At 42.3% G+C, this 60,100-nt stretch overlaps 1 protein-coding gene across 3 annotated transcripts; it reads left to right on the forward strand.

Moving 5' to 3' along the window:
* Positions 1-7,682: 7,682 nt before the first annotated feature.
* Positions 7,683-58,889, forward strand: UNC93B1 (unc-93 homolog B1, TLR signaling regulator). 3 transcript variants are annotated; one of them, XM_073686150.1, is made up of 13 exons: positions 7,683-7,809; positions 8,502-8,597; positions 25,015-25,129; positions 37,406-37,550; positions 40,471-40,624; positions 42,200-42,361; positions 42,500-42,629; positions 43,141-43,234; positions 43,315-43,442; positions 43,521-43,703; positions 44,023-44,296; positions 47,633-47,751; positions 57,550-58,889. In XM_073686150.1, the coding sequence occupies exons 3-13, from the start codon at positions 25,031-25,033 to the stop codon at positions 57,859-57,861; spliced, it is 1,800 nt and encodes a 599-aa protein (XP_073542251.1). In that variant the 5' UTR covers positions 7,683-7,809; positions 8,502-8,597; positions 25,015-25,030; the 3' UTR covers positions 57,862-58,889. The 3 variants fall into 3 exon arrangements, with proteins under 3 accessions (XP_073542251.1, XP_073542252.1, XP_073542253.1); XM_073686151.1 differs by having other exon boundaries at positions 37,409-37,550; XM_073686152.1 differs by lacking the exon at positions 25,015-25,129.
* Positions 58,890-60,100: the final 1,211 nt, after the last annotated feature.

The raw sequence follows: 60,100 nt of genomic DNA on the forward strand, positions 1-60,100 counted from the left end.
TCCTGAGTGTTCGGAGGCCACTCGTAGAGGAGGGGGTACTGTCACAGGTGTGTCAGAGGTGACAGACAGTCACCCTTCAGTTGGTTGCAGGAGATCTCTACATTTGGCATTACAGACATCTTCTTAAAGGCTGTCTCTAGGACCCAGCGGCTACCTCCCTCTGGCTAATTAACACCCTGCCTGGGTGTATAAATACCTGCTGTGTTTCAGAGGGCGTTGCCGGCGATATTCATTACTACTTGAGAAAGCTTTAGCAAGAGAAGTACTTTGTCCTCTCTGGAGCTTGAGGACGTGTGCGCATTTGTCTGGAGTTCGTCTAAAGCTAAGCAATTTCCCCCTGTTTATCCACCCCTGTTGTCTATAGTGTTTAGTGGAGATCGACTAGTGTTCATCTCCTCCCTTCCCTAGCCTTAGCCATATGCCGGGGAAAGACAGGTCGAGGCACGCGTGCGGCAAATGGTGAAGAGCCAATACAGGGATGTTAGGGGAGACAGGGTGATGCTAGATCAACCTAGGAGGTCTCCACTTTCCCCCTTTCCCTAGAGTCTGGGCTCCCTTTCCCTCTTCCCTTTGTGTTGCACTAAGTCTTTCCCACACCTTGCGTGACATTACCAGGGTGGGATGTGGGTCATGTATAATAGGAAGGGGGGGGGCCATAAATACCAGGATGGGGATATTAATACAGAAGTGTGGAACATTACCCCTATAACAGTATCAGCAGCAGACCCCCTCCCCCATAACAGTGCATCATGATCACATTTTTGCTTCAATTTTTTTTCTATTTTCCTCCTCTAAAACCTAGGTGCGTCTTGTTGTCCGAAAAAATATGGTAATTTTTTTTTTAGAAACTGAGAAGGGTTAAAAGTTTATTAGCAATTTCTCATTTTCCCATCAAAATTTACAAAAACATTTTCTTAGGGACCATATCACATTTGAAGTGACTTTGACAGCATATCTGACAGAAAATACCCAATAGTGACATCATTATAAGAACTACACCTCTCAAAGTGCGTAAAACAACATTCAAGAAGTTGATTTATCCTTCAGGTGCTTCACTGAAGTAATGTGGAAGGAAAAAAATGAACATTTAAATTTTTCCCACATAAATGTTCCTTAAGCCCTAAATTTTTAATTTTCACAAGGATAACGGGAGAAAATGGACCATACAATTTGTTGTGCAATTTCTCCTGAGTACCCTATATATGGTGTAAAATTATTGTGTAAGCGCATGGCAGGGATTGGAGGGGAAGGAGCGCCATTGGACTTTTGGAAGGCAAAATTGGCTGCAATAGATAGAGGACGTCATGTTGCTATAGCAGAGCCCCTGATGTGCCTAAACAGTGGAGACCCTCTCACAAGTGACCTGATTTTGGAGACTACACTCATCAAGCGATTTATCCAATTTATCTATAGATGTGGTGAGCACTTTGAACCTACAGGTGGTTCACAGAATTTTATAATGTTGAGCCATGAAAATGAAAAAATAAATTTTTCCCACAAAAATGTTGCCTCAGACCCATATTTTTTATTTTTACAAGGGTAAAAGGAGAAAATAGATTGTACAATTTGTTGGGCTATTTCTCCTGAGTATGCCGATACCCCATATGTGGTGGAAAACTCTTGTTTGGGCACACAGCAGGGCTTGGAAGGGAAGGAGCGCCAATTGAATTCTGGAGTACAATTTTGGCTGGAATAGGTTGTGGATGCCATGTCATATTTGAAGAGTCCGTGACATACCCAAACAGCAGAAACTCCCACAAGTGACCCCATTTTGGAAACTACAGCTCTTGAAGAATTCATCTAGGGGTGTAGTGAGCATTTTTAACCTTGAGGCAATTCACAGAATCTTTTAACATTATGCCGAGTCAATGGAAATTGACCAATTTTTCTACTAAAATGTTGCTTTGTCCCCAAGTTTTCAATTTTCAAAAGGGATAATATGAAAAAATGAACAATACAATTTGTTACACAATTTCTCCTTAGTATGCCAATACTCCATATGTGGTCAAAACCTACTTTTGAGGCATAGGGCAAAGCTCAGAAGGGGAGCTCCATATTCTAGTTCAGATTTTGCTGGAATACTTTGAGGGTGCCATGTCACATTGGCAGAGACTCTGAGGTGATAGAATAGCAAAATCCCTCCATATGTGACCCCATTTTACAAACTATACCCCTCAATGAATTCATCTAGGGGTGCAGTGAGCATGTAGACACCACATGTGCCTCACAGAATTTTATACCATTGGGTGGTGAAGAAAGAATATTTACCATATTTTTCGGACTATAAGACGCACCCCAAATTTTGGAATGGAATATGGAAAAAAATATATTTTTATAAGATGGGGGTCCGTCTTATAGTCTTAATAGGTACAGTATCTTACCTGGGGGGCGGTGGAGCGAGGGTCACAGGACCGGTGTTCCAGCAGCAGGGAGTTGCGGTGGAGCAGATTGCAGGGCCCTTCGTTCTCTCCCTCAGGAACCTGGCGGCTGCAGGAAAAGAGATGGCTGGGGCCTGGTGCCTGGCTGGGGGCTGGTGCCTGGCTGGGCTCCTGGCTGAGGGCTGGGGTCCTGTCTGAGGCCCAGTGCATGGCTGGGGACCTGGGGCCTGGTTGGGGGCCGGGGCTGGTATATGGCGATCGGGGCCTACCTGAGGGCCGGGATCGGGGTCTGGCTGCATGCCGCCGAGGCCTGCCTGAGGACCGGGACCGGTGGTGGTGGTGGCGGCAGCAGCAAAGGAGGAGTAGGTGAGATGCTGCGGGTGTCTGGCTGGGGACCGGCGCAGGTTGCACTGAATGCGGGCAGTGTCTGGCTGTGGGCCAGTGATCTTCCTGAAGCGATGATCTACAGGAAAATGGCCTCCCGAGCTACAAGTCAGCGCATGCGCCGACTCAAGCAGCCATCCTGTGGATCACAGCTTCAGGAAGATGACCGTGCACAACGGAAACCTGTGCCGCTCACCGGCACCGGCCTCCAGCCAGACACCCGCAGCATTTCACCTCCTCCTTTGCTGCCACCACCGCCGCCACCGCCGGGTTTTTGAAAGAGGGGGATCCCGCGATCCTGCTCCACCACCACCGCAGGTACGCAAAGTACGGACCATAAGACGCACCCCCCATTTTCCTCCCACGTTTGGGGGAAAAAAGTGCATCTTATGGTCTGAAAAATACGGTATATTTTTACCATTAAAATGTTGTTTTAGCCCCAAGTTTTTAATTTTTATAAGGGATAACAGTAAAAATTGGACCTCTCAGTTTGTTGTGCAATTTCTCCTGAGTGCGCCAAACCCTACATGTGATCGGGAACTACTTTTCAGGCACAGTGGAATGCTCAGAAGGGAAGGAGCGCCATATTGTAGTGCAGATTTTACTGTTATGGTTTGCAGGTGCCATAACTCACTGGAAGAGGCCCTGACGTGCCAGAACAGCAGAAACACCCCCTCTCATAAGTGTTCCCATTTTACAAACTACATTTCTTAATGGATTAATTTAAGGATGCAGTGATCATATTGACACCACGGACGTGGTACAAAATTTTATACCATTGGACATTCAAAAAAAATAATGACTTTTTCACACAAAAATTTTCACAAGGGGAAATGGCTAAAAATGGCACCAAAATTTGTCGCACAATTTCTGCTGAACCAGGAAATACTCCATATGTGGCTGTAAAGTACTTCTTAGCCACACGGCGAGACTCGGGGAAACAAGGAGCGCTATTTGACTCTTGAAGAACAAATTATAGTAGAACAGTTTGGGGCTACATATACAGAGCCCCTAAGTGCCAGAAGAGCAGAATCCCCCGTTAAGCGACCCCATTTTGGAAATGACACTCCTCTGGCAATTTATCCACCGGGCTAGTGACAATTTTGACTTCATGGGTGTTTTCCAGAAACAAACAGCAGTTCCTGAGCGAAAATTGAAAAGCTGCCATTGTAGTGCCCTTACATTGTAGTGTCCATATATTGGAGTGCCTAGTACATTATACCCAGCTCGTGCTTCTGGAGACATGCACCCAAAAATTAGGTGAGCTCTCATGGCTACAAAAATGCCAAACATGTGTACGCTATATGTGGTTTAGGCACACTGTGGGGCTCATAAGGGAAAGGGTTATTTTGATTTGGGAGCGCAGAATTGACTGGATTTCTTTTAGGCGGCAAGATGCTTATCCAGAGCCTTTGTAATACCAGTAATGTGGAAGCCCCCTGTATTTCCATTGATGGATGACGGACCTGAGTGGGAACTTGATTTTTTTGTGGATTGAGTTGAAGCTTTTATTGGGAACATTTTACATAACATTTTGGATCACATTTATCCTGCACTCTACGCTGAGCACTTACATCGGGGTTTCCATCTAAATCTCCAGATGAAGTGATTCAGATGAAACCCCCGACGGATCCATTCACTATAATGAGGCAACAGAGATACTCAGGCCTCTGTTCAGTGGTGTCCTTTTCAGAGGTGCACAAAACCATTGAGGGTTCCATCTGAATCACGTATTTCAGAGATTTACACGGAAACGCTGGTGTAAGCGCTCAGCGTAGAGCACAGGATAAATGTGAGCCAAGCCATACTGTGAACTTTGGGAGGCAGAATAAGAACAGCAGGTGAAAATTTGGTTTTATTTATTTTTACGCCATTCACCATGCGGTATAAGTGATAAGAAGACTTTATTCTTCAATACAATTACAGCGATAGCAGATTTTTATAGTTTTCTTTTTTGCATTACCAAATTCTGAGAGTTATATTTTTTCTATATTTGTGTAGACAGTCATTTGAGGGCTTGTTTTTTTGCGGGACGAGCTGACATTTTTATTGGTACCATTTCCAGGGATCGCTTTCTATTCCAATTTTTGGGAGGCAGAATGAACAAAAAACAGCAGTTTAGGAATTGTTTTTATGCCATTCACCATGTGGTAAAAGTCACAAGACAGCTTTATTGTTCAGGTCAGTACGATTACAGCAATGCCAGATTTATATCATTTTTATACAATTTATATAATGTTTTGCCGCTTTTTACACAATAAAAACTATTTTATAGAAAAAAGAAAAAAATTATTGTTTTTGCATCTCTTTATTCTGAGAGCTATAGCTTTTTTATTCTTCCGCTGATAGAGCTGTATGGCAGCTTGTTTTTTGTGGGACAAGATGACGTTTCAGCAATACCATTTTTATTTACATTAGTCTTTTTTATCGCATTTTATTCTACTTTTTTTCTGCATTATCATGAAAAAGCATTTTTTTTGCCACTTTTTTTTTTTTTTTTAAAACTAATTTGACAGTTTTATAGGTCTGGTCATTTCGGATGCGGCAATACCAAATATGTGTACTTTTTTTTTAAATTATTTTTGTTTTTACTTAAAAATATAAATTTATTGGTATAATATTTTCCTTTTTGTTCTTTATTTTGTGATTTTTTTACAATTTTTTTATAATTTTTTTTCACTTTTTTTCCTTGTTCCAGTATGGGGCATCAACTTTCCCTGCCCTGATCGCTTATCCCTAAGCCCTATGCTTTTTCATTGTAAGTTATTGGATCAGTGCATCGCACACAGTAAGGGGGCCTGTCAACTCCTGCTCTCAGCAGAAACTAACATGTCAGCATGGAGGTCATCGGCACAACACGATCACAATCCCTCCCTCTGCAAGCTGATCAATGTCACTGTCACTATTGACAGCAGCATCAGAGGGGTTAAACGCCCACGATCTGTGCTAGTCGCCGCAGGTTGTCAGTTATCATATAGCGCTGACACCCGCTGATGATCACGCGAGTGCTGGGAGGGAGCTCTTGCCATCGTCACGCCATATATCTAAGGCGGTTTGCGGGAATGCACCTCCCGTGGAGCTGTACATATACGGCGAATGTCGTGAAGGGGTTAAAAATGACACATATTTGGTACCGCCATCTCTGTACCGATGCATAATATAATATTAAATATTTGTTTACCTGATACAATGAAAGCTGGAAAAAAAATAGAAAAATAATGCCGTAAGTTCTCTTTTTATTTTTCCTGCCTCATAAAAAGAATGAAACAAAAAGTGATCAAGAAAGTATATAGATATCCAAAAATGTTACCAATAAAGCTTATAGCCTGTTAAGCAAAAAATAAACAGCTCTTTAAAAAAAAGAAATGAAAACATTATGACTTGAAAATAATGCAAACAAAAAAATGTTTTCTTTAAAAAGTGATTTTGCTGTGCAAAAATATCAAAAGATAAAACAGATAAAAACTGAGTATCACTGTATTTGTATCCACCCAGACTTTAAAATGATATTATTATGTATCCCTCAAAGTGAACGCTGTTAGAAAAAAAAATATGAAAAACAGTATAAAGCCACGGCCCCACTATCAGTATTCGGTCAGTATTTTTTCTCAGGAGTGAGAGCCAAAACCAGGTGAGGAACAATCAGAGAAAAGGTATAATAGAAACAAGTCACCAATTCTGCATTTATCACCCACTCCTGGTTTTGGCTCCCACTCCTCGGAACAAATACTGACCGAATACTGACCAAATACTGATAGTGGGGCCGTGGCCTTAGAATTGCCAGTTTTATCTCATCCAGCCTCACAAAAAAAAGAAATGAAAAGTGTTCACTGATACCAATGAAAAATGCAGCTGGTCCTGCAAAAAGAAAGAAATCTAAAGCCACAACCCCACTACCAGTATTCGGTCAGTATTTTTTCTCAGGAGTGGGAGCCAAAACCAGGAGTGGGTGATAAATGCAGAATTGGTGACTTGTTCCTATTATACCTTTTCTCTGATTGTTCCTCACCTGGTTTTGGCTCCCACTCCTGAGAAAAAATACTGACCGAATACTGATAGTGGGGCCGTGGCCTAAAAACAACTCTGCCTATAGAAGAATAAAAAAAAAGAAAATGGCAAATATTTATTTTTTATGTTGATTTTTCCTGTGTAAAAGTATTTTTAAAAAAACTACATAGTTTTGATATATTGATGTTGCTTTAACCTGATTAAGGGGACAGTCCATCCTGAAATGAGTTGTTTTTAGCACACCATGTCCAATCACAAAATATAGAGGAACTACTGCTTCTTGCCTTTCTGATATTGAAAGTTTGTGCCGACAGATAACCTTCATTTTTTCCTGCTCTCTGCCTCATGCATTCTTATACCAAAGACTGGGTGAAGGAAGCATGGCAGCTACCCCACACCACCTATCCTCCACAGGTGAACACATTCTCTACCCCCCTTTTTTATCTGTTGTACCGAGCTTCACCCTATGGCCACGGCCCCACTATCAGTATTTGGTCAGTGTTCGGTCAGTATTTTTTCTCAGGAGTGGGAGCCGAAACCAGGAGTGGGTGATAAATGCAGAATTGGTGACTTGTTTCTATTCTACCTTTTCTCTGATTGTTCCTCACCTGGCTTTATCTCCCACTCCAACAAATACCGACCAAATACTGATAGTTGGGCCATGGCCTATGAAGCACTCTCTGTTTTGTTTTTAGCATACACTTGATAAATTGGGTGTTATCATTATTGCATTGACCTGCAGAATAAAGTTATCATGAAAAAAAGGCCCAAAATGGGAGCACTTTTAAGGGTTAATAAGCAGCATATTGGCTCTCTGCACATTTCTGAAGAAGAGGAACAGGTTCTAGGAAGTAAAAGCAGCTGTGGAGCAGCAGCCTCCTGGTGCGCCAGTCTTGTGGGCTGCAGCAATGCCGGCCTGCAGGCTAGCCCCATCCCCTCCTCCTGCCATCACTCCCCTCCCAGTGCTGCTTCCTCTTTCAGTTCAAGAAGGAAGCATAAGAAACTAGAAGGGGAGTGAAAGACACTGCAAGCATTACAGGTATCAGAAAGTCTGTATACTATCAATAATAATGGTGCAAATATCTGATCGCTGGTGATCAAAACAGAAAAGACATGAGAAAACTGCAGGTGTTTGCGGCACTCTACCGGATAATCTTCGTAGTTGCCGCCTGCTTGCTTTGGTTCCATGTATTAGGGACGTTCATACACGTTATGGGGTCATGTGCGTCTTTTAATAATGTGACAGTATGTTTGGCTGATTGTATGTCTTCCTTTGTTTTGGGAACTTCTACCCTCCTGAGAAGCAGAATTGTAAGATCACAGCTTGTAGGGTGCAGGAGCAGCGAGTCACATTGATGTTTTGAACTAATGGGTACTTTTCCTAGCCATGCATCTCCTGCCTGCACACACAAGCCCCCATCTTAGAAGACGTACCTGTCAGCCAATACGTCTGTGCTACATGCAGAGAACATGTTGAATACTGGAACGTTTTTTACATCAGTAATAACCTTTTATTCTGCGTACAATATATTGGTGATTGATTGCACTTTCAGTACATTTAGTCCACACTACCTTGATGGACAAGTGACCATGTCCTTCACATTTGTCTTACAAGAATAGGAAGGTTTTGGTTTAGCTGGACATTTACTATTTTCAGTGGCCAAAATGTTTTTTTTTATGTAATGGCTGAATAATCTGTTGATTATTAATGTAATAATTTTCTGATCATAGGGGAAATCACCCTGTATATGACGAGCACTGCGCTGGAGGGTGGAAGTCTTGTACCTGAATTATATCTTATGTAACCTGCAAACCTGGTCTTCACAGGTGAGGATGGGATCCAGCTACAGAGTATCTGATGGCTGACAATTCTGGCATAATTGCATTGTGAAGAATGGTGCTCCTGCAGACTGCATCAATCCATTGCTATTTTTTGTCAAAATCCATCTCTATTTCACTTCATAGTGTAAGGCTAAGATGGCATGCAGGTCACACACGGTGCAACATATTTCCTAAAGATTTCTTCAATTTGCAGTCCTTTCATACGTTGTAAATCAAATGTCCATTCCCTACAAGATCATACAGGAACATTTTATGCAAATTAACATTGCTGATAGCAAATTGCATCTCTGTGCATACCTACTTCTGCTCAGTATGTGAAACTTATTATACCCAAACTGGAATTTCAAGACCTGCACGTGAGTTAGAATGGCATAAAAAACCTTCAGGTCATGTAAACTCGGCCATTTCTTTAGCTGCAGAAATCCAAGGATGACCTTCTGATTTTGCTGCTGATTTTCAATTTGCAAAGATAGCAGATGTGCACAAAAATTAATCCTATTCAATGCGATTAATATGCATGTGGTTACCTGGCGTGGCCTCCATATGTTCTGTATGGAAACGGTTTAAAGAACTGACATTATTTTTGTTAAATGGAGATCAAAGCATTCAAGCATTGAGAAATCCATGCCATGTGACCTGCAGAGTCATCCATTAAAAATGGAAGGTAGAATTCAGGCTGATTTAATCGCAGAAAACACATCTAAATCAATGTGAAAAATTAGCCGTGTGGACATGCTCTGTACGACACCAAACTGCTGGATTTACATTATGAATTGGTGCTTAAGGGAACCTGACATCAAATACATGCTGCCCGAACCACCGAGAGCATGTATCAGCCACTGGCTGTATGATCATTATTATTTAGAGCATCATTGATTCCATGGTCATGTACATGTGAAAACCATTTACCTTATTTTTCGGACCATAAGACACTTTTTTGCCCCCAAATTTTGGAGGAAAATGGGGGGTGCGTCTTATGATCCAAACACAGCTTACCGGGGAGTTGCGGTGAAGCGGGATCGCAGGATGCAGGGTCCCTCCATCAGGAACTCGGCGACAGGTTTGTTAGCCGCTTTTCCGGCGGCCGCGACCATCCTGAAGCCGTGATCTACAGGAAGATGACCGCCAAGATCCCAGTCTGCGCATGCATTGGCTTGGGTGGCCATTTTCCTGTAGATCACAGCTTCAGGGAGATGGCTGCGGCCGCTGGAAAAGCTGCACACGCCGCTCTGCCTCACCGCTGACAGCCCGACACTGGCCAGGTAGCACCTCGCCTCTTCTGCTGCCTCCGCCGCCGGGCTCCTGAGGGAGGGACCATGCTTCCTGCTCGACCATACTGCAATTCCCTGCTGCTGGGACCTCCCTTTCTCCCACCCAGGGTCTGCAGCATTCCTCTTCTTCCACTGGCTTTCTGAGGGACTCTGCATCTTGTGACCACCCCTCCACCGCCCCCCATGTAAAATCTCTATTCGAACTATAAGATGGACCCCATCTTATAAAAAATATTATTTTTCCACTCGAAATTTGGGGTGCGTCTTATGGTCCGGTGCATCTTATAGTCCGAAAAATACAGTACATACAAAATACAGATACAGACAAGCTACATGGTCATGGGAAACAGGTGGTAGGTTGGGGGGAGGCAGCAGCTCCGGTGGAGGTGATGAGCTGGCAATGGGGTTATTACAGGCTGTAGACCTTCCTGAAGAGATTTTGGGTTGTAATTAAAGGTTCCCAAAGTGGGAGACAGTAGGACGTGCTAATGCACTGAATTCCAAAAGATGAGGGGATGCTCGGGAAAAATCTTGGAGGCGAATGGGTGAGGTACATATGACAGCAGAGGAGAGGAGATCTTTTGAGGACCGGATATTGTGTGGGGAAGTATTGGGAGATTAGATTGTAGATATGTGGAGGAGACAGATTGTGGATGGCTTTCTAAGTTAATGTTAGTACGTTAAACTAGGTCCACTGGGGAGTTTGAAGCCGGTGAAGGGATTGGCAAAGGATAGAGAAGGAGGAGTAGCAAGGGCAAAGGTGGATTAAAGTAGCACTGCCATGAAACATTTTTTTTAATAAATCTATGTAAATGTGTATGTAATGTAGTATGTGTTAATATACTCACATACCACAGCCTTCTCCAGTATCCAACGTCGTTCTGCTTCTCTTCTCAATGACATAACTGATCTCCAGACTCTCTGGGTTACTCTGTGTGAGCCGGAAGTCTCTTTTACAATGCAAGTCTATGGAGCCTCATTCTGACACGCCATAGTCATACACTGTAAAAGCACATCGTGACCCGGAGAGTCTGAAAAGTGAGGATGTCACTCAGAAAAGGAGCAGAACGGTGCTTGATATCAGAGAAGGTTATGCTATGTGAGTATATTAACACATACACACGACAATAAATATATATGTACCTCATCCTGACCCCATTCTGGTATATGTCACTTATCCTAGTCCCCATCCTGATATATATGTCCCCCGTTCTGCCGCTGTTCTTTAACGTATATAAGAAAATAAACCATTATACTACATGGGGCGTACATAGAAGTATAATGCACTCCCCATAGTCCTCCACATAATATACTGCACAGCTCATGGTCATCGATGTAGTATAATGCACTCCCCATAGTCATCCTATAAAGTATAATGCACCCTCATAGTCAACAATAGTAGGATAATGCGCCCCCCCTAGGCATCCATAGTAGTATAATGGACCCACATAGACATCCATAGCAGTATAATGCACCCGCATAGACATCCATAGCAGTATAATGGACCCGCATAGACATCCATAGTAGTATAATGCACCCGCATAGACATCCATAGCAGTATAATGCACCCGCATAGACATCCATAGTAGTATAATGCACCCACATGGACATCCATAGTAGTATAATTCACCCACATGGACATCCATAGTAGTATAATTCACCCACATAGACATCCATAGTAGTATAATGCACCCACATGGACATCCATAGTAGTATAATGCACCCACATGGACATCCATAGCAGTATAATGCACCCGCATAGACATCCATAGCAGTATAATGGACCCGCATAGACATCCATAGCAGTATAATGGACCCGCATAGACATCCATAGCAGTATAATGCACCCGCATAGACATCCATAGTAGTATAATGCACCCGCATAGACATCCATAGCAGTATAATGCACCCGCATAGACATCCATAGCAGTATAATGCACCCGCATAGACATCCATAGCAGTATAATGCACCCGCATAGACATCCATAGCAGTATAATGGACCCGCATAGACATCCATAGCAGTATAATGCACCCGCATAGACATCCATAGTAGTATAATGCACCCGCATAGACATCCATAGTAGTATAATGCACCCGCATAGACATCCATAGTAGTATAATGCACCCGCATAGACATCCATAGTAGTATAATTCACCCGCATAGACATCCATAGTAGTATAATGCACCCACATGGACATCCATAGTAGCATAATTCACCCGCATAGACATCCATAGTAGTATAATGCACCCACATGGACATCCATAGTAGTATAATGCACCCGCATAGACATCCATAGTAGTATAATGCACCCGCATAGACATCCATCGTAGTATAATGCACCCGCATAGACATCCATAGTAGCATAATTCACCCGCATAGACATCCATAGTAGTATAATGCACCCGCATGGACATCCATAGTAGTATAATTCACCCACATAGACATCCATAGTAGTATAATGCACCCACATGGACATCCATAGTAGTATAATGCACCCGCCTAGACATCCCTAGTAGTATAATGCACCCGCCTAGACATCCCTAGTAGTATAATGCACCCGCCTAGACATCCATAGTAGTATAATGCACCCGCCTAGACATCCCTAGTAGTATAATGCACCTGCATTGACATCCATAGTTGTATAATGAAACCCCATAGAGATCCATTGACATCCATAGTAGTATAATGAAACCCCATAGACATCCATAGCGGTATAATGCACCCCCATAGACATCCATAGCAGTATAATGGACCCCATAGACATACATAGTAGTATAATGCACTGCCACAGTCATCCATAGTAGTATAATGCACCAGATCTCACCCGGGGATATTATGTACTCCAAAGGATCGTCCCTATGGTGAGTATCTGAATCAAGGAACCTCCCGACACGTTTCCTCTTGCCTATTCATCAGATCTATCCATTATTATCCCTTTAATCCCTGCCTAAATGCATATGAAAGGCTCTTCATTTATATGGGTATAATAGTATTTCAGTAATCTAATCTTTGACTACATGTCTATGAGTGAAACTTGGTATTAGTATGGTGTGTAGACTATGATCAGGTCAAGATTGTGACACTACCTTTGCTGCATTATGATAGATGTAATTTATTTTACTATGTGGACTGACGTCTCATACAACAAAAAATTGAGGTTAAATTCCTAATTATGTTTAACATGGAAATCTAGGTTGGATCAGCCTTTCTAGATACGGGTAATTTGAGGACCTACTCTATTGTTCTATGTTTATTATTTCCATGAACTGGACTCCATGTATGTTTGGTGGTCAATCACAGATGCAATCTAACTTAGGAGCTGAATTGCTTATTGTAATAAACCCCAAAGGGTGACTATACCTCTGGTACAAATAGACTAATTTGGGCTCTAGGCTTAAGGTGTTGGTTCCATGATCAAGTTTATGGCTGGATAAATGGCAGGCTATATGTGATTGAATTTTACATCTTCACCCCCCTGAACCCTTGATTTTGTGGGATCGACACCATTCAGGTGCATATATTCAGCCTGGATACACAATTGGCTGACTAATGTACAGTATTAACACTATCTTTTCTTCATTCATGAGCACTTGCCACTTTGAAGCCAGCAGGACACAGCGTGCGGCGGGGGCGTGTGACATCACTGCCATGCGCCCTATGACTTGCACGCCAGCGTCAGCTGCTGGCCGCTGATTGGCCATCAGCGTGTATTGTGGCGCTCGGACTCGCGTTCCGCAATACACTTCAGCTGGGTGTGGATCCAAGCTGTTGGTGTCAACGTGCCCAGACCCACACCCGCCAGGCCCCTGAGCCGCCGGGCCTGGTCACGGCGGCGACAGCTGCGATTGCGGTCATTATGCCACTGATCAGCAAGCTTCTTACACTTCTCAACTAGAATTTTGTGCCACCCTTCTTTTGGAAACTGCTCCAGGTCTCATATTTGAAGGATGCCTTCTCCTAATAGCAATTTTAAGATCTCTCCACAGTTGTTCAATGGGATTTAGAACCAGACTCATTGCTGTCCACTACAGAACTCTCCAGCGCTTTGTTTCCATTCATTTCTAGGTGCTCCTTGAAGTATGTTTGGGAACATTCTCCTTCTGGAAGACCCATGACCTAGGACGCAAACCCAGCTTTCTGACACTGGGCAGTACATCACGACCCAAAATCCTTTGGGAATCTTCAGATTTATTGATGCTTTGCACACAGTCAAGGCACCCATATTTGACTGTATGTACTCTGTTCTTTTCTTTGTAGGCCTCATTCAGTTTTCAGTAAACAGTAGAATGATGTGCTTTACCAAAAAGTTCTATCTTAGTCTCATCTGTCCACAAGACGCTTTCCCTCAAGAATTTTTGGCTTACTCACGTACATTTTGGCAAACTGCAGTCTCTATGTCAGCAGTGGGGTCCTCCTGGATCTCCTGCCATAGTGTTTCATTTAATTCAAATGATGCATCCTGAGCCTGTAGGACAGCTTGCATTGCTTTGGAACTTAATTGGGGCTGCTTATCTACTATTCAGACTATCCTGCGTTGTAACCTATCATCAATTTTTCTTTGCCGTTCACGTCAAGGGGGATTAGCTACAGTGCCATGGGTTGTAAACTTCTTGATTATGTTGCACATCGTGGACAAAGGAACATCAAGATCTCTGGAGATGGACTTATAACCTTGAGATTGATGATATTGTTAAACAATTTTGGTTCTCAAGTCAGTTCTCTTCTCATATTTCTGTTCTCCATGCTTAGTGTGGCACACACAGACACATAATAGAAAGATTTAGTCAACTTCTCCCCTTTTTATCTGGTTTCAGGTGTGATTTTCAGATTGCTCTGTTACTTGCCAAAATTGAATTTGAATGAGCATCACATGCTTGAAACCATGTTGTTTACCCACAATTTTGGAAAGGTGCCAACAATTTTGTCCTGCTAATTTTTTAGGTTTGGTGCGAAATTATGTCCAATTTTCCCTTTACTCTGTTTTTTTGTGTTGTTCCAATACACACAAAGGACATAAACACGTGTATAGCAAAACATGTGTAATTGCGATAATTTTCTGGGAGAAATACTTAATTTTTCTGAAATAATTTCAAAGGTGCCAACAATTTTGGCCATGACTGTATACACAGATTTATTTAAAAAAAATCTTCATGGGATGGCTTCTTTAATTTGACAGCAAATTACTCATAGTCTGGAAAGATGCAAGAGTGTTAGCAGGAAGGCCACAGAAGAGGGTATTACAATAGTTGAGAAGATGATGAGGGCATGCACTAACATTTAGGTAGATTTAGGGTTGAGGAAAGGGCATATTCTGGAAATATTTTTGAGTTGACGGTGGCAGAAGGTGGTAAAGGCTTGGATGTTTGGTTTGAAGGGCAGGGCAGAGCCAAGGGTTACTCCACGGTATCAGACTTGTGATACAGGGGAAAGTGTGATGTAATTTATTGGGATAGACAAATCTGTTAGGGGGTTGAATGAGATGGAGGAAAGTTGACGAGTTTGGTTTTGTCCACATTGAATTTTAGAAAGCATGATGAGAAGAAAGTGGATATAGCTGGATGCTTGGCACGGCTTTTTTGTGAGCTTGGTTTGCCAGAGTTGTCTTTTGATTGGCCACATTTTGCCATGCACTAGAGGGGCAATCCATCAGTAGCTAATGAGAGAGTAGCATTGTAGAAAAATGGTCGCTATGTCATGGAGTGAAGATATGGTGTACAGTGGTAGAAGAGAGTCATAGAGTGTGCAAATGTCTAGATGTGAGATGTTTCTGCTGGGGGGGATGCTAATTGCTGGACTTGGAAGGCAGTTGAAGGAGGTCTGGGATGAGAATGTACCATAAGTAGGTGATGGTCTGGCAGGAAACAGGTGAGGTTATGAGGTTAGATAGGGAATAGAGGTGAGTGACGATGAGGTCTGTCCAGGGAATATGGGTGAAGTAAAGGCCATTGTAACACAGCACAGCTGGGCAGGCTGTATCAGAGGCTGTTACCTGTATTTCTGTAAAATTATGAGACGTCAAGAGATTGTGAATGACTATGAATTTAGTACAGATGGAGCATGCGTTTCTTAGTGCTCCAGCGAGAGGGAGTGGAGATGTGGGGGTCAAGTGACTACGTTTTAGTTTTGAGAGGTTACCGAGATTTCTATTAGCTAAGGAATGATTAGCTGAGGAGGCCCAGAATAAGGAGATATATAATGAGCAGTGAGGAGAAGCAGAGAGAGGGAAGGTATGTGGGAGAAGGAGAGTGCACAGCTTGTATTTGTTTTAAAACATACGGTACATGACAAACTCTGGCCCGTGGGCCAAACCTGGCCCACAAAGTGGTTTTATTTGGCCAGCGACACCAGAACCACCACCCCTATGTGGGGCCGTTATTCTGTAAAGTGGACTATGTAGGGCCCATTATACTGTAAGGAGGACTTTATGGGGCCCATTATACTGTATACTGGTTGGCCTGCGACTTTGTCCAAGTTTTAATTTTGGCCCTCTGTGTGTTTGAGTTTGACATCCCTATTGTAAAAGGTGAAATATGAGGTTTAGGACGAGGTCAGTAGATGAGGTCTTGTGAGGAAGTAAGAGGGATGGAGAGATAAATATTTCTTTGCAGAGTGTTGGGGTTTGGGCATAGCAAAGGAGAGTAATGAGTAGGGGAGAAATAACTGTGAGGGTATATACAAGCATGGAGAAGAGTGTAATTGTGGACTCATAATTAAAAAGGGGAGGTGCCGTTAGTAACAGATAGTTGCTTTTACCTTCTTTTACTTCTGGTATATTTCTGATGTACTTCTACTTTGCACTTGGGTTCTCTGAGTACAGCTTGTTATCATCAGGATTTAATGCAAGACTGATCGCATTATTATGTAAAGGTGCTTCCATGCTGAGTAAATCCATACCTTGATTGCAGAAATAATTTTTACTGTTTTAAAGACATTCATAGCTTAAATTGCATGCTAAGGAGTTGTAAGACCAGTGGACGGGTCCTTTTCATTACACCTCTCCTGCTTCTCTCTCTATTCCGCGCCCACTGCCTACCTCCTGCCTTTGACTGACAGGTCACTCATCTTTGAGTGACTTTTTAGACAAAAGGCAGGCAAGGGGCTGAGAAGGCAGAGAGTCAGGAATGCTGTAAGTACGGTGCCGTCCACTGCACTTGCAATTTAGTAGCATAAAATTTCAACAATAGATTTCTCTAAACCAGTAAACAGGCTTTCTAAAGGAAAGGCAATGATTTACTCAGCATGAAAGCACCTTTATATACATGCCATTGTTTTTGGAAATAAAAACCTGATGAAAGGTTCTCTTTAAAAGAGCTGCACGCATTGACGCAGAATAGATTTATGGTTCCAAATTCATATAACTTTAAAGAAACACTCCCACTAACTTTTTTATTCATTAAATGTGTGTGTATGCATGTGGCAAGGTGGGAGTGTATTAAATACTCACCTACCACTGCTTTATCCGGTGTCCAATGACGTTCTTCTCTGCTTCTCAGTGATATCACTGCACTTCAGACTAGCCGGCTCACTCTGTGCTCTATGTGTGAGCCGGAAGTCTATTTTACAATATACAGGTGCTTCTCACAAAAATTAGAATATCATCAAAAAGTTAATTTATTTCAGTTCTTCAATACTAAAAAGTGAAACTCATATATTATATAGAGTCATTACAAACAGAGTGATCTATTTCAAGTGTTTTTTCTGATGATGATTATGGCTTACAGCCAATGAAAACACAAAAGTCATTATCTCAGTAAATTAAAATAATTAACAAAAAACACCTGCAAAGGCTTCCTAAGCATTTAAAAAGGTCCCTTAGTCTGTTTCAGTAGACTCCACAATCCTGGGGAAGACAGATGTCCAGAAGGCAGTCATTGATACACTCCACAAGGTTCCAAAGTTCCAATATTAATTTGGAAATCAAGGTCCCAGAGTCTGGAGGAAGAGTGGAGAGGCCACAATCCAAGCTGCTTGAGGTCTAGTGTGAAGTTTCCACAATCAGTGATGGTTTGGGGAGCCATGTCATCTGCTGGTGTAGGTCCACTGTGTTTTATCCAAACCAAAGTCATCGCAGCCGTCTACCAGGAAATTTTAGAGCACTTCATGCTTCCCTCTGCCGACAAGCTTTTTGGAGATGGAAATTTCATTCTCCAGCAGGACTTGGCACCTGTCCACACTGCCAAAAGTACCAATACCTGGTTTAAAAACAACAGTATCACTGTGCTTGATTGGCCAGCAAACTCGCCTGACCTTAACCCCATAGACAATCTATGGGGTATTGTCAAGAGGAAGATGAGAGACACCAGACCCAACAATGCAGACGAGCTGAGGGCTGCTATCAAAGCAACCTGGGCTTCCATAACACCTCAGCAGAGCCACAGACGGATCGCCTCCATGCCACGACACATTGATGCCGTAATTGATGCAAAAGGAGCCGCGACCAAGTATTGAGGGCATTTACTGAACATTCATATCAGTAGGCCAACATTTCGGATTTTAAAAACCTTTTTCAAGCTGTTGTTATAAAATATTCTAATTTACTGAGATAATGACTTTTGTGTTTTCATTGGCTGTAAGCCATAATCATCAACATTAACAGAAATAAACACTTGAAATAGATCACTGTGTGTAATATGAGTTTCACTTTTTGTATTGAAGAACTGAAATAAATTTACTTTTTGATGATATTCTAATTTAGTGAGATGCACCTGTAAGTTTATGGATCCTTGTTCTGATACTGCATAGACTTACATGGTAAAACCAACTTCCGGGTCTGCATCTACAGAGCTGTGACGACATTTAGAGCAGAGAAGAACGGCACTTGACACCAGAGAGAGCAGCAGTAGGTGAATAAAAAAAAAAAATAGATTGTCATTTTTTACATTTTAAAAAATTACAAAAAGGAAAATGGGCCAATGCAAAAGTTTGGGCAACTTTGGAGATTTGTGTGCTCAGATAAATTTGACCAAGGTTTCAGACCTTAAGTAGCCTGTTAGGGTTATGGCTTGTTCACTATCATCGTTAGAAAAGACCAAGTGATACAAATTTCCCAGCTTCAAAAAAGACCCAGCCTCCTCTAACCTTGTGCCAAAAAAACAGCAGCCATGGGTTCTTCTAAGCAGTTGTCTAGTACTCTAAAAATGAAAATGGTGGAGGCCCACAAAGGAGAAGAAGGCTATAAAAAGATAGCAAAGCGTTTTCAAGTTGCCCTTCCCTCAGTTCGAAATGTAATTAAGAAATGGCAGTTAACAGGAACAGTGGAGGTCAAGATAAGGTCTGGAAGACCAAGCAAAATTTCAGTGAGAGCTGCTGGTAGGATTGCTAGAGAGGCAAATCAGAACCCCCGCTTGACTACAAAAGACTTTCAGAAGGATTTAGCAGACTACGGAGTTGTGGTACATTGTTCTACAGTTCAGAAGCACCTGCACAAATATGGTCTTCATGGAAGGGTCATCAGAAGAAAACCTCTCCTGCGGCCTCACCATAAAATCCAGTATCAGAAGTATGCAAAAGAACATCTAAACAAGCCTGATGTATTTTGGAAACAAGTCCTGTTGACCTATGAGGTTAAAATAGAACTTCTTGGCCACAATGATCAAAGGTATGCGTGGAGAAAAAAAGGGCACAGAATTTCAGGAAAAGAACATCTCGCAAACCATTAAGCATGGGGGTGGTTCAATCATTCTTTGGGATTGCGTTGCAGCCAATGGCACAGCACGAGGAACATTTCACGGGTAGAGGGAAGTATAGATTCAATTAAATTTCAGCAATATAACACCATCTGTAAAAAAGCTGAAGTTGAAAAGAGGATGGCTTCTACAAATGGATAATAATTTCAAACACACGGCAAAATCCACAATAGACTACCTCAAAAGGTGCAAGCTGAAGGTTTTACAATGGCCCTCACAGTCCCCTGATCTGAACATCGTTGAAAATCTGTGGCTAGACCTCAAAATAGCAGTGAATGCAAGACGACCCAGGAATCTCACAGAACTGGAAGAATTTTCCAAGGAAGAATGGATGAAAATCCCTCAAACAAGGATTGAAGGACTCTTGATTGGCTGCAAGAAGCATTTACAAGCTGTGATACTTTCAAAAGGGGGTGCCCAAACTTTAGCATCGGCCCATTTTCCTTTTTGTAATTTTTAAAATGTAAAAGATGAAAATATGTATGTAGTGCCGAAAGGTTGCAGAGCTCTTTTGAGCTAATAAATCATCACTATTTTTCCAAGAAGGAGTGCTGTCTTCGGCTTTCTTTAAAATTTTTACATTGGTACATGCCTGGAGGACTTAGCACCCTGAATTTGTGTTTTGCTTGCTGGTGCCAAAACCAGGAGTGGGTAATAAATACAGAAGTGGTGACCTGTTTCTATTATACTTTTTCTCTCCTGATCTTGGCTTACAAATACTGATGTTCAGTATTTGGTCAATATTTTACGTGTGAACGTGGCCTTAGGTTATATTCACACGTTGGGTTTTAGCAGCGTTTTTTTGCTGCATTTTTTATGCAAATTTTCAGCTGCATTTTACAGTACCAGCAAAGTCTATGACATTTCAGAAATCTCATGCACACACTTTGTTTTTTTTCCTTACTGTTTTGTCAAAGAGCTGCATTTTTGCAAAATGCAGCATGTCACTTCTTTCAACCTGATACCTGCAAAAAATGCAGGTATCAGGTTTTGCTGCATTTTTGGTGCCAATACCTGAGGAAGCTGAATCAAGTTATTTTTATGCACTAAACTTTATCAGCATGCACAAGAGACAAGTGTACCCTGACAAAAACTCAGTAAAAAAAACACAGCAAAAACTCTTCAAAACCAGATTTTTGGAGGTTGCTTTTTCACTACAAGAGAGCAGGTTTTGCCTACAGAAAAAAATGCAGCAAAAATGCAATGTGTGAACATAGCCTTAGGCCATGGCCCCACTATCAATATTTGGTCAGTATTTTTTCTCAGGAGTGGGAGCCAAAACCAGGAGTGGGTGATAAATGCAGAATTGGTGACTTGTTTCTATTATACCTTTTCTCTGATTGTTCCTCACCTGGTTTTGGTTCCCACTCCTGAGAAAAAATACTGACCAAATACTGATAGTGGGGCCGTGGCCTTAGGGCAGAGACACACTGCCATATAACTCGTGCGAAGATTATAAACCTCGTACTGGCCGGCACCTCTCCTGACCTGAGCATGATGGATTTCTATGTAGCTGTCATGCTCAGGTCAGGAGAGGTGCCGGCCAGTACGAGGTTTATGTTGAGATTCTCGCACGAGTTATACGGCAGTGTGTCTCTGCCCTTATAGTGAGAGTTGGAAGTGATAGCAGCAGAAACATGCAGCTCTCTTTACCCCCTGCTATCTCACGCCGGTTCATGAGAATCTCAGCTTCAAAATGAGCTGTCCGTGACAGGCCCCACGAGGTCTCGTCTCTTTGTAATTGAATGTGCTTGCGCAGTGACCTCGCAGGGCCTGCCATAAGTTCCGGCCTAGAGTGAATACTGGGCTGGAGATGTGGCGCAATGGAGGTTTGGAGAAGTGGACCGAGAGCAGAGGGGGCCGCCAGAGAGGTGAGAAGTGAGTATGAAGTGGTTTTTTTTTTTATTTTTAAAAATCTTATGTTTGACCCCTTTACGACCTTGTCAGTAATAGTACGTAGCTGTGCCCTGGGACTTATGGACCAGCTGCGTACTATTACGCGTGCTGCAATCGCGCCCGCACACAAGCGGTGCGGGGTGATTGCCGCTGAGTGTCAGCTGATTGTCACAGCTGACAACCGATGCTATGTGCCAGGAGCGGTCCTGCACCGCTGCTGGCACATTAACCCCCAAAATGCTGCGATCGAAGTCGATCACAGCATTGCGTGGGAAAGGGGAGGTAAGGGCCGATACTTAATGCCTCTGCCGGTGTCCCGTGCCTGACCAAAGTAACGTCTCCCTGTGCAGCACTGATAGGCTGTATAGCATAGGGAGCTGCTGCTCTCTATGCTATACAGCTGATCAGGCTACAAAAAGTGAAAGTCCCATAGTGGGACAAAGTTTAAAAGTAAAAATAGTGCCGGAAAGTGAAAAAATATATATATTTTTTTGTAAAAATATAAAAAAAAATGAAAAAAATAATCTCCAAAAAATAAAAATGTATTGTACCAATAATATTTATTTATTTTGAAAAAAATAAATGAATACAAGTACACATATTTGGTATCGCTGCGTCCGGAATGACCGGACCTATAAAACTGTCCCACTAGTTCACACCTTTAGTGAAAACGGTAAAAAAAAATAAAGAAAAAACGAAGCAAAAAACAATGCTTTATCATCATACTGCCAAACAAAAAATGTAATAACACGCGATCAAAAAGACGAATTTAAATAAAAATGGTACCGATGAAAACGTCATCTTGTCCCGCAAAAAACAAGCCGCCATACAGCTCCATCAGCTGAAAAATAAAAAAGTTATAGCTCTCAGAATAAAGTGGTAGAAAAAAATATTTTTTTCTACAAAATACTTTTTATTGTGTAAAAGCGCCAAAACATAAAAAAAATATAAATGTGGTACTGCTGTAAATGTACTGACTCTAGGAATAAAGCTGCCTTATCAATTTTACCACACGCAGAATGGCTTAAAAAAAACAATTCCTGAATTGTTGTTTTTTGTTTATTCTGCCTCCCAAAAATCGGAATAGAAAGCGATTCGAAAATGTCACGTGCCTGAAAATGGTACCAATAAAAACGTCAACTTGTCCCGCAAAAAAGAAGCTGTCACATGACTCGGTCGGCCGAAATATGGAAAAATTATAGCTCTTATATGGCGATGCAAAAAACAGTCTTAGCAAAAAAAAGCATCTTTTAGTGTATGACAGCTGTCAATCATAAAAAAACAATATGAATCTGGTATCGCTGTAATCACACCGACCCGAAGAATAAAGTATACTAATAATTTATACCGCACAAGGAACGGAGTAAAAAGTAAACTCTTTTGTGCTAGGGTTAGGGTTGTGCTAGGGTTAGGGTTGTGCTAGGGTTGGGATTTTTTCAAAAGTAAAGAAAAAAAAATGATGACGATATGGCAACCAGTGTTGAGCGCATGTGCTTGCTACTTGAGTTTGCATCGGGGGCTCGGGTATGCACTGAGTATCGCGGGTGCTCGAGTCTCCACCCCATATGCTTTGTGGCTAAAGAAAGTTGCATGGATTGCCTGCCATGCACGAGCGATCCCCGAATGTTTTTTTTGGTTGTCTAATAACCGTGAAACATGCAGGACGGGGACTCGAGCATGTCACTCGAGCACCCACGATACTTGGTGCATACCCAAGTACCCAATGCAAACTCAAGTAGCAAGCACTTGCGCTCAAGACTAATGACAATTTCTTCAATATGATGACCTAATGTTATCAAATTCTGTGTAGTACTTCTGGGTTCAAAATGTTCACTATACCCCTTGATAAAGTCATTGAGGGGTCTAGTTTCCAAAATGGGGTCACTTGTGGGGGGTTTCCACTATTTCGGCGCATCAAGGGCTCTCCAAACGTGACATGGCGTCCGCTCTCAATTCCAGCCAATTTTGCGTTCAAAAAGTCACACAATGCTCCTTCCCTTCTGAGCCCTGCCATATGCCCAAAAAGTGTATTTTCCCCACATATGGGGTATCGGCGTACTCAGGAGAAATTGCACAAAGTTTTTGGGGTCCATTTTTTCCTCTTCCTGTTGTTTCATTTTTTTATTTTCACGGCTCCATGTTATAAACTTCTGTGAAACACCTGGGAGTTCAGGGTGCTCACCACACATCTAGGTAAGTTCACTGAGGGGTCTAGTTTCCAAAATGGTGTCACTTGTGTTTTTTTTTCACTGTTTAGGCACATCTGGGTCTCTCCAAACTCAACATGGCTTCCCCTAATTATTCAAGCAAATTTTACATTCAAAAAGTCAAATGGCGCTCCTTCCCTTCTGAACCCTCCCGTGCACCCAAACAATGGTTTTCCCCCACTTATTGGGTATCGGCGTGCTCAGGAGAAATTTCACAACAAATTTTGGGGTCCATTTTTAAGTAACATTTTTGTGAAAAATGTTAAATGTTCATTTTTTTTCTTCCACATTCCATAAATTCCCGTGAAGCACGTGAAGGGTTAATAAACTTTTTGAATGTGGTTTTTAGCACCTTGAGTGGTGCAGTTTTTAGAGTGGTGTCACTTTTGGGTATTTTCTGTCATAAAGGCTCCTCAAAGTCACTTCAAATATGATGCGGTCCTTAAAAAAATGGTTTTGTAAATTTTGTTGGAAAAATGAGAAATCGCTGGTCAACTTTTAACCCTTATAACTTCCTAACAAAAAAAATTTTGGTTCCAAAATTGTGCTGATGTAAAGTAGAGATGTGGGAAATGTTATTTATTAACTATTTTGTGTGACGTATCTCTCTGATTTAAGGGCATGAAAATTCAAAGTTTGAAAATTTTCACAATTTTTGCCAAATTTCCATTTTTTCTCAAATAAATGTAAGTCATATCTAAGAAATTTTACCACAATCATGAAGTACTATATGTCACGAAAAAAACAATCTCAGAATCACTGGGATTCGTTGAAGCGTTCCAGAGTTATTGCCTCATAAAGTGACACTGGTCAGAATTGTAAAAATTGGCTTGGTCATTAACGTGCAAACCACCTTGGGGGGGGTAAAGGGGTTAATATACTCCAAGATCTGGAGAGACCCCAGAGCATGATAGGGAACATTCAATTCATGGAGAATTTTTACTGTGACTTGAATTTCTCTGTAAATTCCACTTGATTTGGTTAATTTGGATTTTACCAGTCTTTAAGTGTATACAGCCCATTTGTTGTGGAAATTTGTGAAGGCGAAACCCATGAATTACACTGCTATGATATTTTCGCATTTGTCTAATACATGCCAAAGGACCGCTTATTGACCAAGACTGTGTAATTACCAAAAAATAAATGTTACGATTAATTTGGATATATTTCCTAATAGCGATTGAAGTCATGTATATTAGAGCAGCTGCTTGTTTCCCTTTGAAATGATTTGGTGAAACGCGTAACCCTGCATTAGATGTGTCAGGTAGTGTTACTAGCACCGCAGACTAAGACTTTACATGTAATATGCACAGCTCACTTTTCCATTTGTATTTTTAAGAACTTAAGGATAGATCATGGCCCAGTTATATCATGGTGCCAGTATTAATGGGATTGCAGCTGATGGAGTTGGGCAGCCACTGGATACCCAAGAATTGGATGATGGTAATGAACAGGTAGGTTGTATAAATGAAATAATTGTCAGCAATGAGTGTTTGTATGTCCACCTACATACAAGGCCGATCTTTTACGTCTCATTCAGTTGGTGAAACTCCGTCAGAGTATGGACCATGTTGATCAGACCGGACGTTTCTCCCAACCTCAATTGCCTCATAGAGTGGCTTGAAAAAGTATTCATACCCCGTGAACTTTTCAGTATCAAGTATTTGTGATGAGTAAAGGAAATTATTCATGGTTTTCTAAATATTTTAAAAATATAAATCTAAAAATTGTGACGTGCATTTTTATTCAGCCCCCTGTAGTCTAATACCGCTAAATAAAATCCTAAGTGACCAATTGCCTCCAGAAATATCCTAATTAGTAAATTGAGTCCACCTGTGTGTCATTTATTCTCAGTATAACTACAGCTGTTCTGTGAAAGCCTCAGAAGTTTTTTTTCGAAAACATTACGGATCAAACAGCACTATGAAATTCAAGGAACACACAAGATAGGATAAAGTTGTGGAGAAGAGTAAAGAAGGGTTAAGTTATAAAAAAAAAATAGCCAAAGCTCTGAACATCTCAAAAAGCACTGTTCAATCCATCATCCAAAAATGGAAGGAGTATGGCACAATTCACAAACCTACCAAGACATGGCCGTCCACCTGAATTGAGATCCCAAGCAAGGAGAGCACAACTTAGAGAAGCAGCCAAGAGGCCCATGGTCACTCTGGAGAAGCTGTAGAGATACACAACTCAGGTGGGAGAATATGTCCAGAGGACAATTATTAGTTGTATACTTCACAAATCTGCCCTTTATGGAAGCATGGCAAAAAGCCATTTTTTGAAAGCAAGCCATAAGAAGTCCGGTTTGCCGTTTGCAAAAAGCCAGGTGCTCTGGTGAGATGAAACCAAAGTAAAACTTTTTGGATAAAAGCAAAACGCTATGTGTGGCAATAAACTTAAACTGCATATCACCCTGAAAACACCATCCCCATTGTAAAAATGATGGTGGCAGCATCATGCTGTGGGGATGCTTTTCTTCACCAGGGAGAGGAACATTGGTCAGAGTTTATGGGAAGCTGGATGGAGCTAAATACAGGGCAATCCTGGAGGAAAACCTCTTAGAGGCTGCAAAAGACTTGAGACTGGGCTTAGGTTCACCTTCTAGCAGGACAAGAATCCTAAACATACTGCCAGAGCTACAATGGAATGGTTTAGATCAAAGCATATTCATGTGTGTGAATGGCCCAGTCACAGTCCAGACCTAAATCCCATTGAGAATCTGTGTCAAGACTTGAAAATTGCTGCTCACAGACACTCTCCATCCAATCTCACTGAGCTTCAGATAGTTTGCAAAGAAGAGTGGACAACAATTTCAGCCTCCCAGACGTGCAAAGCTGGTAGAGACATACCCCAAAAGACTTGCAGTAGTAATTGTAGAGAAAGGTGGTCTTACAAAGTATTGACTCAGGGGGGCTGAATACAAAAGCATGTCACAATTTTCAGATGTTATGTTTTTAAATAATTAGAAAACCATGTATCACTCCCTTTTACACTTCCATATACTCGTTACTTCGTGTTAATATATCACATAAAATCCCAATAAGATTCCTTTCAAGTTTGTAGGTTGTAGTGCGGCGGTGTTCATACTGTGTGGTAATGAGGCAGTGACCCAGTAAAGTTCAACTTAAATGTCTTTATTTTCCTAAAACTCACAAAGTAAAGGTAAACGGTATCTTCCGGATCACAGCTGGGTCGTAACACAGTCCTTCTCCAAACCCGTTACTGTGGGCGACTGCACCGCCGTGTCACGCTGAGGTGCACCAGAAGTTTTGCTTTCATTGGCTCTGTGTTCCCTTCACACAAGCTTGTAATGCACAGAACCTCCTGCTCTGCAGCTTGCAGTCCCAATACTGACACACCCAAACCTTTGCTGCAGGTTTTTAAATGAAATCTGTGGCCGTGAGCCACTTGTAAGACCCGACTAGAGGGAGTGGACCGCCCCACTGCCATCCTGTAGTTCATTCCCAAAATAAAAGCCCATACCGGGTTTTCTAAATCCAACTTAGCCAAATAGCTTGACCAAGTTCACACTTTACTTTTATTGTGCACTGCAATCACAGCTGTGTCTACGATAGCAATGCACTCCAGCGGGTTCAATATTCTTCTATGCGCATCCTGGGGGATACATACCGTCCCTCGCATATGATTCCTCTCACTGCCTCACAAGGTGTAACATGAAAAAATGTGGAAAAGTTCACGGGATATGAGTACTATTTCAAGGCGCTGTATATGACTAGGAGGCTGTCAAGTTTGGGTGAGGAGACACGAGCTAGTCCGTGCCTTACAGTCCGTATTCGGACCATGTTTCACCGACGCCTGAATGAGTCTTTATAACTGCAATTTTGCAAAGTAGCCAGTATGGCAGAGGCAATGCATTAAACAGATTTTGCAAATGTATTCGTATTTTTACTAATGTCAAGTACATGGTAAATATAGATACCTTATTTTGTTTGTTTTTTTAACCGTGTCATGCCTGGTTTAAGCCTTGATGCCCAGATTTGATTTCTGTTTTTTAGGAATAATATATTCTAATGGTGTTTTCTTCTCTTTTTTAGTTTACCTTCTTATTTATTTTTTACATAGGGCTTTCTTATTATTAAACACTGGAGATCATATTTTAGAAGAAAACATTTATAAGTACAATCTTAAGGGGAACCTGTCACAGGTATAGCAGCATGTTATAGTTCAGAAGCTAAACATATACTGTACAATATATATAGTTTTGTGGCAGTTCCCTCCTAGTCCTGGTCTTTGGGTGGTCCTAGTCAGTGGTTGATACGGTGAAGGCCTTATATCATTCACTGGACTACTACTGGACTCCCATGCTCAGTTTGAGCAGAGATTTCTATGAATGAAATGCTAGTTATCTGAATATTTTCCCATAAAACTATATATCAATCTGTTCTATAATATCCCACCAACAGAATGCACAGCATTATCAAGCTGACAAGTTACCTTTAAAGTATTTTGTTCAATTAATGATTTTTACCCCAAAAATAAACCTATCCACGTGTCTATATCCTATAATGTATGAGTACTGCTAACAAAGATCATATTTTACTTTTACATTTATCCCTTACCTTCTATACAATGAAAAAAATACATCCAGGCAAAAAAGTCTTGGCATTAGTGATTGTGCAAAAACAGATAGGGCCATGGTAGAACCTGTAAAACGGCTGGCCAGGACGGATTTTATGTTTGTGTAACAAAAATGTAATATATGAGTGGCTGAGTACCGGATATCCATCCATAATGTGGACATAGGATAGCTACTAAGGTGCGTGTGTTGGGGGAATTTAGGCCCCATTATCTCAGCAGATGATCTCTCTGTAATGATTAGAACAAGTCGATCAGTGCTCATTACATTACATGATTTTAATGTCCGTCTGAAAGATAAACAGAGGTGTCGTCATTTTTTGCTTCATTGTCAGACATATTTACACCCGAGTGATGATCGGGAACGTCAGAACATTGCGGATCAGCAAAACAACCATATGTACCAATGTAAATTGGACTTTACACGTTATTTTGTGGAGAGTGGGCTAATTTATTTTTGATTTTCATATTTTTATTTATTTTTACATTTTACTATTTATTTAATTTTACCTAAACATTTTTTTTTTTTATCAACAGTCTCTGGAACAATGAGTGCTGTTGATTGCTGTAAGGCCATACCTTAATGAAACGTGTCATATCTCATCAGACATTTATTCACAAGTGTACACCACCAATAACATTTAGAATTCACATACATCCATTGCGGATGTATATAAGGTCACGGCCATCAAGATCGTGATCATGGCAGTGACCCACTGGGTCCCAAATAATGCTCAGATGTGAGAATATTATATGTTTAGCTAGGATACCTGACCATAGCTCCTAGGTAATTATTGGTCAGGCTATTAAACGCCCATATTAGTGAAATAGGGTCCCCTTAGGTGAGAACCTCGAAAGTGCGAGGTATATACATGTCTGGTATAACCCAGACTGATTGGATACGTTTGCAGTGATACCACTCTGCATTTTTAACCGGTTCAGGACCGCCCACTGTACATAAACGTCGGCGCTGCCTGGGCTCTGTGCAGCGCCGACGTTTAAAACCGGTTGGGTGGTCCCGCAGCGCTCAGGACCCTCAGGGTCCTGCTAGCGCTGCGGTACCAGTTCAGAGCGATAGCTCTGACATGTGGCATCATGGGGACCTGATTGGATTAGGTCCCCATGATGTTAACCTGTTCCTATCTTCTAGATGCCGCGATCCATAGCGATCGCGGCATTTAAAAGATAGGGACAGCCGGTGGTCGGCGATCGGGACCCCCCACATACCTGTCAGCGGCGGGGATCCCGGTGCTGTGACCTCTGACATCATCGAGACCTGATTGGCTCAGGTCTCGATGATGTCAGCGTCACACCAGCCAATCAGAGAGATCACCAGGGAAGTTTGTTTTAGCAACAAACTTTCCCGGGCGATCTGCCTGATAAATGCAGTTTCTCCTCCGATCTCAGTGAGAGAGCAGAGGAGAAACAGTGTGACAAGAGCTGTCAGCCTTGCCACTGTGAAAGTAAAAAAAATAAAAAAGAAAGTAAGAGTTAGGGTTAGTGAGTCTGTCAGATCAGTCAGTCCTGTCAGATCAGTCTAGTCAGATCTGTCAGTCAGTCAGTCCTGTCAGATCAGTCCAGTCAGATCTGTCAGTCAGATCTGTCAGTCCTGTCAGATCTGTCAGTCAGTCAGTCCTGTCAGATCTGTCAGTCAGTCCTGTCAGATCTGTCAGTCAGTCCTGTCAGATCTGTCAGTCAGTCAGTCCTGTCAGATCTGTCAGTCAGTCAGTCCTGTCAGATCTGTCAGTCAGTCAGTCCTGTCAGATCTGTCAGTCAGTCAGTCCTGTCAGATCTGTCAGTCAGTCAGATCTGTCAGTCAGTCAGTCCTGTCAGATCTGTCAGTCCTGTCAGATCTGTCAGTCAGTCAGATCTGTCAGTCAGTCAGTCCTGTCAGATCTGTCAGTAAGTCAGTCCTGTCACATCAGTCAGTCAGTCCTGTCAGGTCAGTCCAGTCCGGTCCCGTCCTTTCAGTCCGGTCCGTTCAGTCCAGTCAAAAAATATAAAAATAAAATGGCCCGTCAGACTTATACCGCAGAGGAGGTGTATGCCCTGCTGTGTTCTGACACTGATGACAGCGCAATCTCAGATGGAGATATGGATTTTGAGGGCTTTAGTAGCGGCGACACTGAGAGCCCAGAAATGAGCAGTGATTCTGTTCCATCCTCAAGCCCAAGGACCAGTACAGCAATAGGTGCAAATAGCGTCTCCAAATCAGGGAACACTGCCCAGTACAAGCGCTGTCCCTGCTACTAGTGAATTGGCGCACGCCAGTGTACAAGGGGCGTTGCCACATGATCTAGCATTTCCCAGATGGGAGGCTTCAGATTCGGCTGCTCCATTCAGCCCTGATTTCAACGCCATTCCTGGTATAAATGTGGAGGTGGAAGATTTTGGACCAATTCATTTTTTTAATTTGTTTTTTACAGACAGCTTGCTAGAGCATATTGTCGTGCAAACAAATTTATACGCGTCCCAATTCATAAGCCAGAATCCCCGATCTTACTATGCTAGGGCAAATTTATGGACATCAACTAATGTCCCGGAAATAAAAAAATTTTTAGGACTTACATTTGCCATGGGGCTTGTTAAAAAACCGAGCATTCGATCCTACTGGTCCAACCACCCTGTTCAAGCCACCCCTATGTTTTCAGTCATTCTGCCTAGGACCCGTTATGAAATGCTCATGCGGTTTTGGCATTTTAACGACAATAGTCAATGCCTGCCCAGAAATGCCCCAGAACATGACAGGTTATATAAAATTAGACCCATCATTTAAAATTTGTCAGAAAAATTCTTAAGCCTCTACACCCCAACACAAAATATTTCTATAGACGAGTCCCTTGTAAAATTCAAAGGAAGACTGCACCTCAAGCAATTTATCCCATCTAAAAGGGCAAGGTTTGGAATAAAGCTCTATAAAATGTGCGAAAGTTCAACCGGATACACATCCGCTTTTCGCATATATGAGGGGAAAGATAGCCAACTAAACCCACCAGGATGCCCTACTTATCTGGGGACATCTGGAAAAATTGTTTGGGAGCTGATAAGTCCATTTTTTCAAAAAGGCTACAATCTATATGTGGACAATTATTACACCAGCATACCCCTATTTAAAAGTCTGGTTGAACACAACATCGGGGCTTGTGGGACCATCCGTAAAAACCGTCAGGGGTTTCCACAACCATTGGTCAACCAAAAGTTTCAAAAGGGGCAGTCAGGGGCTGTACGCAACGGCGAGCTGCTTGCCCTGAAATATAGGGATAAGAGGGATATTTTTGTCCTCAGCTCGATCCACACAGATGCCACAAGGGCCACTGTAGAACTAGGATCCACCACTCCGAAGCAAAAACCTGTGTCAGTCATTGACTACAACAAACACATGGGGGGTGTGGACCTTGCAGACCAGGTTCTACAGCCATACCAGGTATCAAGAAAGTCCTATACCTGGTATAAAAAGTTGGTTATTTATTTGTTTCAGGTGGCCACATACAATTCTTTTGTGTTGTACAAAAAAACAGGAAATTCAGATCCTTTTCTTGATTATCAAGAAAAGGTAATTGAAAATCTTGTCTTTCAAAGTGTTAGCCCCGCTCATCCATTAGAATCTGAGGATGTGAAAAGACTCACTGAGCGACATTTTATTGCACTTATTCCAGCAACGGAAACAAGAAGGAACCCCCAGAAAAGATGTCGTGTATGTACTAAGAGAGGAATGAGGCGTGATACCCGCTACTATTGCCCACAATGCCCATCATTGCCAGCCTTATGCGTCACTGACTGCTTTAAAATCTTCCACACAGAACCACGTTTTTAAACTGTAAAAATGTATCCCAATTTGTCATTCAAACATTTGGTTCATTTAGTGAATGACACATTCGAGTAGAGCTCACTTAATTTCCAGGGGGGGTTCTCCAGAATCTAAACCTTCCATTGCGTGCTTGTTTCTGGAAATCATCCATTGAGTTAAAATGGTCACTAAACCCATAAATGAATTCCCAGAGGGGTTTCATTTCCAAAATGGGGTCACTTCAGGGGGGATTCTTTAGCTCTGGTACTCTGAAAAGTGCCAGAACAGCATAATCCCCCCTGAAGTGACCCCATTATAGAAATGACACCTCTGTGGGAATTCATCTATGGGTTTAGTGACCATTTACCTATCTACTTATTTTCCCACCACTAGATTAATTTATACAGAGGAGTAGATTGTAAAATTCGGTCACTTGTTGTGGGTTTCCTCTGTTTAGGCACCTCAGGGGCTCTCCAAATGCAACATGGCGTCCGCTATCCATTCCAGTCAAATTTCCATTCCAAAAGTCAAATGGCGCTCCTTACCTTCCAAGCCATGCCGTGCGCCCAAACAGTGGCTTTGCACCACATATGGGGTATCAGCGTGCTCAGGAGAAATTGCACAACACATTCTGGGGTCCATTTTTTCTGGCTGCCCTTGTGAAAATTAAAAATTTGAGGCTAAAGTAGCAGTTTTGTGTTAAAAATGTGTTTTTTTATTTTCACACTTCAACATTATAAAATTCTGTGAAGCCCCTGGGGGTTCAAGGTGCTCACCACACATCTAGATAAGTTCCTTGAGGGGTCTAGTTTCCAAAATGGGGTCACTTGTTGGGGGTTTCCTCTGTTTAGGCACCTCAGGGGCTCTCCAAATGCAACATTGCGTCCGCTATCCATTCCAGTCAAATTTCCATTCCAAAAGTCAAATGGCGCTCCTTACCTTCCAAGCCATGCCGTGCGCCCAAACAGTGGCTTTGCACCACATATGGGGTATCAGCGTGCTCAGGAGAAATTGCACAACACATTTTGGGGTCCATTTTTTCTGGCTGCCCTTGTGAAAATTAAAAATTTGAGGCTAAAGTAGCAGTTTTGTGTTAAAAATGTGTTTTTTTATTTTCACACTTCAACATTATAAAATTCTGTGAAGCCCCTGGGGGTTCAAGGTGCTCACCACACATCTAGATAAGTTCCTTGAGGGGTCTAGTTTCCAAAATGGGGTCACTTGTTGGGGGTTTCCTCTGTTTAGGCACCTCAGGGGCTCTCCAAATGCAACATGGCGTCCGCTATCCATTCCAGTCAAATTTCCATTCCAAAAGTCAAATGGCGCTCCTTACCTTCCAAGCCATGCCGTGCGCCCAAACAGTGGCTTTGCACCACATATGGGGTATCAGCGTGCTCAGGAGAAATTACACAACACATTTTGGGGTCCATTTTTTCTGGCTGCCCTTGTGAAAATTAAAAATTTGAGGCTAAAGTAGCAGTTTTGTGTTAAAAATGTGTTTTTTTATTTTCACACTTCAACATTATAAAATTCTGTGAAGCCCCTGGGGGTTCAAGGTGCTCACCACACATCTAGATAAGTTCCTTGAGGGGTCTAGTTTCCAAAATGGGGTCACTTGTTGGGGGTTTCCTCTGTTTAGGCACCTCAGGGGCTCTCCAAATGCAACATGGCGTCCGCTATCCATTCCAGTCAAATTTCCATTCCAAAAGTCAAATGGCGCTCCTTACCTTCCAAGCCATGCCGTGCGCCCAAACAGTGGCTTTGCACCACATATGGGGTATCAGCGTGCTCAGGAGAAATTGCACAACACATTTTGGGGTCCATTTTTTCTGGCTGCCCTTGTGAAAATTAAAAATTTGAGGCTAAAGTAGCAGTTTTGTGTTAAAAATGTGTTTTTTTATTTTCACACTTCAACATTATAAAATTCTGTGAAGCCCCTGGGGGTTCAAGGTGCTCACCACACATCTAGATAAGTTCCTTGAGGGGTCTAGTTTCCAAAATGGGGTAACTTGTTGGGGGTTTCCTCTGTTTAGACACCTCTGGGGCTCTCCAAATGCAACATGGCGTCCGCTATCCATTCCAGTCAAATTTCCATTCCAAAAGTCAAATGGCGCTCCTTACCTTCCAAGCCATGCCGTGCACCCAAACAGTGGCTTTGCACCACATATGGGGTATCAGCGTGCTCAGGAGAAATTACACAACACATTTTGGGGTCCATTTTTTCTGGCTGCCCTTGTGAAAATTAAAAATTTGAGGTTAAAGTAGCAGTTTTGTGAAAAAAAGTTAAATGTTCATTGTTTTCTTCCACATTCCAAAAATTCCTGTGAAGCACCTGAAGGGTTAATAAACTTCTTGAATGTGGTTTTGAGCACCTTGAGGGGTGCAGTTTTTAGAATGGTATCACTTTTGGGTATTTTCTGTCATAAAGGCTCCTCAAAGTCACTTCAAATAAGATGTGGTCCCTAAAAAAAATGTTTTTGTAAATTTTGTTGTAAAAATGAGAAATCGCTGGTCAACTTTTAACCCTTATAGCTTCCTAACTAAAAAAAATTTTGGTTCCAAAATTGTGCTGATGTGAAGTAGACATGTGGGCAATGTTATTTATTAACTATTTTGTGTGATATATCTCTCTGATTAAAGGGCATGAAAATTCAAAGTTTGAAAATTGCAAAATTTTCAAAATTTTCGCCAAATTTCTGATTTTTTCACAATCAAACGCAAGTGATATCAAAGAAATTTTACCACTATCATGAAGTACAATATGTCACAAAAAAACAATCTCAGAATCAGGGGGATCCGTTGAAGCGTTCCAGAGTAATTACCTCATAAAGTGACAGTGGTCAGAATTGAAAAAATTGGCCCGGTCACGAAGGCAAAAACAGGCTCTGGCGCGAAGTGGTTAATATAAAAGTTTATGCCACAAATCAATCCAAATCTGGATGTATTCAAATGTATATGTGGCTTGCATAAGCAATCACTGTCAACGAATGTAGTATTTAACTATACTACAGCCACACATCCCTCAAGTAGCAGATTGCACTATTAATCATGCAAGCCGCATCCATTCATCTGTGGTCAGCGTAATGGCCACCTATAGATACAGCACCTAGATGGCTGCCAGTGCGGTCTCACTGGTTAAGTGGACACGTCGAAGTGAGATGTGATCCGCTCGTTAGTTAAATTGTACTATTATTTCACCACGCCAGCCGCATCTTTCCATATGCGGTCAGCCTATACGACCACGTGCAAGTGCAGAAGCTAGATCGCTGCAGGTGCGGTCTCACTGACACGGCGGCCATGCTAGAATATAATGCGATCTGCATGCTCCACTTTACAGACTTTCAGGCTGTTGTATACGAATTATGCCACACTGTTGTGATGACTCATACAGGCATGTGCGGTCTCATAGCTGGGATCCGATCTTAATTCAACACCTGGCACACATTTGGGACATATGTCCCTGACGCGCGTTTCGCTGTTATACCGGCTTTTTCTAAGGGCAGGGTCGGCCTCATTCTCCGGATATTTATACACCCCATCAAGATTGAAAGGCAGGTCGACCAATCTCTATTAAATATTATCATGATTTGGAACTAGAATTGTGCTAACATGGCGATTAGCACAAATAAAAAAGTTAGATATAATAATCTTGGACTCCCAATTTTTTAAGCATAGTTATTGACAAAATATAAGAATGCTTTATGACATTTTAGGCAAATGATATTATGTAGCATTTGTCATGAATCGTTTATCAGATTTTAAATTAAATGTGTATTCAATAACAGGAGAAAAGATCAATATAGATGTTGATATTATTAAATCAACCTATATTAAGTATATTGTTTAACAAGGAGTTTTATATCCTATGTATTTATTTTCGAGATGGTGCCCACATATATTATTTATTATTCATGACAAACAACATGTCATAGAATGTTAATCTTCCTCAACATGGTAACACAGTATTGGGGGATCAAATAATATTACCTATGCACAGATTAGTTGAAACTATATTGCATATGTAATCCCCCCCCAAGATGTATGTTCTATTGGACTATATTATATTATATACTAAATTTTCATCATTCATTCATGATATATAATATTTCATCATAGTTTAACATTGTCCTATAGAGCATACATTTTGGGTGGGATTACATATGCAATATAGTTTCAACTAATCTGTGTATAGGTAATATTATTTGATCCCCCAATACTCATAATGAGTTTGTGCTGAATCTCTTTAATTTTACTCTAAACAATAATTTTTTTACATTTGACGGTAAGATCCTCCACCAGCTCAGGGGCACAGCCATGGGCAATCCGTGTGCACCAAGTTATGCTAACTTGTTCCTGAGCTGGTGGGAGGATAACGTTGTCTTTATTGAGGAACTCAAGGACTATGTTGGATCTATTGATCTATGGGCTAGATTCATAGATGATGCCTTCATACTTTGGAGAGGCACGGAGGATTATTTTCTGCCCTTCATTGGACTTTTGAACCTTAATAACATTGGATTACAATTCACTTTGGAAATCAACCCCACGAAACTATCTTTCCTTGATATTTTAATTTTTAAATCTGAAAAAGGAGATCCATTACATACAACCATATATCGTAAAGCGACTTCCACTAACTCGTTATTGAGATGGGATAGTTGCCACCCATATCCCCGGAAAAAGGGTATCCCAAAGGGACTAAGACGAAATTGCTCTGACATGAAGGACTTCAAAAATAAGGCGGATGATCTACGCCTGAGATTCAAACCCATTTGTGTCAAATTTTGCGCATGTTATCAGGCCAAAATCACCAGGGTATGTGAACTTTTTATCAGGGTCATTTGGATGTTTTTGGTTGTCATTAAGATTTAAAAAGAGAAAACACAGTAGTTTGACAATAAATGGCTTCACCCAACCAATAACCATGAGTGGAGAAAAAGGTTCATATTCTCTGAAACAGGGCCAAGAAAGCAGAAATTCTGCCGGGGTATGTAAACTTTTGAGCACAACTGTATATGAGTTTCACTTTTTGTATTGAAGAACTGAAATAAATTAACTTTTTGATGATATTCTAATTTTGTGAGATGCACCTGTATATGTAATGCAGTTCGGACGGGATCTCTAGATCTACCTTGGTCTGCGTGATTGTCACTCAGGATTGTCATTCAGCTCCTATTAAGACAACGAATATGGGAGGCATATATCTAAACCATTTCTCCTTGTGGAGAAAACCATGTGTGTCTACTACTAACAGTATATTGTCCAAATCCTGGGTCATAACACAATGATGTTCTACCTTACTGAACTTGCTGGATATATTAATAAGATTGGCTTCTTTTTTCAGCAGTTGGAAGAATTTTTGGGGGACAAAGCGGATTTTAATGAGGAAGCTGAGGAGCAGAGATACTACAGGCGGAAAAGATTCCTGACCGTGAAAAGTGTTATATCTGCCAGTCTGGGTGTCGCCATGACATATGGTGTTTACCTAGGTACGTTGAATTTGCCATAGGAAGCAAATCCTTATCATTAATGTTACTATATAATCCTTCATTAAAAAAAAATCTTCCATAAAAAAAAATTATCTTAAAAATGCCACCTTGTTAGAGAAATATTGTGGGTGAGACTAGACATGGTATTAACCTGTTCATGACTGATTTCATGTCGATTTTCTGTTTTGTCCATTAGTTATTTCCTCAACCTTTTTCAAGAGCCATAACGGTTTTTTTTTTAAGTATCCCGTTTTTGTGGGACACATTGTAGTTTTGAACGACACCATTCATTTTATATTTCAATGGTGCTGAAATGCAAGAAAAAAATTTGAATGTCCGTCAAATGCTAAAAAAAATTGCAATTCCGACATAGGGTTTTTTTTTACAATATTTATTGTGAGGTAAAATGACCTGGAAACTTGATTTTTTTAGATCAATACAATTAAGCGATGCCAGATTTGTAAAATATTTCTAGATTGTATAGTTTTTTTTATGGAGCTATGTGAGAGCTTGTGTTTTGCATGGTGTGCCGATATACAGTATGTACGGTATATTGATATCAGTGCTTTGATCACTTTTTGTTGTATTTTTCAGGAAAGGGGCAACTTAAAATAGGCTGTTCTGACCTTTTGATTATTTTTTTTCTTTTTTGCTTTGCAGCATTAAATTATCCTATGTTGTGATAAATTGCATTTTTTTTAGCACATGGCAATACCCAACCTGTTTATTTTTTAATGTCTTTATTTTTAATGGGAAAGGGGGTGAGTTTTTTTTAATTAGATTTTTATTAAAACTTTTTAGCATTTTTTTATAGTTCCTGTAGCTAATCATATCAAAACTCAGCGACACCTGTACAGTATATCCCCTTTCACACTGTGCCATTTGTGTATCTGACTGCAACTAAAAGTTGTGGACTGATGAAAATGACGTCCAATTTCATTTGCAGTATAGGACTGACAGTGATCACTAAATGCCATTCATCTAATCTGATGATCGATCTGTGCAGAGGTTCTGCACCTCTTGCTGTCATTCCAGTTCTCCCAACAACTAGGAGAAACAATGTTGAAGAGTGCTGACATCTTGTCTTATGCGAGTTGCGATCTTCCGGAGTGATATACCAAGGTTTCTCAGCTCAACTGGCACATTGACGAACAGGAGGCATCACACAATCATCCCATAAGACTTGATCAAATTGCTGAGGTTTCATGTGATTAAAAAAAATAGCTTTTAATCTCGGTTTTATGCCCCTCTCACATGCCACAGATTGGGGCACAGTTTCTTGAAAGTGTGATCATTTACAGAACTTTACCCACACCTGCTACTTCCTCCAATTACATAACCTTGCCTTGTTTGGTGTAGCAATCTTATTGTTTAGGAGTGTAGAAGTCTAGCAAAATTGGGTGCATCAAATATTTTTGTGACATGTTTAAAAATGACATTAGTGTGAACAGAATATAATAGAATGGCATAATCTCTGATCTTAAAAGGAACCTGTCAGCACAATGTTGTAATGTAAAGGCATGACTTGAATGGCTTTTTAAGACCACGGCCCCACTTTCAGTATTTGATCAGTATTCGGTCAGTATTTTTTGCTGGATTGGGAGTCAAAACCAGGTGAGGAACAGTCGGAGAAAAGGTATAATAGAAACAAGTCACCAATTCTGCATTTATCACCCACTCCTGGTTTTGGCTCCCACTCCTGAGAAAAAATACTGACCAAATACTGATAGTGGGGCCGTGGCCTAATATTGGTTATAGTCCTACCTTTGTCGAAGAAATCTACTTTGTTGTTCTTCTTTAATCACCATTTGAAATTGTCTGCTAACTAGATTTCAGTGCACAGGGGCCGGACTGTGCACTAGGTCTTTTCCTCTCTGTCTGTGATTCCCGGCCCCTCTGCCTGCCTCCAATCTGTGAATGACAGGTCACTGCTGAGATGTCAAACAGAGGAGGCAGGTCATTCACAGACCGGAGGCAGGCAGAGGGGCCGGGAATCACAGACAGAGAGGAAAAGACCTAGTGCACAGTCCGGCCCCTGTGCACTGAAATCTAGTTAGCAGAAAATTTCAAGTAGTGATTAAAGAAGAACCACAAAGCAAATTTCTTCACCAAAAGTATCAAACAGTATAACAGCGTCATTACAGGTATATCTTTACTGTGCATAAAAAAATCTCTTTAACCCCATTCATAACATTGTATTATAAATTTTTTGAGCTTCTTTTTTCCTACTCTTCTTCCAAGAGCCGTAACTTTTTTTATTTTTGCATCATCATATCCTTACCATGGTTTGTATTTTGCACTAGGAGATGTCGTTTTGAATAGCACCATTCACTTTATCATATAATGTACTGAAGAACAGAGACAAAATTCCAAGTGTGGTGCAGTCCCTGAGTCTGTTCTATACTTCTCCTGTCACCATATGATGTATCTTTATATAATTTGATTGCATAGAAGTTTTAATGAGAACAAGAAGTATTGTTCCAATTAATAACTATAAATTTGACAAGAGGGTGGATAATGAAGAGAAATTTGAGGAGCATTCAGGTGGTAGCCATTGATTTAAAGAGGTTGTGCAGCAATTGTCCTACTCAGCATGCAGCAGCATCTCTCAACACATGATGCAACAAGAAATGTGCTGCATTGTGCCTCCCTTTAAAATGATGACTCCAGAATTGACTGGATTGTGAATACAACTTTGTTGCATATTGGAATCAGATCAGATTTTAGCCTTTTGTCTGGAACAAAATGGTATTGAGTTTTACCTGTTTTTCCATGATGTTTGAACTGTCTGCTATCTACATCACTCTGGTAGATCAATATATTAACTTCTTTCATGGTGGAAAGAAGAAAGCATTCTAGATAAAAGGAGGGATATATACTGACATAAGTCAGTCATGATGTCGCCATCCCTTTATTTCAGGGCTCCTTGAGATGCAGCTGATTTTACATTATGATGAAACTTACAGAGAAGTGAAATACGGTAATGTGGGATTGCAGGATATTGATAACAAGATGCTGATGGGTATTAACGTCACCCCAATTGCTGCCCTACTGTATACTCCTGTTCTTATCAGGTTAGTATGTATTGCATAGCTTACTATAATGCAAGCTATTATATTTGTAATCACTTGTGATTAGTGATGAGCGAGCATGCTCGTTACTCGAGATTTACGAGCATGCTGAGTATCTTCAGCGTGCTCAGGCGTTCTGTTTCAGTCACTCCGTGCGCATGATTTGCGACTGTTTGACAGCTTTAATACATGTGAGGAATGCCTAAGAAACAGGCATTCCTCACATGTATTAAAGCAGTCAAACAATCATCCACACGGAGTGACTGAAACAGAACACCCGAGCACACTGAAGATACTCGGCAAGCACCCGAGCATGCTCGCCGAAAGGGTTAACAGAACATACTCGCTCATCACTACTTGTGATACATTCAGAGGAGTCCCTCGAAAACAAGAGTTCCCTGAATAAAAATGAAAAGTTAATATACTTGCACTTCACTTACACATTAGATTCAGGTATTCTTTTTGCATAACAAATACTGTTTATCATAGGCTATTAAATCATTTAAAAGAAAAATAAGATATGAAGCAGAAATAGAGAAACACATAGGGTAATACGCAATCACCCACATAAAATTGGATAATTGAGAAACTCTCACCTTGTGTTGTGAGCCTCACAACATTAAAGAGCCTAGTATAGTCAATTCAAAGGCCAGCGTCAGAGGTTTAGGTAGACGATCGCCTAAGGAACGTCACGCCCGACTAGAAGTCCAAATGGTTTGTAGAATAGGTAGATAATAACAAAAAAATACCAAAAAATGTGCTAAAGGTGAAGTTTTAAAACCTTTATTGTCCGAAAATAGATTTTGTCTTTTTATCTGATAAAGGGGATTTCCTGGAAAATGTTAGTTTTAGACAATAAATGTTTTTGCACTTGTCCCTTAGATATCCTTAGATATTTTTGGGTTATAACTACTTACCCTACAAACCATTAAGAAGAAAATAAGCAATATGAGGAATGCATTGTTCAGAAAGACAACTGGGAATATTACCACTATCACACACATGCATCATGGAGGGGATTTTTGAAGCTAGCTATGCTTGCGGTTGCGTTGCCTTTATTTGCTCCAGAGCAATAGATGCAATAGCATGGCATACCTGTACATTACACTACCAGTCCTGTGATTTTTCTGTTTCAAAGTTTTTCATTGTTTTGCACGAAGAAAATACATTTCACAAAGTAGATCTTTGATCTAAACTGGAACCGTCTCGCCTTTGGAAAACAGCTGGACATATTGGAAAGTATGTGTTAAGTTCAGACTTTAACACTTTAACAGTTGTCTCAAATCAACTTACAGCAGACATTGGTGGCCTTCTTAGTTATTTATACGTGATTTTTAATTATGTAAATATTTAAAATATCTGAACGTTCTTAATTTTTTTTTTTTTGAAAGATCTCTATTTTTATAAATGATTCTAATTAACACTAAGAAGTCTGGATTCAAATGGAAAAGGAAGTCTGTAAAGTAATGCATGAAAATTGTCAGGAGACATCCTGTACATGCTATTAGATCAGTACCTTTAAGGTTCTAGTATATTGTACCATGGTGTAGTCAGACTTATCAGACCTTTACATTTCAGGTATTTTGGTACAAAATGGATGATATTCCTGTCGTCTGGAATCTATGCTTTGTTTGTCTCCACCAACTACTGGGAAAAATACTACACCCTTGTCCCTTCTGCCACAGTCATTGGAGCCATGATTGTCCCATTCTGGGCATCAATAGGCAATTACATTACTAGGTAAGACTTTGCTCACTGTCATTGCCAGTGAAACAGACAAGCAGTCTGATCCTTCTTATATGGTAACCTTCACCTAAACTATTTGGTAAATGCAACATAAAACCCAGAATGCAAACTTGTGAGGACTTCTCATTTCAGGATGGCTCAAAGATATTATGAGTTTGCAAATTATAGAGAGGAGAATATGCGAGAAGAGCGCAGGCTGCCACGGGGAGCCAGTCACAAGTATATCATCATATTTCAGTGCATTTTCTTCTCTATCTTTCATGTAAGTGACCATCACAGTATGTTTTAAAGGGAATCTGTCACCAGGATGTTGCCATCTAACCTGAGAGCAGCATAATGTAGTGGCATAGACCTTGATTCCAGCGATGTGTCACTCACTGGGTTGTTTGCTGGCGTTTTGGTAAAATCACTGTTTTGTCAGCAGGAGATGATCAGTAGAGACCCCACTAAACCTGCTGAGATGTAGTCCTCCATATTCATGAGCTCTGTATAGCCCCACCCCCATCAGTGGTTGGCAGTTTTGTCTCTATGCTCAGTGTACACAGAGAGCTGCCAATCAGTGGTGTGGGCCTGGTTATAGAGCTCAGCATTCAGAGAACTGATCGTTATATCTGCTGTAGACCTATGATTTTGCAGTAAGCGTCTCAGTATCATCGATAGAATCAGGGTCTCTACCCTAGCATCATGCTGCTCTCCGTTGTGTAGCTAAAAGCTGGTGACAGATTTGTCTCAGTCATTCTTATAGCTTACATCTGTCTCTCTTCTCTTTACAGTTGTGTTTTATCTTATCCCAGTTCCCAGTTTACTTCTTCCTCAGCAAATTCTTATATGGGTATAACCACACACTGTGTGATGTCAAGCAGTGCGGTAAGTGAGCAGCTGCCCTGTCTCCGAGTCCTGTCCTAGAGTGAGTGCGACCCGCAATGTACCCCATGCCCTCCTTCCAGGTGCATCCATCCAATCTGGACTTCTTCCAGGATTTAATTTGACTGTGCTCCATTCTCTGCCATCCAGTGTGAATCTTATCTATATGGAAAGCGCTCTTATGCTGGTAGCCCTGTCATCTATGATTTTGGTAAGAGAGGTGAAGCTTTATTCTCAACAGCAATTGAAAATTATGTGTATGATGCTTCTACTTAACATATTTGTTCAGATCCTGATTCTCTGTGGTTCTGCTTATCGCCCAACTGAGGAGATCGATCTGCGTAGTATCGGCTGGGGAAATATATTCCAGTTACCCTTCAAACATGCCAGAGATTATCGCCTGCGTTGTTTGGCTCCATACTTCCTTTACACTGGATTCGAGGTTCTGTTTGCCTGCACGGGGTTTGCTCTGGTGAGTGACACTGCCAGTTACATGATGATGATGATGCCATTTATATGATTGCCCTTTTTGCCAGTTACAACAATAAATGTAACCATATCTAGTTGTTGACTGTTTAGCAAATCTGCTATGGAAAATAATAAAAGATAAAATCGTATTGATTGCTATGGGCAGTCGGCTGTCACTTTCATGCCTGACGCCATCCCTATATGTCATTTTTTTCCACTGTCTTCTGCAGATTTTAAGTGAAAGCCAGTAATCAAGTTAGATCATAACGTGATCATTTATGCTTTTTACACTTACTCATTGCTCTTTTCTCTTTATCAAACAGGGTTATGGGGTATGCTCTCTTGGACTGGAGAATCTTCCATATCTCCTAACAGCTTATGGGGTGTCATGCTGCGTTTTCTCTTCTCTTGCACTTTCTTTCCTCCGCCTTCCAAGACAAATCCCATTGCTGGTTGGACCATTACTCCATTCCTGTCTCCTGATTGGACTTTTTTTCTGGAGTCCAACCCCAAGGGATCAGTCACAGAGTCCTGTGCTGTATTTGGTGGCAGTCCTTTGGGGTATTGGCAGTGCCCTAAACAAGACCAGTGTCAGCAGTGAGTATTGGCTCCTCAGAAACAAATGATGTGTATTGGTGCTTAATTTCAATAGTTTTGTGTCTCTTTCCGACTTGGACATTTGCTCTTTTGATATGTTTTTAGATAATTGTTTCAAGGAAACATATCAAAATTATGGCTATATAAAACATTTTTAAGCCTGTGCACAAACAATGCAGCCCCTAACATGGATTTTTCTGCAGATTTCACTGCTTTCATTACAGTCAATAAATCCACTGGAAATCCACAAGAATTAAAGGTGTTGTCCATTACATAGACAACCCCTTCTCAATCCCTATGTTTCTCCCCAGTAAAATAATAACACCTATCTATACTCCTCTCCTGCCGGCGCTGGTCTAGCAGTGTCGGAACTTGCTCTCCCGGGGCTTGCGTGACATTGGCTGCAGGGATTATGTGACACAACAATCAGCGCTGGCTTCACTTTTCTCTCCTATGGACGTAATTTACACGCTGAGGAAGTTAGAGCTGCGGATGCTCTCTGTCTTCCTCTGGATGTCTGATTTGCCTGAAGGGCAGGGAAGGGGTGAAGCCAGCGCTGGTTGGCTTCAGCGATCATGTGACATAATGTCACAAAAGCCCCAAGAGAGCCAATGCTGGCACCGCTGGAACGGCACCAGCACCAGAGGTGAGTATAGATGTTATTACTTTACTGGAGGAAAACATAGGGTTTGAGAAAGGGTTGTTCGAGTAGTGGACAACCCCTTTAAGAGGAAGACTAAGCATACTGTATGCTGAATTACTGCACAATGATAATTTTTCTTACAAAGCAGTATAGTAATGGGCATAGCATAGGTCCTCTTCTGACTCACATGAGGGAAATTCCGACTTGCTGGATTACACTGGTGTTTAACCGAAAGTTGCTTTTACAGTGTAAGTCTATGGAGCCTCATTCTGATGGTAAACAGGTTTACATTGTAGAAGCCACTTCCAGTTACACATAAACACCAGTGTAATCCAGCAAGTAAGAATAGAATTCACATGAATGAGAAGAGGACCTGGACCAATGCTGGACTCTAGGGAAAATGGTGAGCAATGAGTATATTAAAGGAATTGTCTGGTCTTAAGCTGCAAGTCTGCAGTCTTGTGAATTCCCACATCTGGCCTCGCTCAATGCAAGTGCATCTAGTGTATCATCTAGTCAGTGTGTGACCACATGTATGCAAATCACATACTTACGGTCAACTGCCCGCCTCTCCCAGTGCCGACACCGGAGTCTTCACAGCGTACAGTGCATGCGATGTGAGAATTAACAAGTATGCAGTCACATACAGTGACTGCAAACTTGTAGCTTAAGACAGGACAACCCCTTTAACATACTGACACTGCATTACATATACATTTAGACAGATTTAGTAATGAAAAATTTTTTTGTGGAGGTTATTATTTAAAGGGAACCTGTTACTTCCTAGCTACTATCTGCACTTCCCCCATTGCTTTGTTAGTGATGCAATGTGCTCACTAACAAGCTTTTTTCATATAATGATTTTATAACCTTTGATATACTTTGTCCTACCTGCTCATTTTCAGTCATAGGGGTGTGATTCTGACATTTAGTCATGGGCAGCACTGCATTCAGTCACTGCTGGTGCCACCCACATATTTGAATATTGCTCCTGGCATGCGCTATTATCGTGGGGCGCATGCGGATTTGTTCATGTCCGGCGGCCTACGCAGTGAGGCTGTGTGATTACCATGACGCTCTATTCCCCGCGCGTGCACAGTGAAGCTGGTAATCACACAGCCTCACTGCGCAGGCACATTGCATCACTAACAAAGCAATGGGGGCAGTGTAGATAGTAGCTAGGACGTGACAGGTTCCCTTTAAGTTGTTGCAGACATTCAGTTTGGAATTAGCCCCTAAAATCCAGCACATGTAAACTTGTCTAAAGAAATCATTTTATGTGTAATATACATATGTACAAAGCTGTCTCTAATTTGCAAAGATGTAAATCATTGCATGCGATCATAGAGCTGCGGGAGCAGGGCACTGGCTGTCAGACACAGCCAGATTCCACATAGCGAAGGCAGGAACAAGCACTGTGTACACTGTAATAGGAAGCACTAATGACACTTCTTCCTCCTGACCCAGTGTTCATGTGATTGCTGTGTGTGGGGAGGGAGCAGGAGCTGCCAGATCCTAAAAGACCCAGTTAGCTTTGCTGTACAGCCAGAAGGCTGCATTTCCACTGTAACTAGGGCTATTACACCAACCTCATACAGGGGAAATCATATAAAAAAAAGTATTTAAATGTTCAAATGCCCCCCCCCCCAAAAAAAAGTCTTTTATGACTTTATTGGGGTCACAAATATGTATTAATTTAAAAATAAATAAAAAGTAGGTAAATATTAAATAAATTTTAAAAAAAGGTACTACCAATCTAAATCGTCACCCCTCCCTACTGAAAAAAAACATATGTTCAATATATACAGTACAGACCAAAAGTTTGGACACACCTTCTCATTTAAAGATTTTTCTGTATTTTCATGACTTTGAAAATTGTACATTCACACTGAAGGCATCAAAACAATGAATTAACACATGTGGAATTATATACTTACCAAAAAAGTGTGAAACAACTGAAAATATGTCTTATATTCTAGGTTCTTCAAAGTAGCCACCTTTTGCTTTGATGACTGCTTTGCACACTCTTGGCATTCTCTTGATGAGCTTCAAGAGGTAGTCACCGGAAATGGTCTTCCAACAATCTTGAAGGCGTTCCCAGAGATGCTTGGCACTTGTTGGCCCTTTTGCCTTCACTCTGCGGTCCAGCGCACCCCAAACAATCTCGATTGGGTTCAATTTTCAAAGTCATGAAAATACAGAAAAATCTTTAAATGAGGTGTGTCCAAACTTTTCATCTTTACTGTATATAAATAATTTTTACAGAAAAGGAACACATTATTAAACATATTTTAGTGGTCTTTTGTGGTCATAAAAAAAAAAATCAAAAACAGCAACATATTTCTTTTATTTTCCCATCAACACTGGAAAACATAGAAAAATAGAGTTTATGAAAATAACAAAAATTGTCCCGAAATAAAATGCAAAAGTTATTTGAGTATCCAAGCAGTAAAAAAAAATGTATAGCTCTTTAAATCACATGTATGATAAAAGTTGAAAACCTGGTCAGGAACGGTAGATGGCCTGGTCCTAAACTGGTTAAGCATCTATTAAAGAACAATATTTCCAGTGCTGTAACTGGACTGTTGTTTACATTGCTGAAAACAACATTTACCCCATTTGCTACGAGCCCAACAATGAAGGATTAGTCACATAATTGAGCTGCTTATTTAGGGATGTTTTCTTTCCTCCAGTTTTAATAGGCATGTTTTATGAGGACAAAGGACGTCAAGATTTTGTTTTCACCATCTATCACTGGCTCCAAGCACTTGCTATATTTATTGTATATCTCTGGTCTGGACTGCCAATGATGGTAAGTAAATTGTATAATCCATTTGATCATTCTCTAAAAGGGTTTTATAGCTATCATAGAATATGCAATCATTATTAGACGGGTGTGAATCTGATTGTTGGCAATCTCCACTTTCAATTTTAAAAGGCTGGAGAAACCATTTAAGGTTTTATAGCACATACACAGTCCATAGACTAGAGGTTTCATAGTTTTAAGGTTGAATGTAGACATAATTCTATCAAGTTCATCCTACAACGTAACATGCTGATCCAGAGGAAGGCAAAACCCCCTGGAGTTGATGCAAATAACTCCATATTGGAGGAAAAATTCCATCCTGACTCCACATAAGGCAATCAGACAAATTCCCTGGATCAGTGACCCATCACAGAATCTAGTGTCCATAACCTGTAATAGTACATTATTGTACTTTTTTCCTATTCCCCCACGACAGCACCATAGAGAGAGGATCCGCCCCAACGACAGGAAACCCTACAACTTTAAAAGGCGGAGCCCTCTATCACACCTCAGTGGTTTCCTGTCCTTGGGGAGACCCTACAGCTCTCTGGGTGCTGCCGGGGGAGTGAAGACGTACCTGCTCCAAGGGGCTGGAGGCGGCGCAAGAAGCCGACTGTTGGATCAGTGACCTCTCCAGGAGCACGGTGGGGGGGCGTCCGCGGCATAGTTCCAGAAGCCAACCGCCGGAGCAAAGACCTCTTCAGGAGCGCGGTGGGAGGCATCCGTGATGCCGCTCCAGAAAACAGGCCACCGGATCAAGAGGAGTGCGGTAGACATCGAGCTGTGTTGGGCCGGCAGGATGAATGATGTCAATTCCAGGGGCAAAGCCTAGTGCTTCCCCAGAACCTCGCGCGGTGTCTGACGTCACTTCCGGTGGCGCGGTGCATCGCTAGATAGAGCAGGGGCATCATCTGGGTCACAGCCTGTATTGGCTTTGTGCTTCTCCAGGCGAAAAAAGACTGTGGCCACTCCTATTTCCAGCTGGGGGTGGAGGATATGAAATAAAAGCCCCCCCCCCCCCTTTCCTCCATTCCATGCTGCAAGGTGTTCCAGGATGGAGGACGCAACTCAGCCAGAAGAACCCACAGAAGCAGCCCCTCCGACCTCGGTAGTCCTGCGTCAGGTGGGGTAAGTCAGGGGCAATCCCTAAAAAATCCTTGCTAAAATATCTTCTCTTTCTGTCTATGCATTCTTTTTTTTAGGACAGGCCTAGGAAAGCGCAAACTAAATCTAAACACAAGGAATGTGTTCTGTGCAAGTGTAGATTAGGGGCACCTTACGTTAAGCGGTTATGTAAAGATTACATTGCGAAGACCCTGTCAGAAGAGCCCCCCTCCCTCATTGATAGTATGCGGTCCATGATTAAAGTGGAAATTAAAAAGTCACTTAAGGGGATAAAAGGCAGCATATCAACAAAAGAGGCTAGCGGGAAGTACTACAGTTCAGAAGAGGAGATTGAGGAGGGACAGCTGCGAAGCTACTACACAGACTCCACATCATCATCATCCTCTACTGACAGCGATGGAGATCCATCATGTTTTCCACCTGAAGATACTAGCAGGCTAGTTAAGGCAGTCAGCGCCACCATGAAAGTGGAGGAAGTGAAGAAGCCTAGATCCGTGCAGGATAAAATGCTCGGGGGATTGGAAAGCAGGAAACATACCATATTTTTCGGACCATAAGACGCACTCCAAATTTTGGGGTGGAAAATAGGAAAAAAATATTTTTTATAAGATGGGGGTCCATCTTATAGTCTGAATAGGTATCTTACCTGAAGGGGCGGTGAAGCGGGAGTCACAGGAGGCAGGATCCTTCAGGAAGCCAGGCCTGGTGGCTGGCGCTGGGGGCTTGGAGCTGGTGGCTGGCACTGAGGGCTTAGGCGCCTGGCACTGATGGGCTGGTGGCCTGGCACTGGTGGGCTGGGGGCCTGGTGGCCTGAGGCTGGGGGCTTGGGGCCTGGTGACTGGCGCTGGGGGCCTGATTATGGGGCCTAGTACCGGGCCGGTGTCTTTATGTGAGTGGCGTGGCAGAGTGGCGTGAGCAGCTTCCGGTACGCGTGGCCATCTTTCTGAAGCTGTGATCTACAGTAAAATGGCCACCGGCGTGGCAGAGCGCATGCACCGGCTCCAGCGGTCATTTTCCTGTAGATCACAGCTTCAGAAAGATGGCAGCGCGCACCGGAAGCCGCTCACACCACTCACAACAAGACACCGGTACCGGGCAAGGCCCGGCCCCCAGGCAGATACTGGCCTGCCTCACCTCCTCTTCTGCTGCCCCCGCCTGCTGCTGCCGCAACGGCCTGCTGCTACTGCCGCCTGCTGTTGCTGCCGCCTGCTGCTGCCACGATCCCACTCCACCACCACGGGTAAGTTACTTTTGGACCATAAGATGCACCCCCCCATTTTCTTCCCAAATTTGGGGGGGAAAAAGTGCGTCTTATGGTCCGAAAAATACGGTAAATGTTTCCCGGTTCATAAAACCATAGCCCAGTTAATCAAAAGGGAATAGAATATTAATAAAGAGGAAATACCCCTTTAAACCAGAGGACTCGGAATTTTGAGATAAAACACTTAAAGTTGATGTAGCAGTATGCAAAGTATCCCGCAACTCAGCTCTTCCATTTGACGATGCGGGACTTTTAAAAGACCCTCTCAATAGGAAAGTAGAGAGTTTTTTGAAAAAAAAAACCTGGGAATCCAGGGCCACAGCATTCCAACCAAATATAGCGGCCACTTGTACGGCAAGATCCTTAAAGGGGTTTTCCCACGAACTAAAGTTAATTTTAATTAATAGATCTTCGAATAATAATAAGTTCCACAATTGGATGTGTTTAAATAAAATGTTCCTGTGCTGAGATAATCTTATAAATGTGCTCCTGCTGTGTACTGTGTAATGGCTGTGTCTGACCATGTACGGAACATGGTCTGATCATACCACAGCTCCTGGATACAAAAGAGGATACAGACATTGCAGCACAGGATCACAGCTGATTCTTTCTGTGAGGTAAAACATTTCACTGCATGTTTTTAAACCATGTTTTACCTCAAATAAAGAATCAGCCCTGTTCTGTAATATCTGTATACTCTTTTGCTTCCTCCAGGGTCCAGGAGCTGTGGTATGATCAGACCGTGTACCTGCACGGTCAGACACAGCCATTACACAGCACACAGCAGGGGCACATTTATAAGATTATCTCAGCACAGGAACAATTTATTTAAATACATTCAATTGTGGAACTTATTATCATTCCAAGATCTATTGATTAAAATCAGTTTTTGTTTGTGGGAAAACCCCTTTAAGTGTATGGTTGGGGCAGTTGCAAGAACAAATCAGGAACAAATTCCCTAAGGATCAACTACTAGCATGCCTGCCAAAATATAGCGAAAGCTGCAGACCTCCTTGTTGATGCTTCACCAGACGCTGTCCATCTGATAGCACGAGCCTGTGCCCTGTCTAATTCAACCAGAAGAGCCCTCTGTCTAAAAAACTGGAGAAGGGACTTTAACTCCAAATCCAGGCTTTGCGGTATCCCCTTTAAAGGAGAATATCTTTTTGGTTCATCACTTGATGAAATACTGGATGAAGACGCAGACTCTAAGAAAGATTTTCCCCAGACTAACACGCCAAAGTTTTAAGAGACCATTCCGTCCTTTCAGGAAAGGGGCCGCAAAACATAAAGACACAAAATAGAAAGAACCCAAGAATAAAGGGAAAACCTCCCAGGGGGATAGTTTTTTGTCCGGGTTTCCAAAAAATTCAGGGAGGCAATGACGCCAGGCCCCAGGTAGGTGGAAGGTTAAATCAGTTCTTCCCCGCCTGGGAAAAAATTTCCCTATGCTCCTGGAAACTAGACACCATTCGGGACAGGTTGAAGTTAGAATTTCTCTCCTTCCCCCCCAAACACATATATTGTCACCAAAAATCAACATTCGGGGTTAGGTCAAAACGCCTTAGAAGAAGAGGTTCTGTCTCTAATTCAGAAGGCAGCATTAGGTTATGTTCCAAAAGGGGAGGAAAAAGAGGGTTTCTACAGTCCCCTATTCCTAAGAAAAAAAGCCAGACCAGTCATTCATGACTATCATAAACCTAAAAGGTCTGAACAAATTTTTAGTACCCAAGCGATTCAGGATGGAAACTATCGAGTCAATGATAAAGCTATTATTTCCTGGATGTTTCATGGCCACTATAGACTTCAAAGATGCCGATTACCATGTGCCCATCTTTCAAATTCACCAAAAATACCTAAGGGTAGCAGTCAACATCAGGGAACATTTAACGCACTCGCAGTTCCAGTTCCTACCTTTTGGTCTATCTATGGCCCCAAGGGTATTTACAAAAATAGTGGCAGAAATGTCAGCGCACATAAAGGAAACCAATGTGCTATTCTCATCGTGGGGGAGTCAGAGACCAAATGCAAACTAGCAGTAACGCAAGTGACAGAAATTTTAGCCTCCTTGGGATGGCTAATAAATCTAAAAAAATCTCAAGTAAAACCAAGAACCCTTATCTGAAAGTGATAGAAAATACCGAGGCAGATTACGTCAGCCGCCAGAGAGTAGCCCAGGACGAGTGGTCCCTAAACTCAGAAATTTTCCAAAAGATAGTCAATCGCAGCGGGGATCCCAAGATAGACTTGTTCGCAAGCAAATTAAACAGGAAAACTAAAAAATTATTTTCCCTAAATCCAAAAGACCGTTCCGTCGGAGTAGAGGCCCTTCTCCACAAGTGGTCAAGAGATCTAGTCTATGCCTTTCCCCCAATACACTTGATCCCAGCAGTTCTCAGGAAAATACGAACAGACCAAGCCGAGGTAATTCTAATTGCACATTTTTGGCCCAGGAGAACATGGTTCACCTGGCTTTGTCGGCTGACGATAAAGACGCCGTGTGTACTTCCAGAAATCCCGTCCCTTCTATCTCAGGGTCTCCTATTACACCCCGAGACATATTTTCAGTTGTTTCACACTCTTTTGTTAAGTATATAATTCCACATGTGTTAATTCATAGTTTTGATGCCTGCAGTGTGAATGTACAATTTTCATAATCATGAAAATACAGAAAAATCTTTAAATGAGAAGGTTTGTCCAAACTTTTGGTCTGTACAGTGTATATATATATATATATATATATATATATATATATACAGTGCCTACAAGTAGTATTCAACCCCTTGCAGATTTAGCTGGTTGACACATGCGGAATTAACTTGGCATTGTGACATTTGTACTGTAGATCAGCCTGGAAGTGGGAAATGCACTGCAGCAAATTTTTTTTTTTTTTTTTTTTTTAAAGCGTAAAAAGTTAATTCAGAGTGTCATTTATTATTCAACCCCTCAAACCACAAGAATTCTGTTTGGTCCCCCTAAAGTATTAAGAAGTAGTTCAGGCACCAAGAATAATGAGCTTCACATGTGTGGATTAAAGATCTCTTTTGCCAGCCTTTTCTGACTATTTAAGACCCTCCCCAAACTTGTGAACAACACTCAGACATGGTCAACATGGGAAAGACAAAGGAGCATTCCAAGGCCATCAGAGACAAGATCGTGGAGGGTCACAAGGCTGGCAAGGGGTACAAAACCCTTTCCAAGGAGTTGGGCCTACCTGTCTCCACTGTTGGGAGCATCATCCGTAAGTGGAAGGCTTATGGAACTACTGTTAGCCTTCCACGGCCAGGACAGCCTTTGAAAGTGTCCTCCCGTGCCGAGGCCAGGCTTGTCCGAAGAGTCCAGGGTAACCCAAGGACAACAAGGAAGGAGCTCTGGGAAGATCTCATGGCAGTGGGGACATTGGTTTCAGTGGTCTGGCCTGGCCATCTGGTCCGCATCCATGGCAAGATGGATAGCACGGCCTACCTGGAGATTTTGGCCAAGAACCTCCGCTCCTCCATCAAGGATCTTAAGATGGGTCGTAATTTCATCTTCCAACAAGACAACGACCCAAAGGACACAGCCAAGAAAACCAAGGCCTGGTTCAATAGGGAAAAAGTCAAGGTGTTGGAGTGGCCTAGTCAGTCTCCTGACCTTAACCCAATTGAAAACTTGTGGAAGGAGCTCAAGAATAAAGTCCACATGAGACACCCAAAGAACCTAGATAACTTGGAGAAGATCTGCATGGAGGAGTGGGCCAAGATAACTCCACAGACCTGTGCCGGCCTGATCAGGTCTTATAAAAGACGATTATTAGCTGTAATTGCAAACAAGGGTTATTCCACAAAATATTAAACATAGGGGTTGTATAATAATTGACCCACACTTTTATGTTTAAAATTTAATAAAATTCAACTGAGCAACATAACTTTTTGGTTTGTAAGATTTATGCTTCTGTTCATAAAACCTACTCTCGTTTGCAGTTTGAAGGCTCTAACTTATTTGCATCTTATCAAACCAGCTAAATCTGCAGGGGGTTGAATACTACTTGTAGGCACTGTATATATATATTGGACTATAAGACGCACCCCCCACATTCCTCCAAAATTTTGGAGGAAAAAAGTGAGTCTTATAGTCCGAAGTGGAACTGGTAGTGTGTGATTGGTGAGGAGGACGTGGTACAGAAGTGGAGTTTTCCAAGAGTGGGCTTTGGGACTGTAGAAGGTTCGAGGGATGGAGGCAGAGCTGGGGTGGAGCCTGGGCGGAGTCTCAAGGGGGCCCGAAAATTTGGCCAGTATGGGGCCCTGAAATTCCTGGTGGCAGCCCTGCTAACACCTGTCTGGCCTCCCCTGCGCTCCTATTCTCATCCTTACTAGACCAGACACTCCCCCGGCTTTCAGAGTACATGCCTTGCTGCAGCAGTGCTACCCCCTGTACTACACCCCCCTCGGCTGTCAACTTAGCAAACTTGTTGGCGTGTGCCAGATCAGGACTAGCTTGCATGACACTCTTCCCTCTACTCCGCCTTCTGTCACCCAGCTAGATGTCTCATTGCCCTGAAGCTCCATGCTACCGTCCTCCCTACATCTACCCCAGCGAGCACCTGCTCAGTGAGCAGCAAACTCCTTTCCATATTGCCGATGGATCTCAGTGTTGCCAGCTGTTCACTTAGATCCAGTATCTGGGATTCCAAATGTACAATGTGCACACATATCGCACAGCAGTATGCACCCTCAATCGGCTTGTCAAGGACTGCATACACGCAACAAGATGCACACTGGAGCACATATTACTAATGGGGATTGCGCAAGATAGGAATATAGCAAGTAAATATCAACAATTAGTGCAAGTCCCTCCTTTCTAAACTCCCTGAATCCAAAGTCACTGAATCACAAATCACACACTGAAGCCAAATCACACAGAGCAAATCACTCACTGTAACATCCCTGGCGGCGTGCTTGCATGGTGCACCACCTCCCAACATGCAATACCGCAATCTTACCTGTCAGTCCATGCTGCACTCTTTGCTCCATTACCTGCTGTGTCCATGTCTCTTGTCTGATTGCTTAGGGCGTCGGCGCAGCTTTCTGCTTGTTCTTATAGCTACTGTGTGCACAGTCCTAATGCGTCCCCAGCCTATTGCTGTGAGTCACTGGATACTTAAACCCCCTCCACCCAGTAGGAGGTGCCTGAGCAACACTTTCACTCAGTTTGTCTTTTGCAACTGAGGTGCCAGATCCTGTCCTGACTCTAGTCTGTCTTCCACCCTGGGGGCTGAGTACCCCGGGCCTTTTCCTGTACCTGTGACTTCTAGTCTGTTTTCGCCACCCTGGGGGCCGAGTACCCAGGGCACTACCTGTATCTCTGACTTCTAGTCTGTTTCCGCCACCCTGGGGGCTGAGTTCCCAGGCTCGTTCCTGTATCTTGTTCCCGGTTCAGTTCCTGTCTGAACAGTGTCCTAACCCGTTACTTGTTTCTCTCTATGTCCGTACCTTCCCTTTGCCTGCAGTGTCTGAACCTGCACCTAACTCCAGCTCGTTTTCTCTGTACTTCTGTTTGTGAGTTTTGTGTCCACTCGCTACTTCATTGTAAGTACCTTGTGTGTATCTGGTTCTGCTTTTCCCCTTTCCCTGCCTCCGTATCTACCTCCTGTGTTCTATCCATCTTCCTGTATTTTCCAGTCTGTTCCATGTGAACAGAGCCCTGTCCTGTCTGCCCTCACCTTCTGCTCTGCTTGTTCACCACTCCGGCGGTTCCGCTCTGCTCCGCTTATTTACCGCACCTGCGGTTATGTTCTTCTCTGCTTGTTCACTGCTCCGGCGGTTCCGCTCTGTTCCGCTTGTTTACCGCACCTGCGGTTCTGTTCTGCTCTACTTGTTCACCGCTCCGGCGGTTCCGCTCTTCTTCGCTTGTTTACCACACCTGCGGTTCTGCTCCGCACTGCTTGTTCACCACACCTGTGGTTTTGCTCCACTCTGCTTGTTCACTGCACCTGCGGTTTTGCTCTGCTCTGCTTGCTCACCCCACCTGCGGTTTTGCTCCGCTCTGCTTGTTCACCGCTCCTGCGGTTTTGCTCCGCTCTGCTTGTTCTCCGCACCTGCGGTTTTGCTCCGCTCTGCTTGTTCACCGCACCTGCGGTTTTGCTCCGCTCTGCTTGTTCACCACACCTGCGGTTTTGCTCCGCTCTGCTTGTTCACCGCACCTGCGGTTTTGCTCTGCTCTGCTTGCTCACCGCACCTGCGGTTTTGCTCCGCTCTGCTTCTTCACCGCTCAGCTTGTTCACCGCTCCTGCGGTTTTGCTCGGCTCTGCTTGTTCTCCGCACCTGCGGTTTTGCTCCGCTCTGCTTGTTCACCGCACCTGCGGTTTTGCTCCGCTTTGCTTGCTCACCGCACCTGCGGTTTTGCTCCACTCTTGTTCACCGCACCTGCGGTTTTCCTCCCCTCTGCTTGTTTACCGCACCTGCGGTTTTGCTCCGCTCTGTTTGTTCACCGCACCTGTGGTTTTGCTCCGCTCTGCTTGTTCACCGCTCCTGCGGTTTTGCTCTGCTAGTCCACCGCACCTGCGGCTCTGTTCCTGTATCCCAGTCTGTACTGGTCCCTATCCAGCCTGCGTTCTTGCCTGTCAGCACCCGCCTGTCTGCATACCAGCTGCGCCTGCCAGTACCCACCTGCCTACATACCAGCCGTGCCTGCTAAGTACCCACATGCCGTCATACCAGCCATGCCTGCCAGTACCCACCTGTCTGCATACCAGCTAACCTGCCTGTTCCTGCATTCCCCGGTGTGGGTCAACAGCTGTGACCGGGGTCTGACCTGGAGTAGCACCTGGTCCCTCTGCTGTCTGCATACCCGCCGCGCCTGCCAGTACCCACCTGCCTACATACCAGCCGTGCCTGCTAAGTACCCACCTGCCGTCATACCAGCCATGCCTGCCAGTACCCACTTGTCTGCATACCAGCTAACCTGCCTGTTCCTGCATTCCCCGGTGTGGATCAACAACTGTGACCGGGGCATGACCTGGAGTAGCACCTGGTCCCTCTGCTCGGTTCCTCCCTGGTTCACGGAGTCGACTGAGCCACCGTACGACCTGGGTCAGACTGGGTTGATACTTAGTTACGCCCCTCCAGGCACTCCTCGGTTCATGGTACAGTGGGATCACTAATCACGCTCACGCCAGTCAGTCCGGGCACGAGCGTAACATTCACAAGCTCTCACACACGCTATTTCAGATGCTTTACAGATGCCATACTACCTGAAACGCACTGGCATGTTATCACATGTAGCCCCATCCTTATCAGAGAATGAAGCTTTCAGTAATTGTGATAAAATTGTACTCGCCCTTTTTTTCTGTAGGGAGTATTTTTCCTTATGTTTAACAACTATTCAGAGAGAAAATAGCATGAATAACCAGTGAAAAGTGTGATCCTTTGTTTTTCTAGGCCAAACTGGGATTAGTGCTGGCCTCCGCCTTGATATCTGTCCTCTCATATCTATGGATGGAGCATAAGATTAAACTCAGGGTGCAACCACGAATTCCCAAGATACCTTCCCCACGTCACAAAGTTAAAGGCTACCGTTACCTGGAAGAAGAGAATTCTGATGAGTCTGGAACTGAAGACGAGGGAAATGACTGTGAAATGGACAAGGATGAAATATCAGCTAGTGAAGAGGAGGACTGCAGAGATGAGCCACCGCACAGTCAGAGAACACGCAAGAGAACGAGCTTTTATGAGCAAGCTGTAGAGGACTGATGTACGCCAACATGGGCAGATAGTGTATACTATTGACCTTTCCAGCAATTTAGCGCATCCCTAATTTCTTATAAGCTTCCATGTTTCTCAGATTGTGGCCTTTACAGTACTGGTTTTAAGAATAATCATGAACTCAGTGTGTTTAGTGACTAACCCATTCATTTTTATTTTAATTTAAAGGGAACCTGTCTGTTTTTTTTTCTGCCCTTCAAAAAGCTATCAGGAACTGATACTTCTGCTTCTGCAGTCTTCAAAAGGTGTCCTTAGCAGCTCATTTTCATGTTTCAAATGGTAGTAAATGAGTTGTCCATTGGCACCATATGCTAACTAGTTGTATCCAGTCAAGGACGTGGAGACACTGTTATTTAAGTCAAGCTGTCTACGCTTTATCTTGTATGCTATGCCTTATCCTACATTGTATGGCTTGACTGATATAGTGATTGTGATGAGTGTTCATAAATCTTGAAAAGTACTGTTTTCGTGAGTGGGTTATATGTATTGAAGGGCCATGTAATCTTATGTGGTTGGAATATACGTCAGGAATAGACGGTTTACCTTTTGGTTATAGGTACAAATTTGTGCAAAGCAGTCATCAAAGCAAAAGGTGGCTACTTTGAAGAACCTAGAATATAAGACATATTTTCAGTTGTTTCACACTTTTTTGTTAAGTATATAATTCCACATGTGTTAATTCATAGTTTTGATGCCTTCAGTGTGAATGTACAATTTTCATAGTCATGAAAATACAGAAAAATCTTTAAATGAGAAGGTGTGTCCAAACTTTTGGTCTGTACTGTGTATGTATGTGTGTGTGTGTATATATATATATATATATATATATATATATATATATATATATATATATATATATATATATATATTACCAAGGGCTAGTTGAAATGCTATACTTTGCATTTTCTGACTAAGGGTTAGTTGTGCCTGAAACTATGCTGTCTACTGTTTTGGTGGAACCATGCTGGATATGTTTTTAACATGTAGGAATAAAACTGAGGATTTTATTTTCTGGATGCTCAGCCTTTCCTTTTTTTTCTCCATGTTTCTAACTGCCTATTAAGCAGCCGTGTGATCACTAATTTTTCTCTCTATATGATATATAAAGCAACAGTCCTAATATTGTGGATACAATACTTTCGCAATCAACCAGCAAAGAAGCCTCCACATATAGAAAAAAATAGATTGGAAGCAGCACTTCTATGGAAATCAGTGAAAAAGTGGACATTATTCACACAGATTCATGCGACGTGTCAGCTCCTCATTTCAAGCCTTTCTGAAGCACAATATGGCCTGTGCAGTCTCTTCTCAGAGAGAGATTCTGGCTTGTTTCTTTCATGAGCTCCAATGCAATGCACCCTCGTCAGCTTCCCCCAGATTAACCCCTAGCCTGGTTTTATACAGAGCCAGCCAGGTACAAATAATCAGAGCCCCTAGAGCAGGGTTGTCAAACACAAAACTCACAGAGGACTAAAATTAAAAACTTGGACAAAGTCTCGGGTCAACAAGTTTACAGAATAATTGGCCCCACATAGTTCTCCATACAGAAAAATGGGCCCCACATAGTTTTCCATGCAGAACAATGGGCCCCACATAGTTCTCCATGCAGAACAATGGGCCCCACATAGTCCTCCATGCAGAACAATGGGCCCCACATAGTCCTCCATGCAGAACAATGGGCCCCACATAGTTCTCCATGCAGAACAATGAGCCCCACATAGTCCTCCATACAGAACAATGGGCCCCACATAGTCCATCATACAGAACAATGGGCCCCACATAGGGGTGGTGGTTCTGGTGTTGAGGACCAAATAAATCCACCCTGCGGGCCAGATTTGTCCCACGGGCCAGAGTTTGACATGTATGCTCTAGAGCTAGGATTGAACCCTAACCTACCTGGCTTTCCTATATTCCCCCCATTGCCCAAAGCTGGGGCTGGGCACCACCAGCCAAAACACAGAGCCTACAGTTGACCCGAACGTGAGGCTCATTCTCGATGACACGAGAATGACCTAGTACCTCCAAGATCCTGCCCCTATTTTTGGAAGGCATCAAAGTTCCTGCCACTATGACACCCGCAATGTTGGCTTCTAACTGAGCCAGCCAGCAAGGGGTTTCGAGCGAGTCCTTACCCTCCCAGGGTTTTAGTAGGTTGCCATAATATATGGGAAAGGCCCTCCTTTTCTCTGGTCAGTATACTTTATAGTTGACCTCTCCCACCTTTTCC

This window comes from Phyllobates terribilis, unplaced genomic scaffold (genome assembly GCF_046119375.1).
Source record: "Phyllobates terribilis strain yellow unplaced genomic scaffold, ASM4611937v1 Scaffold_5__5_contigs__length_657084704, whole genome shotgun sequence".
Classification (NCBI taxonomy): Eukaryota; Metazoa; Chordata; class Amphibia; order Anura; family Dendrobatidae; genus Phyllobates; species Phyllobates terribilis.

What these genes read in the sequence shown, in the direction of transcription:
- UNC93B1 (XM_073686150.1), top strand. Translation starts at nt 25,031, where the DNA reads ATGGCCCAGTTATATCATGGTGCCAGTATTAATGGGATTGCAGCTGAT. An exon ending in GACATATGGTGTTTACCTAG is followed by an intron (nt 37,551 to 40,470) that starts GTACGTTGAATT and finishes CCTTTATTTCAG; the next exon opens with GGCTCCTTGAGATGCAGCTG. An exon ending in CCTGCACGGGGTTTGCTCTG is followed by an intron (nt 43,704 to 44,022) that starts GTGAGTGACACT and finishes TTTATCAAACAG; the next exon opens with GGTTATGGGGTATGCTCTCT.